The sequence below is a fragment of the Lepidochelys olivacea genome (assembly GCF_965140295.1).
Source record: "Lepidochelys olivacea isolate rLepOli2 genome assembly, chromosome: 3".
In the NCBI taxonomy this organism is placed as follows: Eukaryota; Metazoa; Chordata; order Testudines; family Cheloniidae; genus Lepidochelys; species Lepidochelys olivacea.
The window spans coordinates 105,833,787-105,905,875 of record NC_140413.1 but is presented as its reverse complement, the minus strand read 5'-3'; the positions used below and the strand labels follow the sequence as shown (position 1 = coordinate 105,905,875).

The 72,089-nt window shown below is 43.0% G+C and overlaps 1 protein-coding gene across 1 annotated transcript; it reads right to left on the bottom strand.

Annotated features, from left to right (window-relative positions):
- Positions 1 to 28,584: 28,584 nt before the first annotated feature.
- Positions 28,585 to 69,057, bottom strand: LOC311517881 (uncharacterized protein). The gene is made up of 5 exons (XM_084623124.1): positions 69,042 to 69,057; positions 68,670 to 68,739; positions 37,753 to 37,773; positions 30,605 to 30,715; positions 28,585 to 29,037 (listed from the first exon to the last, which is right to left on the bottom strand). The coding sequence occupies exons 2-5, from the start codon at positions 68,719 to 68,721 to the stop codon at positions 28,919 to 28,921; spliced, it is 303 nt and encodes a 100-aa protein (XP_084479250.1). The 5' UTR covers positions 68,722 to 68,739; positions 69,042 to 69,057; the 3' UTR covers positions 28,585 to 28,918.
- Between the last annotated feature and the right edge of the window lie 3,032 nt (positions 69,058 to 72,089).

Genomic DNA, 72,089 nt, shown 5'->3' with positions numbered 1-72,089 from the left:
CGCTCTGATATTTCAAACTCTTCTCTAAACGACTCCTCCACCGGCAACTACATCAGGTCTGTTATCATTTTATATACAGCTCTAGCTAGATGTTTAGATACTCCTTCTCTTCAGGGTCAAGTGAGGCCTAGCAATGCTGAGCTGCATCGCCTTTTCTCCCCATGTGGATTCCCTCAAGACTCACGTCAGCGTTTTCACACCACGCTGCCGTTTAGATTATGGATAGTGGCAATGGGGAGATTTCAGTGTGCAGTGAGCCTGGTTGCTTGTACTGTGTTTGGGGACTACTCCGAATCGACCTCCCCGTGGCTTCTCATCAGCTGGGCTTTGTCTGATGACTCCCTGTTCAGATATTGGAAAGGAAAAAAAAGAGCAGTTTACTGTTTTTGAAAGTTCCTCACGTTTTATAGAGTGAAAAAAGGACCCTTCGTCCTGTCTCTGCTACTGGGAACAAGAGGACCTAGCACGGGTGATTTTTATTCCTTGCGGTGTTTTGCACGCGTCTAGATTCCCACCGGTTTTTAATAAACCAGACACCATTCCCCACTCTGCTTTCTCACCTCCTGGTATTAATGGCGTCAGCACACGGGTCAGTTACTGAACTGAATTCCCCACCTCGTTTCTCCTTCCTAGTCTCGGGGAATCAGGAGCACATTTCGGAGGGTAACATCAGGAAAGGCGCCAGTCTAGTTTTCCTCTTGAGCTCTCCTGGACCAATTGGGAGAGTTTTGCTTGTGTAAAGACTGCAGGGTTGGGTTTGAGGTCACTTGGTGCAGTTTCTGAGCTCGCTCAGCCAAGCACGGCCTGCAAATCAAGGGAGTGATCCTTCCCCTGGCGAAGAGAAGCAGCAAACGGCAGCCGGAAAGTGGTTTCCCATAATGTCCTCGTTCTCTTCACTTTAAACCGCAGGAACCAACTGGGTTAGTGCGCTGCTCCCGACCCAGCACTCGTGTTGTACGAACTCTCTTTATGGCCTGGGAATCTGCCCGGGCCCCTTGCACAGCAGAACCCAGGCGACTGGGGAAGCGGGCTCGGGCGTACACCACCCGGTCGTGTCTTAATTCCTAGTCGAGCAGGGTCGGGCTGACAGCTACAAAAGCTCCAGTCAACTTTGGAGGCATCTATGAAGAAACACTAAATGCATCAGCTGAGTGCTCTGGACTCAGGGGAGCTGGGCGAGGGGGCGAATCGAACGGGGGATTTAACAGCAAGATGCAAGAGCAGAGAGCTTGGAAACAAATGTTCCCATTCCCAGCTCCGGCTCCTACGCCGGCGAGAGCTAATCTATACCCCCGGCTCCCTCCGGCCACGCTGTGGCTGCATTTCACCGAGAGAGAGAGAGAGAGGAGGAAACAGCAGCACGAAAGATCTCGATGGATCTCTCGCGCCTTTCTGGTGTTTGGGGTGGGGAAATCCCGAGGAGTTTGCCTGCCCCTGCGTGGAGCGGACAGGCACTCAGGGTGCTTGAGTGGGGGAGGGGAGGGGGGGAACTAAGGGGGGGGGGACTAAGCTCCAGAAGAGGGGGCGGGCAGCATCCAACTTCTCGGACGGAGAGACACAAACTCTGCACTGAGTTATATGCGATAGGAGCAAGAAACTTGGGCAAGGAGTAGCTGGTAGCTCGGCTTCCTCGTCCTTAGTCTCAGCCCAAAAACTAGAAACTTCAACCCCTCCCTGCACAGGTGCGAGTTTGCAAACAGAGGCGTCAGGAGGTGCCAAGACTTCACTGGAGCTGGTTATTCTTCCAGCCATTTCACCTCCTGACATGTGCTCGATACACCCCCCATCACAGGCTCCAGTTCACACTGTCCCAGCCAGGAGGAGAGAGAGTTTGCTTCTCACAGGGCGGCTTTTAGGTTTTCCTACCACGGGGGTTTAGGATCAAAGCAGATAAGAAGGGTTTCTGCTTTGTACTTGAGCGTGGGGGTTGACATAGTAAATTCGTATCTAGTGGTGGCGTGGGGAGGGAAAACCGCAACAGAGACAGCGAGCGAGAGAGCGGCTGTGTTGTGGTTTTACAGGCAGAGGCAGCGAAAGGGGAGTGACAATGAAACCAGTTTTGCACAATTCAAATACATTTTTCAGCATATCAAACCCCATACACAGCAGATTTCCCAAGGCAGGATTTAGCGAGCATATTTCTCCCTAGGTCTAAACCAATGAGGAAATGCATTTGTACAACAAATCTGTCTTGCTGTTAATGATCATATTCAGGATTTCATCAGAAGAACAGAGAACTATTCCAAACCATTCATTCATTGGTTTGGGAGGCTGGAGGACTCTGAAAGAGATTTTTTCTAGCCAGCTCCTTTGGTTTTCCTTCAAGGTCTCTCCAAGTTGTCAGGCTTGTTTTTAATTTAATCAGACTTTTCCTACGGTCCAGCAAAGAGCGCTGGGTTTGACACAACTGTTCCCACCTCCCTGATCCTACTCCTTATCCTCAGCCCTGCCTTTCTGCTGGCCCAGGGAAAAGGAACTCTCTATATAATCTCTCAAAAGAGGAGCATCTCTACTCTCTACCACTCGAAGTTTAAAGGGCTGGATTTAAAAAAAAAAAAAAGAAAAAAAAGAAAAGAAGAAGCACAGATGAAGTTTCAGAGTAGCAGCCGTGTTAGTCTGTATTTGCAAAAAGAAAAGGAGGACTTGTGGCACCCTAGAGACTAACAAATGTATTTGAGCATAAGCTTTCGTGAGCTACAGCTCACTTCATCGGATGCATTCAGTGGAAAACACAGTGGGGAGATTTTATATACACAGAGGACATGAAACAATGGGTGTTATACACACTGTAACGAGAGTGATCAGGTAAGGTGAGCTATTACAAGCAGGAGAGCGGGGGGTACCTTTTGTAGTGATAATCAAGGTGGGTCATTTCCAGCAGTTGACAAGAACGTGTGAGGAACAGTGTGTGTGTGTGTGTGGGGGGAGAGATGGGGAAATAGTTTTCTCTATTGAGAGTATGTCTCTCTCTGGGCTGATAGGGGAAGCTCTCTGACCCCGACAGTTGCTGTTACAAGGGAGCCGCTGACATTTGAGTTACACCTTTGTGAATGGCCTCGGTCCACCCATTTCACAGATAATCTTTTCCTCCTAGAGCGAACCCAGGAACCGGGCTGGAGACTGAGCTCCAAACCCTAGTCGCCGCCTCTGGAAAATCAATCCATTTACTGGGTGATCTTTGCTCATTTTATAAGTAGGCAGAAGTAAATATACCATCGAGCCACGCTGCAATAGAGCTCAGGTCCAACCCGCTTTCCCTTGGTAATCTCAGGCTTTTGTCTTAGCGGGGTAATCACAAAAATCGAAACACGGATTATTATTCATTTCCGGGGGTTGCTGGAAAAAGGGAAACCCATTTCCTAACCATTTTGCGAACCTCTCCCCCCCCCAACCCCCGGGCTGTAATTCGGAATCTTTATGGGATTCTGCCAGTTGGGGCCAGCGTCTGCGTTGTGATGTGCCCTCTGAACACCTTGGCAATAACACACCAGCAGCAACGCCCTCCTTCACAGGCTGTAACAACTGATGGGAAGGATGGGAAATAAACTGACCACGCCTAAGCGCCCGATCTCTCCTTCGAGGGCACCCCGCCCCGGCGACCAGCGCCCCGCACCTCTGCAGGCTGCAAACACTGTCTTTCAGTAACACCGCGAAAAGCAACACACAGGAGAGCCCCACGAAGCTGCTTCGCACTTGTCCACCGAGCGAAGGAATCGGTATGGCCGGGAAGAGCACGCACCGATTTTAGGGCCCGATCCTGCTCCCCAGACGAAGCCAGGGGGAGTTTCGCTCTTGATTTCAAGGGTTCAGAACCTCGGCCTCAATTTTCCTGGGGCAACGTGCTCCTGGGCAGTCTGCGAAGAAGCCCTACTTAGGCTCCTGCCTCCATAACCTTTGTCCTGTTGTGAAGCTGCCGGCCTCCTACCCCATGGGAAAGCTCGGGCTGCTTTGGGCATGGCGGCGCTCTAGTTCCTGGCGCTACTTAGAGAAAGCAGGGCCACGGGGCTGAGACCGGGAAGACAGGGATGTCAATGAACCCCTTGCTTCTGGTGACCGTCAGAACTTCATCGCGAGCGGCAGGACTCTGCGGGTCCTTTCTCGGCAATGCTCCCAAGTCCCGCAGGGAGAAAAGTTTGATCCTTTCGACGCAGAACTGGTCTGAGTCTGGAGAGGAGAGAGACGTGGACTGGGGCGGAGCATAATGGAAATTAGAGCAGCCGCATTTCCAATGCCTTCAAACGCCCCTGTGCTCTTCCAGGAGGTCAGAGCTGGGCTGGTGCTGCTCTCTGCCACCCTTGAAACCAGTTTCTCTCAAATGCGGCCACCAGGAACTTTTCTTGCACCCACAGCCTCCTGGGGAGGGGGGACAAAGCAGTGGCCCCTCCTCTAGGGCTTCCAGGAGGGGTTGGGCCTTGCCCCCCCTTGGTGCCACAAACACCCGAGGAGCAGACAGCCGGTGTGAGTTCCCCATCTTCCTGGGGGCAGTGGGGCTCAGGCTTCTGGCTTCAGCCCCGGTGTGGCGGGCGGCAGGCTCCGGGGGCTTAGCAGTGGGCTCCTGCCAGGGGCTCTCACCGCGGGGCTTTGGGCTCCTGGCTTTGGCTACTCAGCGGTGGGCTTCATCCCTTGGCTGCAGGATTCCATCCCCGGGCTCACCACCCACCCCATTGCCCCTGCTGCCTCCCTACCCACCTCCCCATCCAAGTCTTAATTTGTTCCCCGGTTTGCCAGGGCTCAGTACGTCTGCTGTGAAAAGTGGTATTTGTTAATATCACTTTTCACTGCCTCTCAGCTAGCTAACAAGTCTGCTGCTGTGGAAAGTGGTGTTACAAACATACACGTATCACCGTTCACAGAAGCAGACTTACTTGCTAGCAAGTCTAACCAATGCAGCCAAAAAAGCAAAAGAAACAACAACAATAATAATATTAATAATTAATAAAAGACAAGAACATGCAAAGCACCGTATATGTGTTTCTTTTCTGTTTAGGCCCAGTAAGGAACAGAGACAACTGTACATTATTGTTATTATTGAGTCTGAAAAAAACAACAGCACATAAATAAATTACTATGATTTGGACATCTACAGGTGCATATTTATTTGTTTTTCCTAACGTTACCTAAGTATTTTAGGAAAAATCGTCAAGTGGCCACCAGCAAGAGTTGGTGGCCACACTCTGAGCCCAGCAAAACTAATTGTTGTGAGGACCCTTGCTTTAAACACCTCCAGAACATCTGATGGTTCGTTTTTTCCTTCCCCAGTCTGCCACAATCCACAAAAACGTCCCTTTTCCCCTGGGGCTCCCCAGTGCTTGATTTAACGCCTTTGCTTTTCATTCATTTTCCTCTTCTCCTTCACCGGGGTGAGTATGACAAACCAGGGCAGCCCCGGCCCCGCTGCCTTCGAGGCCACCTTTTCCTCTGCCCAAAAAAGGGGCGGGGCCTTATGTGCAGATGGACAGAATAAGAAGAAATCGCAGCAGTACTTAACTTTCCTTGCTTCAGCTTAGAGCTGGCGTGGCCAGGAGGTAAACTCGTGTCTGGGGCAATTCACGTTCCCAGCAGTTACTACCCAAAGAGCAACTCGCTTTCAGTGTGAACTATCTTTCTGAACAGACTCAGGCGCGTGGTTCCTCCCAGGCTTGAGCCGCTGACGCTCTGCAGGGGGCGACGGGGCTAGCTCGCCAAACCCAGCGCCTTGGATATCAAATCAGTGCGTCCAGTTATTTCTTCCAGACTTGGGCCAGAAGGGGAATTGCAGTACTGATCTTCGGCAGCAGGGCGTGGCAGCTTGAACATTCAGAGGGCCAGATCCTGTCCTGATGTAAACGGTCTGGCTCCATTGACTTCAATTTACAAATGTTGAGGATCTGGCTCTAATTCAGTGTAGGAATGAAGGGGACACAATCCGAATCCCTGATGAGTAACACCCGCTTCCGAGCCCCCTGGGGACCCAATGATTCAACCCGCGACAGTCACCGAGGGACTGCCAGCTGCAGTTCTTTTGCTCGTGACGACCACAGAAGTGTTATCCACCGTCCTGTGCTCTCCACCGTCACGCCAGCGGCAGGAACTTTTAAGGGCCGGGTTGCTTTTAGCTCCCATTTCTAAATCTTTTATTCCCGTGTCAGCCTCAATTTCCGAGGAATTAAAACAAAGTTAGCACTTACCACAGATTCTTGTGTATTAAGCAGCTCGGCACACACACATCTACAACGTCCAGCTGACCGATTTCATTGTTTGAACCTGACACCAAATTTCCCATCCGCATATGGTACTAAGCAAGATCCTCTATAATATATTAACTTAAAGGGAAGGAGAGGGCTAATGTGACTTCACGAGTAACCCCTAGGCTCTACGTGTGAGGAAGAAAAGCATTTCTAAAATGCTTGCCAAGTAACTCCACCTTCTCCTGCCTTCATCGAGATTCAGCTGGAAGCTGCTTGCGATTGTCTAAGTGGACACTGGTGACTTCAAGCTAGGCAAGAGCTGGGCATTTCAGAAATAATAACCAATAGGGATGAATACTTAATAATATTTCATGTCATGTTATAGAGTCTTGTTTAACCAAGAGGTAGCTTGGAGAATACACGTGTTTAGTGGAAGACTTCCTCTAGCGCATATGCCAAGAAGAGCTTTTGAACTGAATTTGCCAGAAGAGTGAAGAAAAGACCCTGCAGGATGGTCATTCCAGACCAGTTTGTCTGCTTCCCTCCTTCACCTCAATCTTGGCTAGTTCCCCTCTGTCTTGCACCTTATCGAGTCAATTACACTGGTGAGAAGTAAGTGCTCCTTAATCAGAAGAGTAGGATTTTACATAAAGAAAGCAGGTCAACGTTTTTCATGAAAATCTAATTTCATGGGGGATTTTTATCCAAGATAAATGTCATTGATGTTTCAGATCTTGAATATTGTCAGCCAGCTGTGTTTTCCATCCACTGTGCCGGAGGGTAAATGACTCCACAAGGTGCAAAGCAGCGGAGGACCAGATCCTGCTACTCTGGAGGTAAGTGAAAGGCTTTTGGGGGACTCCAGGCAGGCACATTTATACTGAAAACATTTCCTCCTGAATTAAAAATCAGACGTTTCAAAAAGTGAATTTAAGGTTTGTCAAATGTATAGGATTGACGGGACTGATGGGAGGGGTGGGGTGAAATCTGATGTCACTTCAACTAGGGTAAATAGAAGTGACTCCATTTTTAAGTCAGAGGTGATTTGAGATCAGAATCAGGCCATTAAGGCTTCTAATTAAGAGCAGGCTCAAGCCGGAGCAATGAGATTTTCCTCTCAGTCCTGAGCTGGAGGAGCCACTTGTGTCCATGAGAAGATAGTTTATTGGTATTTACATATTAGTGCATATGGTTTAAATGATCATTGCACAGACATTTGGTTATGCATCAGGAAGAAGAAGAGAGTTCCACAAAGGGGCCAGAACTTCCCCATAGTCCTACCAGTACTATAGTGGCAGAATCCCTGCAATGCTCTCAAAGGTAAATTTAACATCTGACAACTGAACTAAAGATTAGAACAGAGAATCAGCTGTCTGTTGGGGACAGAACTCACCATGCCTGAGCCTCGTATAGTGTCAGTGGTAGACACTAGGCCTGTTGTGTGCATGAGGCATTCCAGTGTAATCATATGTTTTTAGATCCAATTCATTTCAAGAGACACAATTTTAAAATTACATGTTACGATAATAAATGTCCTCACCTATGTTACAATGACAATTGATGTTATTTAAATGGAAATATTTGTAATATTATAATGTACTTTTAGTTCTTTTACACTTTGTTTACTTGTTACGTTTCTCTTATCTTGGTCAATCACAATAAAATAGTCACTTTCCCTTTTATTTTTATCAGTTTGTACTCAAGATCACTTTCTGATTCTCATGCACAAGCACTGCCTCACAATGTTTGGGATGCAAACTGCAGGTGAACATTTATTTGCTACAAAGTACTTACAATGTAAGGAATCATGGGAACATTTTTATTCCTCTTAGATTTTATAAAAGCTTATTTTTATAAAACCAAAATGAGATACAAAGCGTCTTAAAATAACACACTATAAAAGAGAAGTCTATTATTAATATCTACATAACCATGCTGCTCCCCAGCCAAGAGAGCAATGAAATCATAGTTCAAAATAATTAATAACACATTTTTCATTTACATGATAAATATATCCGGAGGACTCCTGCATCTACACTTCAGTTCAATGTTTGATCTCTTGTAGATCACTCTGCTAAGAATGTCAGCTACAGTGCAAATTAGTCACAACTATGGTGGTGATTTTTCTGATGACCACTAGGAAGACACCAATTCAGTCAACACAGGTCAGGGACGTGCAACTAGATAGCAAGTCTTCTTCAGTCGACCTATCAGAAACACAGCTCACAAGTACTAGAAGCTGTGCAGCACCAGAGCCATCACGTGGTTCATCAAGCTGAACTTTTCCTGAGCTTTGACTGAGCACTGACTGTGGCTCAGATCTCCCTGGTGCACTTCCCCTGGATTTCAATGGGAATTAGGCAACTCAGTAGCTTTGAGGATCTTGGCCTATCACTAATGAAGTGCGAAACAGCATCATTTCATGAAGGGTCTCTTTTCACATGAGTAGCTGTTTCAGGCCCTATCGCTTTTGAAATCAGACCTGTTGTGAAGAGAAGGATAAGATTTTCTGTAAGCACATGAGTTGTACACTGTGGTACAATTCACAGAGATGCCAAATTAGACGCCCAAAGGGCGTTTCTATTGACACAGACAATTTGAGTAGTCTTGCTGATTTTTCAAGGCTTCAAATTTTCTTGGAACAAAACCCCCTCAGGTTTATCCTTCATAGACTATGAAGCCAGAAGGGACCACTGTGATCATCTAGTCAGCCCTACATAACACAAGCCATAGGCCTTCCCAGAATTAATTCCTGTTTGAACTAGAACATTTCGTTTAGAAAACATCCACTCTTGATTTAAAAATCGCCAATGATAGGTGTTCTAAATTTTTCAGCAACTCGAAAGGCCATATACTTGTGGCAGGCAGCAGTTCAGAACAAACTCCACACTGTGATTTTGAGTCAGTCCATGTAGAATCCATATGCCACGTATTTGTCATCGTATTTCTGCATGTGGTTTTTAATTTATGATGTGTCACTGAAACAACTTACCACTGTCCTTTAATGGATAATCCAGCTTTCTGAATCCCCTTGGCCAGGAACGAGCTTCAATAGAGACCAAATGATAGGTAACAGGATTGTGGGAGGCTCAGCAGTGCCTTTGGCCCACAGCAATTATAGTAATCATGTCTGGGATTTGAAGTTAGTGACATGTTTTTTTCATGGTCTGTGGGTCTGGGTACTTACTTGAACTTCATGTCATACACAACAATGTTGTTAATGGGCCATGGATTGTTTTGAACAAGATACATCTCAGAACCCAGGGGTACAGGTTAAATAATGTTTCATTATTAATAAAAATTCTTACGCTCTACTCCGTGCTGATTAGGCCTCAACTAGAATATTGTGTCCAGTTCTGGGAACCACATTTCAGGAAAGATGTGGACAAATTGGAGAAAGGCCAGAGAAGAGCAACAAAAATTATTAAAGGTCTAGAAAACACGACCTCTGAGGGAAGATTGAAAAAACTGGGTTTGTTTAGTCTGGAAAAGAGAAGACTGAAAGGGGACATTGTAACAGTTTTCAAGTACATAAAAGGTTGTTACAAGGAGGAGGGAGAAAATTGTTCTCGCTAACCTCTGAGGATAGGAATGGGCTTAAATTGCAGCAAGGGTGGTTTAGGTTGGACATTAAGAAAAACTTCCTAACTGTCAGAGTGGTTAAGCACTGGCAGAAATTGCCTAGGGAGGTTGTGGAATCTCCATCATTGGAGATTTTTAAGAGCAGGTTAGACAAACACCTGTCAGGGATGGTCTAGCTAATACTTAGTCCTGCCACAAGTGCAGGGGACTGGACTAGATGAGCTCTTGAGGTCCCTTCCAGTCCTATGATTCTATGATTAGCACTGGTTCTAGTAGCCTGCTGCATACATTCACATCCTGCTCTCGTCTACACTAGCTAGACATGTTAGATTACAACAATAAGGTTCCTTAACTGGAAACATCATTACATCTCTCCATCATATCTTGAACTTTTTACTGAACCATTAGCTGGGCTTCTCAGATTACAATAATATGGTGGCCTTGAAGAAACACATCTTCATTGGGCTTATGCAGTGTTTCAGGGTTTTTTTTAAATAATTTGAAATTTACTTTTATTGTATATTGTTATGTCTCCTCCCATGTCTCCCCCTTCTGGAGCCCCTCTATGATATTTCTAGAGGGTCACAACCTACCATTTGGGAATCCGCGAAGTAGTTTATTTTAAAGAATAATTCCCTGATTCTACTTTTTACCATGGTTGTAAGGATGTCACATCAGTTGCAAAGGTGGTAACAGACTTTGAAGGATAATCATCTTTTAAAACCAGACTCCTGTAGTAATTGTTTACATTAGGAAAATGACTCATTGTTGACAATGGGGGTGAGCAGTGTTCTCTTCCAGGTCTTGTCTTACCTAGGGTTCAAAATAACATGGCCTCCTCTGCCCTACTAGCTAAACTGTTTTCAATTCCAGTTAAAGGAGACATGGGGAACCCACAATTGATATATGTTGTCAACAACGGGTCATTCTCCTAAGCTAGATACTCTCTCAGATGCAGATTCTGCCATTGATCTACACAAGGCGTGAAATCCTGAATCCACTGGTTTGTCATTGACTTCAGTGGGGCCAGGATTTCATCCAAGCTCTCCCAGTAAGGGTATGTCCACATAGCAGCTAGGAGGGTGCCTCCCAGCTCAGGTAGAAAGACAGGTGCTAACTCTGCTTGAGCTGGCACCTAAAAATAGCCGTGTATCTGTGCTGGTCCAGGCAGTGGCTTGGGCTAGCTGCCCACATACAAACACCCATCGGACCTGCTGGGTCCGTACTGGGGCAGCTCGCCAGCGCCACCATCTATGTAGTGGCAGCCACACTGCTATTTTTAGCATGCAGCTCCAATGCAGCAAGTGCATGTCTCTACCAACACGCGGAGGCTGGGAGGGGTGGAGGGGGGGGGCGGGGAAGCATGCTTCCAGCTGCTTTGTAGACATCCCCATAGTCATTGAGAGTTTTGCTCAGAGGCTAACAGCAGAATGGAGTCCTTAGAAAAGGAATTTGTCCTCTCTCTCTCACCTTTCTAGTGACATTTGAATGACAAAAACAAATTGCTCAAAAAGCATAGCTCTGCGGCTAATCGATGACAATCGAGCACACCAAAGTCCTTCTTGAACAGTCCAAATGGCCCTAATGGTGAGCACTGCCGAGTGGTAGGAGAAGGCTTGTTTTTTCCCTTTCGTCTCTGAGTCTGGTACAGGGATGCTCACAAACTTCTACATTTTGAGAAAGTGCTTGTTTTATTTCCCAGCTGCCATGAAATAACAAGCTAGTGACAGATTTTCTGTGCAGATGGGGTGGTTTGGGGAAAACATGCCTAGCAAGCAGGCTCACTCTTTCAAGCAAAGTTTATATTAGTTTATTGTGCTCACAAGCAGAGTCAGCTTTTGGTGTCGGGAAGTCCATAGCCTCGGTGCTCCCTGATTTGGGGGTGGGGCTAAATACATAAAGGAGAATCCCAGATTTGGTTTTGTAAAGGAAGTGTCTAGCTCTTTCTCTTGTGAAGATAGGGTTAACAATATAAACTGATGTAGACTAGTCACTAAGGTTGAAATTGTACTTATGTTTCCTAAAGATCATACTGTATTCATATTCCCCTTTACAGTCTCCTAGGGTTGGCCTCTCAGGTCCATAAAAATTATGGTCAAAGAACCCTCGGTTAGTTGAGATGATCTCAAATCAGTTTATGCTGTGAGGGCGGTGCCAGCCAGCCTGCCGCTGATGACCACTGCAAGCACCTCTGGCCATAAGGAATAGACTGTGAGGCAACACAATCTAGTGGACTAAACACGGGACACAGAAAAAGGAATTCTAATCCCAGCACTGACACCAGCTCCTTCTATGACCTCAGTCAACCTTTCTGTCCCGGTTTCAGCAACTGCAAACTCAGGCTGATAATTAGAGCTGTACAGTGGATGACAATTCTACTTAGTGACGACTTTCAAGGTTGTGAAATTTGTTTTGGTTCTGTGCGTGGATGAAAACAAAACCTTCCAAATGGTTCTGAGAATCAGAATTGTGTAGAAATATGTTTTCGGACTGAAGACCACCTGACCTTTTCAATTCATATAGTCTCTCTCTGGTCACTTCTGATCCAAGAGTCCTAGACCAAAAACCCCCTTCCTGATGAAAACGTCATCAAAACTGACATGTTGCCACAAAATGTTTCAGCTTTCACAACAATAACTTCATTTAGTCAAAAATGTTCCAGCCAGAGATACTGACAACACTTACCTCCCTGACGGTGTATTCGGCTTGTAAAAACTCAGTAATTAATGTTTGTAAATGGTATGTGCGTCCTAAAATTCAGCAGGATGTACATAAAATGCTACACTGGCTGGAGGCCTAGTAGGCTGCATAGTTCCTAGCTTATCTGGACAATTGTGACTTTCAAAACTTGTAAAAGTGTTGGTTTTCTGCAAGACCCCAACACAAGATCCTGAGCTCCACGAGCAGCTAGGCACAGACCTGATAAGGAGAAAGGAGAAATCTAAATAGTCTGACCTCCCCAACCCTGCACGTGCGCACACACACCCCCATGTGCAGAGGTGACACGGGCTCAGGAGAGCAAGCAGGGTCATGTGCCTCTCCCAAGATTTGCTGCTTCGCTTCACTGAGCATGCTCACATGGACTGAGCGTGCTCAGTAACATAGCTGCAACTGGTAGCTATCACTCTGCTCCCTCTCCCACTGTCTGCAGGCATAGGTTCTCTCTGCTCACATGCATACAGAATTTATTTAAAATTAATTGAATTTGGGGTGTAGCCTAAAGAATCATCCCACCCACCAGTCCCCTGTCTAAATCCTTTGGCTGGCCCTCTGCACTGTAAAGTACACATAGACAGGAGTTGGTTTTATTGGTGGTGGGGGGTTGCGGGTTTGCAGCCATACACAAAAATGCAAAGGCTGGCTCTGCTCACAGATTTTGGGCAAATCCAGTAAGTCAATGGGGAAGGTGGGGAATAGTACAGCAAGTAAAAAACAAAACCAAAGATCCATTCTTCACTCATCCTAAAAGGAATAGTCTTATATGTGCCACATTCTGTAGATTGTTTAGCATTCAGGCTAAAAATCAAGACCTATTTTTTTATCATTCAGAATACAGAGCAAGATTGGGATTTACTATGATGAGTTGGGTTTTCCCAGGTCGCAGGAGTCAGCCTTCTGATGTTTATAAAGGGCTTTCTCTCTCCTTGGCCCAGACACCATTTCTGTTTCAGGCTTGCATTATATATGCCAAAGGTGGTGAATGAAAGACAGGGAATTGAACTGCTGAAATAACAGCACAGCAACTGCCTTTGGATGCAGTGTTAGTAAAACATTCACTTGACTGTGGGTATGAGTCACACCTTTTCCTCTAGGACTTCCCCTTGTCCCCCACCAAGAATGGCAGCTCTCTCTGAAATGACAAAGAGCTTGCTTGCTAGAGTTTGCAGCTCTGGTGAATATTCCACTGCTGCTCTAAATTTCTGCAAATCTGCAGATAAATGATTTTATATCTAATTCGATTCAGGAGAGGCGCACACAGAAATTCAGGGAAATAAAACACTAAATCTCGTTTCTTGCTTTAAAGTGCTGTCCATATATCACCACCAACCAGCATGTAAATTTTAGTCAGCCACTGGACTAGTCTTTTAAAGAAGTTGAAAAATTTCTCAGTGTCCTCAAAGGACACACCTGTTATCTGAAACAGTTTTTAACCAGCTTGTTAAGCAGCTTTGACAGATCAAAGACCCAGGACAATGGGCACAAACTTTAACAATAGTTTAGCCTTGAGCAAAAGCTTCTGTCAAAGCCAGGCTTGTGCCAGTTGTATTATGGCCTACAATTGAAAATAAATTTTACTTGGATAAGTACCTCAGCCCGATCAGAGGCACTGCTGCCACTGAAACAAAAGCAGTCGGGGATAAGTTATTGACTTCACTGACAGCCTGAATGAACTTCATTGTGCCAGCCCACTCTTGGAAAATGTGTCAGGTTTCAAACTGAATTAGGTGGCAGGTGCATAGACCATTTTCCTGCCCCCCTTGAGACAGTAGAGGGCCAACCATCACCTGATTCTACAGATAAATGTTTAGATTTGGTTTTCATATCGCAGAGCCGTAAGTGAGAGCATATTTAAATCATAAGGCTTTCCCTGACCCCCCTTTTTCTCCCCCGTCATTAACTTGCTATGTTCCCATGCACAGGTCACTCTGGCTTTCTGGTGTAATGTAATGTGCTTCTCCCCTAGCACAGATTACTATCAAGTTTTTGATTCATCTCTATTGCAGCTCACTTGAGCTTGCAGGATTTCTGCAGTCAACTTCTGTAAAAGAAGACTGAACTACAAGGAAATGGATCCATTTCCATTCTCCTCTAAATAGGCACAAACCAAATATGCATGCTTTTGGAAATACATTTCTCTTTGGCAGTTATGTACCTGATTCAACTCCCAGTGAAGTTAATGCAAGGACACCCCTTGACTTCAATGGAATTTGGATTGAGCACTGTCTCCATAGATTTTATATGATATGCATTGACCTATACAGTTAGAATTGGGAACTCAAATGTTAGTCTTCATACAGACTTTTTTCACCATTTAAAAAACCACCACACCAACAATAATTTAGTCAGACTTCTTGCCAAAATATAACCCTGACACTTCTCCGCTGTGGCAGCAAACTGAGATTCTACGGTCTGTATTTATTTTATTTTATTTTTTGCCTGCATATTTTGCTTGAAAACATTGTGCTTTATAGTCCACCAGGAGCTACAAAGCTAGTGCAAGATCAGTGGAATTTCAGTCACTTTGGATGCCAGCTCTCATTACTTAATCATGAGACACAGAACTATTAAGACTCCTAAGAATGAAAGTCTACTTTTCTGACCAGAGAGTGAAGAGTTGGCATATGCCTTTGGCTGCGTGCAATGCGTGTTAATGAGCAAGTAAGATTCCTTTTCCCTCTTAGCAGGTTGGGGGCCCTTTAGCCATCCTGAAACTTTTGAACTGAAATGGTGTGTGCATGCCATTTGGTTAAACTGGCGTAGCTTTTGATTCTGGACAACATTTACACCAGCTGTAACATTTTACACTCAGTTAAGTTAATGTACATATACTTCCCCTTTTATTTTATTCTTTATATGCAAAGTGAGAGCTGCTTCAAAAGTCAGATTCTTCCACAGCGGAAGGAAAATTATCTTCCAGCTTTGGTAGTGTATTTAACAACTTGCAGCAGCAGCAGCTTGTTAGCATCAATGAAAATATTCAGCACCTTCCACCCAAGGATCTCAAAGTGTTTTATGAACATTAAATGATCATCACAAAACCCTGGTGAGATAAGCAAGAATTATGATTACCATTTCACAAATGGAGTCATACCGAAGTTATGTGATTTGCCCAAGATCACAAGCAAATCGGTGGCAGAGCAAGAATTGACCCCCAGACTCCAGCTTTCTACTACTTGCTTTAATTACTGGTTAAGGTTATTTCTCCTTAGCATGCTCTTCCATACACATTGGGTTCACTTCATGGATGCATTTGGTTCATATGTATAATACTGATGCATCAAATGCTTCCCTTCTCTAGCTCTGTTCTAAACAGCGCCTGACTGCTTCACCTATGAGCTACATCAACATACCTTTCTCTCCCTCACATGCACAAATCTAGGAAAACAAAGTAGGCTTATTCTTTAGGGCCAGCTAAAGACTGCTGTGTGTCAACACAGAGACTCATTTCTCACAGTGGTATCACTTGCTGGATATGTTCCTTCCCCCAAACAAGAGCAGATGGTGTTTCATAGTTGGTCACAAATGGCTGTCAGTGAGTGTTTGTCTGCCTGCCAGTAACCTGTAGTTTGGGGACTCCCTCAGAGAGTGTACCAGCCCTGACTCTGCTGATAGCAGCATCTGAGAAAATGATCAGTCCTTTCTTGTCAGGCACAAAATTAGCCATCTCACTTTCAAACTGTTGACAAGGGGGATATGAAAGAAATAAGGACTGTGCCAGCCCAGCTGATAATTCTTGAGCTCTCGTTCTATGGCTATAGAACAGCTCAAATAGGAAATGCAGCCTTTGCAGTAGTGATTATACCAGCTTAAAAGTGTTTTACCAATTAGGCTTACCGCATTTTTCCAGGCTAGGTTAGTTTTTTTCTGTCTTAAAGTAGTTCAAGATGAGATAACTTTTAGTGACATTGTCTGTAGAAGCCAAAATCCATAGAGTAGGTAAAGGTTCCATTGCGCCAGTCATATTTGCTGTTGGTGACATGCGCACAGCTAGAAGGCAGCCAGCCAACAGTGCTGTCCCCTGTGGCTATAGCCCTGCACTAATAGCAGTGAACAGAAAGGGAAGACGGTGATAATGTATACAGCACTTCAGTCCCCTTTCACCCAAGATGAAACCAATTGGGAAACCTTTATATCAGTTTGTAATAATAATCATTTCCCTTTGGCACATATCCAGCATTTCAAATACACTCAATAGCAAACCCAAATTATTTGTTTCTACAGCACTCTCAAAGATGTGTCCATAAACTAGTGCAAAATACCTTTCACAGCAATCGTTTGAAAGTGTCCCACTCTTGTACGGCTGAAAACCAGTGTCTGTTTAAAGCCAGAAATCGTATCTGCTCTGAGTATTTAACTGCTCGCATTTTCTGCCGGGGCTAACCGGACACATACAGTCCCTTTCCTCGTATATTAGCCTTCTGGCTAAGTGGTTGGGACTCCATTTTGGAGCCTGCCAACTCCACTTTACTCATATTCAGCTGGTTGGGGCTGCTGCTGAGTAATTCTTTCCTTTGGGTATCAAGTTTGTCACATGTTTTCAAAGTTCCCAAGTTTAGGAAGGCTAACGAAAGTAAATACAAATTAGTGCAAAAATCCTAAGGTGGCTCAGGAAGAAAATAGAGGGGACTGATGCCAGTTGTTAGTGATAATAATTTTGCATCTATGCAGCACTTTTTATCCTGATTGCACAGAGTTTTGGCAGACCAATTTACAGACAGAAGTCTAGAGCTGGTTGAAACTCAGAATTTCCATTCCACGTGAAATTCAGACATTTCAGAATCTCCTTTTGTTCAGAATTGGAACAAAAACTCAAAATTTCCTGCACTACAAAAATTCAGAAAAAATCCATTTAGGAAAATATTGAAATTACCTAATCAAAATTAAACATTTCAATAAAGGTCAAACCACTGCATTTTGACTTTATATTATATCATAGCATACAGGACTAAAGTTGCTGTATAAATGCAAAATTATTGTAATAAAATCTAATATAAAAGTCAAAGTCAAAACAAAGCTCTTTGTCCATATCAAAACAATAGGTTTTGACTTTATTGAAAGGAAGCATTTCAATAATTGATTTTCCAAATTGCCACAAAATGTTTTGATTTAATTAAATCAGGCTTTTCTGATGGAAAACTCTTCTACTGGAAACTTTTCAACCCCCCTTTACAGAATTACTTGACCAGCCCCCCCCAACCTCCACCTCTCCAACAGCAACAAAAACTCAACAACTTTGTTTAGTTGGAGTCAAGGCTGTGAAAACATACCAATCACTTAAGTGAAAAAGAAGCTTTAAAGAATATTGAAGTTAAACAGAATCCAAACATTGGAAAGCCAAGAAATAATGCTAAGTTAAAATCAAGGCTTATGTTGGGGTCTGGTACATGGTTACATAAATAAATTAATCTCTATCCTTTATGGCTGTGAAGATAACCATGTGCATATTGAAAACGTGGATCATCCGTAGCTGATACAGTGATGTCTGCCTGACTTTGTTCTGTTCATTTACATAAATAGGTAACTCGGACACCCAATGATCATAATTCAAATGTCAACATTGTTAATTATTTTACTGCTGATCAAATCATGTAAGACAAGAGAAGGAAACCATATTGGGCCTGGTCCTGCGAGGTGCTGAGCACTCTAGCCTAGATTTAACAAAGCTTTTAAGAATGTGATTTGAGTAGGACAATTCCTATGTTTAAAGTTAAGCACATAACATGCTTAAGGAGCCTGCTGGATATTGGGGCGAGAACACTCAGTGGAGTGGACTGAACACAGTCTACTGTAAGTGACATCTCCTGGGTGAAGATCTGCACAGTCTACTGTAAGTGACATCATTTTGGTGCTGCAGTGGGTTGGCATGTTGGAGAGTACCACCACTTTTTATTCTCTCAAGTGAGAAGGAGCTAAAGTCAAGAAACAGAGGGCGGGGGGGGGGGGGGAGAGATGGGGGGGAAGTTTAGGATCTGAGTCCCAGTGAAAATGTGCCAAATCTGTGGTGCCCAGCAGAGCATGCATGGTCATATTTTCAACACCAGAACAATGAAGGAGCATCTCATTTTAGCAACTGGGTTGGGCCAAACTTGATTTGTGGGTGGAGCTTGGAAGAATACCACGCTGATTTTTTTCCAGCATAACCCATGGATAAAATTGCAACTCAAGGCAAATAAAACAAACATTAGAAAGAATGAAAATGGAGAATTAAGGAACGGAAGTAAGTGTAGCTCTTCCATCATATCTCTGTCACCCCATGCAGCAATCATGGCAAGTATTTGTGTATAGGACAAGTGTCTCAGTTACTTGACATCTTAAGTTTTGTACTACTTTAATGATCTGGCCTTGAACTTCATTGGCTGGGAACATCACATTCTTGTATACTTGGCCAGCCTAAGGACTCATTTGTGTCAGGGAATCTCAGTATATTGGGAAGATGACATGGGGGTTCAATCATCCTTTGGTGTGTGAGTGAAATGTGAGATGCAGGATGTTGGTGTTGTTGTGCTGTCAGTGGAGGGTGAACTGTAGGACAGTTTGTGATTGTGAAGGTGGAGAGGGTTTGTGGGTTTTTCATACATTTAGGAAGCTGGATATGTCAAGGGGTGTTTCGCTCATATTGTCAATGATGAAGTTGTATGATGAGCAGGTGTAAGGATGTCTCATGAATTAGGCTGGTGAGTGGCTAGAAATATGGGGAAATTGTCAGTTGGGGAGCCTTATCACTGTATTTCCATATTTTCCCACAGCCTTTCTTTTAGGCAGCTTTTTAATGTACAATTTCTTGGCTTTCCAATGTTTATAAACAGCATTGTTAAGTTACTGTAGTTACAACCTTAAATCAAGCTGAGCAAACTTTTGCCTGGGAATTTCATTAGCCTTTTGATAAAGTTGTCAAGGAAAAATACTGGTGCTCTGCCATATAGAAGCATGTATTCGTCACCAAGTATGTAAATTAGATTACATCCTAGATGACAGCTGTGTCAATTAGCATATCTTGGTCTCCTGCTTGCTTGAACTGCACCCAATTATTTTTCAAGCTATACTTGCGGATTTCTTAAATCCCTTTAGCCCAACCAGTTCTGTCTCAGAGCCCTCCCGGAGACTCTCTGGGGTTAGAAATTCTTTGGAGCTTATGAACTCTGCAGGAGTCCCTACATGGCTAAGGAGCCTTGTGAGGGTAAGGAGATCAATAGAAGGAATCCCTCTGGGATTTAGGAGATCTGCAGCACATCATGGCTCCAAATGTCTGCTGGACACCTCATGGGGCTGAGAAGCTCTGAAGGGGTCTTGAAGTTAATTAGATGAATTTGCCAAGCCTGTCAGACACTTGGTAACCTCACTGGATCCTCCAGATTTTTGGCAAAGCTTAGAAGATTGCAACATGCCGATGGAGGATTCTGCTATGGCTAGGTCACCCAGGAAAAAATTCCCCCAGAACTACCACAATTTCTGGGGAAAAGGCAATAGTGCCATTCAAGAGCTTCACAGCAAACAAGACCTGAAGTTTCAAGGCCTCTCTTCTTTTGAAATAGAACAGAAAATTATGATAAGAATTTGTCAAATGGTCAAAACACCTAATTTTTCAAACTCCCATACTTCAGGATCAGATGAAACAATTCATGTCAAATTTTGAGGAAAAAAATCTTGTTGACTTTGAGCTAATTTGCCAGAAAGGACGTTTTCTAAGGATGTTAGAGAGTGGTGTATATGTTGGAAATCCAGTTTATAATGGAAAGATAGTTTCAGTTTAACTACAGTGAAGCTACTGCCTCTCTATAATGTGGACATCACTGTAATGTGGAAATACAGCTACTGCTCAGGTGGGAGGTGGCAACTTTTGCCTTCATAATATCTTCTTTTAAAAAATATTAATATTATATTAATATGATGATAGTTGCAAGATAGAAGACATTTAGAGGGACCTGATGAACAAGAATCAGATGTTCAACCCCATGTCCTGGACGTGGGTGATAAGGGCAACTGTGCTGTTAGTGGGTGCTAACTTTTGGATGAGACATAAAACTTAGGTCTTGACCGTGTGTCATAATTAACGATGTTATAATACCATTCACAAGTGTGGGGATGTTAGCATCCCAGACATTATATTCAGCCAAATTTTGTCCTCACAGGCACACATACAGCAACTGTCAATTTCAATGAGAGTACTGAGTATATATCTAGATGCACATTTTAGCCTATTCTGCTTATTGAAATTCCCCATGCATTCTCGGTGGGATACAGCGTTCCTTAGCTCTCTTCTAAAATGCTGGGTAATGGTGCTGTGGGTTTTTAGTCTCATGCCTCTTCCTTTTCCCTGTGGCCTTGCTAGACTCTTTGCGGGACTGGGAGGGAATCACAAATCCACATTCTCCCACAAATCTTAGGCCTTGTCTACACTACAAAATTAAGTCGACTTTATCTAATTTGACCTCGAATTGCCGAATTAATTAAGCCGATTGTGCATGGCCACACTGTGCTCGTTGTCTCGATGGAGTGGTTCCTCACTAGCAGCTCCTGCATCGATGCACAAAGCAGTGCATCGTGGGTAGCTATCCCAAAGTGCAAACTTGGGAAGTTTGTGCACAGCCTCATGGGACCAAAACATTGCCGCAGGGGAGAATGGGAACATTGTGTCAACATCCCATGATGCACTGTGCTCCTGTCCTCATATCAACGGCAAATAACCCAGTGGTTTTCGCGCCTTAAAACCGCTGCGCATACGCCATAACCCCAGAAGCATGGAGCCTGCTCAGTTGTGCACTCTTGCTGTGAACATCTCAAACACCTCATGCCTTCTCCTGCAGTATTTCCAGAGCTGAAGTAGGGTCTGCCGTGTGGAACATAGCAATGTCCTGCAAGCAGCCCTGCTGCAAGCCATTGAAAAAACCAATTCACAGTTGCTGCTGGCAGTCACAGAGCAGCTGCACTCTGTTGAGCCCCATGAAGAGCTAGTCCCATGAAACAAGCAGTGAACAAGCAGTGACTGGTGGGACTGCATCGTTTTGCAGGTATGGGATGACGAGCAGTGGCTGCAGGACTTTCAAATGAGGAAGGCCACCTTCCAGGAACTTTGTGCAGAGCTTTCCCCTGCCCTGCAGTTCAGCAACACAAAAATGAGAGCTGCTCTGACAGTGGAGAAGCGAGTGGCGATCACTATTTGGAAGCTTGCAATGCCAGACAGTTACCGGTCAGTGGGGAATCAATTTGGAGTAGGTAAATCAAGCGTGGGAGCTGCTGTGCTCCAAGTGTGCAGGGCCATTAATCGACTCCTGATACAAAGGGTAGAGAGTCTGGGAAATGTGCAGGACATAGTGGATAGTTTTGGCACGATGGGGTTCCCTAATTGCGGTGGAGAGATAGATGGCACACATATCCCTATCTTGGCACCAGACCACCTTGCCAAAGAGTACATAAACTGAAAGGGATACTTTTCAATGGTGTTGCAAGCATTGGTGGATCACAGGGGGCGTTTCACCGACATCAGCGTAGGATGGTCAGGAAAGGTTCATGACATGTGCATCTTTAGGAACTCGAGTCTGTTAAAAAAGCTGCAATCCAGGACTTTCTTTCCAGACCACAAAATGAACATTGACAAAGTTGAGATGCCTATAGTTATCCTGGGGGACCCAGCCTACCCCTTGCTCCCATGGCTCATGAAGCTGGCTGTCTGGACAGCGGTAAGGAACAGTTCAACTATAATCTCAGCAAGTGCAGAATGGTGGCTGAATGTGCTTTTGGTCATTTAAAAGGGCGCTGGAGAAGTTTACTAACAAGGTTGGACCTTAGTGAAGAGAACATGCCCATGGTTATAGCTGCCTGCTGTGAGCGCCATAATATCTGTGAAAAAAAGGGAGAAAATCTTCTGCAAGAGTGGGCAGTTGAGACAGATCACATGGCAGCCATTTTTGAGCAGCCAGACACCAGGGCAATAAGAAGAGCACAGCAAGGGGTGCTGCATATCCACGAGGCTTTGAAAAGTTATTTCAATAATGAATCACAGTAATATGAGCTGCTTCTCTGCATTGTGCTTTCCCGAACCTTCACCTGAGCTTGTATCACTGTCCCTATAAAGCCAAACACTGCCCAAGTCCACTGCTTCTACTCAATAAAGAACATTTATTTCTCAAATCCATTTACTTTATTTAACAAATATAAGTACAGAGGGAGAACAGAAAAAAAAAGTTAGCCTTGGGGAAAAGGGGTTGTAAAGTTGGAACGGGAGAAACATTTTCAGCTGTGTAACATAACACCACATTTCAGACAATCAAAGGTCTGTGAATGGGTGCCTTATGTTCCTTGTACCCTCCCCCTGAGTTAAGTGAAAGGGATAATGGACTTTTCTTCCATGCCTCATGGAACGCTTTGGGGAGGGTGATTCTGCACCAGGCGATGCTGGCTGGCTGTCCACCAGGGTCTGCAGAGGGACTCTACTCGCCTGCTTCTGTTCCTGCAGTTCAATCAGACACCTCAACATGTTTGATTGGTCCCTCATAATCCGAAGCATCTCATCCTGCGCCACACGCTCTCGCTCATTGGAAGCTTTCCTGCTCTCCATGTCCATGTGTAACTTCTCAAACAGTGAAATCCTCCATGCTCTCAGCTCTGTGTCAGCTGTCCCGGAGGTGTTCATTATCTTAGTGAACATGTCCTTTCCCTTTCTCCTCCTTCTAATCAGTGAAAGTCTGCTTTCAGGTGTTGGTGACACGCTGAAGGACACATTTCCAGCTGTCGGTCATGGGAAAAAAGAAAGAGGCCATTGTACATGCATAAAATGTTTCCACAGCAAGGCCATTTTCATAAAAAACCAACAACCCTTATTACACTAGGTGCAAGCCATAACATAATCAGAATCCATAACCGTTCATTGCACCGGTTTGCTGTTTCAGCCATGGTGAGTATGCCCTCCATAGTCATGGGTGACCGCACTTTTAATGAAGTTTATGGCAGGCTCATGTCGGGAGCAGAGGTTGCTAACTGAACAATCACCCCTCTCCATAGCACCATGGGAAGCTGTTTACGAAAGGGGCATATTGCCGACCCATGCCGAGCACAGTAAAGGCACATTAGCAGCCGTGTGGTTTGGTGATTCGGACTGGGGGGAGGGGTGCATCTACATGCTCTTTTTTTGTTGTAAGAGTACTTTTAATGAGAACTTCCCCCATTTCCCCTAGGCAATACCTACATGATGTCAGTCTCCTGAGGGTAACAGAGGCAGAAAGGAAGGAGATGCTGCAAGTGTCTGGGTATAGACCCAGTCCTTATGCTGCTATGCTGTGTACTGCAATGATGCCAGCAGAATTAATTCAGGAGTTGCGTGGGAAAGTGTCCTACCATGGTGGAAGAAATAAGACTACCCTGCCCAGAAACCTTCTGCATAGGATTGCAGAGCATCTCCATGAAAGTTTCCTAGAGATATCTATGGTGGATTCCCAGGCTATCCCAGTCCACATAAACAGCCTTTTCCAGGGGCCACCCTCTGCGAAGCTGGAGCAGCCTCTTGTAAGCAGAGAACCACAGCACCTCTCTTTTTCTTCACAGTAAACATGCAATACCATTGAATATGTGTGTGCCTGCTAAAGTTTAACTGGACTTTGACTGTAACTGTATACTCACCAGAGGTGCCTTCCCCAGCATCACGGTTGGCTACCGTGATGTCCTGCAATCCACAGGGCTCCAGGTTAAAAAAAATTCTCCTCCTCTTCCTCATCCACCATATCATCCTCCCTGTTGTCCCGAGACTCACATACCTGTGAGGTGTCCAGGTTGCTTGTGAGGGTTCTGGTAGTGTCACCCCCGAGAATCTCATGCAGCTCGTTGTGGAACCAGCATGTGTGGGGTTCAGCACCAGAATGACTGTTCGCCTCCCTTGCCTTCTGGTATGCTTGGCAAAGTTCTTTTATTTTCACAGGGCACTGCTGTGTGTCCCTTGTGTAGCCCTTCTCCCCCATTCCATGAGCAATCTTTGAATAGATGTCAGCATTTCTTCTGCTGGATCAGAGCTCTGCCTGCACAGACTCTTCTCACCACACAGCGATGAGATCCACCACCTCCTGTGCAGACCAGGCTGGAGAGCGTTTGGGGAGTGTAGTCTCCATGATCAGCTGTGCTCAAGCTGGCATGCTCCCAGTGCTGATCAAACAGGAAATGGGAAATCAAAAATTTCTGGGGCTTTAGCCGGGGAGGAGCTGTTTCCTGTGTACCTGGCTGCAGTGCAGCAGAGTTGAGAATGATCTCCAGAGCGGTCACAGATGAGCATTGTGGGACACCACCTGGAGGCCAATTAATTCGAATTACACAACGCTGCATCTGCAGTAGCTCACAGTTGACCCATGAAAATCAAACTAAGTGCTATGCCTCTCGCAGAGGTGGATTATAGAAGTTGACATTAGAGGTGACTTAGGTGGGTATAAAGGACCCGGTGGTATAGACACATACATTAACAGGTTGAGTTAAGGCAGCTTACTTTGACCTAACTCTGTAGTGGAGACCAGGCCTCAGACATCTCCTTGAAGACCTACAAACAGCCTTGTTGAGTCCACTCCCTCAAACAAGCCAAAACAGGTTTGTCAGCTTCTGACAAGTCAATGTAGTGTTGCAAGCCTTTGAAGAGCTCTTGGGGACTAACAGGCCTCCTAAAGCTCACTGGGGTGGTCCCCATGAGCCTCAGTCTTATGAGGTCAGGAAGAGGGACTCAAGAAACCTCCTAAGGTTCCTTGGGGGTTCTCCCATCCTTGATCTGTTCCCTCCAGATACCAAGCTCCCATCCCCACATCGAAGGTCTGCAGAACCGTGGCTCCCTTCCTATGGACCTCAGGAGGTCCACAGAGAGTGGGGACTGAATGATAGCAGGTGGCTTGAAAGAATCAAATCTTCCATTGATCTCCGGAGGTCTTCAGTAGAGAACAACCTCCAGAAAGCTCAGCGGCCTTCCTTTACGAACTTTTTGTTGGGTAAAAAATATTTTATCACAATTGACAATGCCTTGAAAAATCTCTTGATTTTAAAGTCTACTTCTGAAGTGAAAAGGGCTAGTGGTGTCTTTTTATTAAGAAACAAAGCTAAACTAAACTAAAGAGAAAGCAAGAAATAGGTTTCCAGCAGTCATATGATGTGCTATACTGTTCTTGCTGGAGCTGACTATCCATAGCAAATATAACAGTCACCAATGGAGTTAATGGACACTGTGAGGAGACAGGCATACTAACCATTGTAGCTTTCACCCAGGGTAACCTGCACTGCTGTTTTTGTCAAGTGGACACTTATCCATTAGGAGATGAACTGAGGTCACCAACTCTTTTTCATATAGAACATTGAACAGCCCTCAGACATGTACACATTCCAGTTTCTACCAGCTTGGGCTAGTTTAACATCTTGTCCTTTGAATTCATCATAACAGTCAATGTACATTTTACAGACAAATACATAAGCATAGGCCAGGACTCAAAATAACACATTGGAAGGGCCAGATTCCGATACCCATGCTCATGCTGACTCACTCCACATAAAGTCCCATGGAAGTCAGTGAAACTACTCCTGGTGTAAAATGCAACCCCACATGAGTAAGGGTACCAGAATCTGGCCCATTGTGAAGAAGGATGTGTTACAAACATTGCAAGCTCTTTGGGGCAAAGACTGTCTTTTTGTTCTGTGTTTGTACAGTGCCGAACACGATGGGGTCCTGGTCTGTGACTAGAGCTCCTAGGCAATAATAATAAAAACAACAACAGCAACAACAATAATAATAATAATAATAATTAATAAATAATTAATAATAAAATGTCTAGGCAATTCCTATGCAATCAAGTGTTAGTTATTTGGAAAATTGAAGTGAAGTGTTATATTAATAGGAAATATTGCAAACATAACAACAAAATGGATATTTTCTTGACTAGAACTAAAACGTCATTATTTTTGGAACCTGACTGGCCCAAACGCATAGAAAATGTATCTTACCTCCCAGTCCAGCAGCAATGAATTACCTCTGTGCAGATACATTTGATCACCCCTCAATTCCCTTTGCTTGACATAGTACTCTTTCCTAATGAATTGTAATACTTGAGCTGAGTGGTACAACTGGGAATCAAACCGCTATCTCTCAGATTCAGTATCACTTTTAATTAACACGCCATATAATAAGATTGATATAAAATTGATGTCAATGCCAAAGAGCATAAGTATTGATACTTAATGACTTGGCATAACAGAAGCTAATGAACCAGAGGAAATTCTAAAATATAACAGAAATAGTTATTTCCTCAATTTATTGATGTAAATATGGAGACTGATTAGATTATATATTAATTACAAGGTTAAGTGTGATCCATTTAACCATGTCGTCTCTCCAGTCCTGCCTTTGGTCCTATTCATGACAGCACTTAGACACATGCTTAATACCATCCATGTTCAGGGCAAATTAAGCATGTGCTGAACTTTAAGTATATACTGAAGTGCTATTCTAAATGAGGGCATTTTCTTGAACTGTTTACATTTTACATCATTTTTTTGCTTTTCACTCTCAAAGTGTTTCTTTTTTTAAAGCTCTGTAGAAATTGGAACAATATATACACAAAGTTTTGTCAGTCTCCATTCCTTTCAAATAAAAAACTTAATGCTCATTTTATTAGCACCAAAAGCCAACTTTCTTTCTGTTTTTAAGTACTCCAAAATGTGTCAGTTCACTGAAGTTTAGAACTGGGAAGAACAATCAAGTAACTTACGCAGTCTGATTTTGATGTTAATCTTTGTGCTCACCATAAAACAGTTTGTTCTCAGAGAAATAATTTCTGCGGTGTTTAGAATAAATAAAGCAAAAGTGATTTTGCTAAGTGTTTTTAGGTGAAAAACTCTGAAAACCATTTTTTACAGGCAGTTGGAGTTACTAAAATAAACTCCTTTCAGCTATTTTGTTATATAAACTGCCGTTTAATTTTCTAAGCCATGCTTTTTTGCAACTCCTTACACTGTAATATTATGGAAAGTTAAATATAAGATTTGCATATTAAATCATTTAAAATGCCCACCAATAATTAAAAATGCAGTAATATCCTTACTAGGTATGATGACGATGACTATGATGATGCTATAACATTATCAGATTTGAAAAATATCATGCAGTAAAATGCCAAATTTTTTGTAAAATGTATAGTAAATACAAGATCCTTCAGGAACATTGATTTGAAACGCCACCCTCTTGGGGCAAATTTGAGGTTTTGTCCTTAATCATTTTGGACACTGAGAGTGAAAATATCACTTTTTGCTTTTCGTACATAGAATCATAGAAGATTAGGGTTGGAAGAGAGCTCAGGAGGTCATCTAGTCCAACCCCCTTCTCAAAGCAGGACCAACCCCAACTAAATCATCCCAGCCAGGGCTTAAGATGGAGTTTCCACCACCTCCCTAGACAACCCATTCCAGTGCTTCACCACCCTCCTAGTTAAATAGTGTTTCCAAATATCCAACCTAGACCTCCCCCACTGCAACTTGAGACCATTGCTTCTTGTACAATGTTTGATCAAAGCAAGTATCATGGATGATCTTCAAGGATACAGAAAATAATATGGCAATGCATATAGCACTCTGTGGAAAAATATTGTCACTGTTGGTCAAAGTGGTGCAGAATTGCTTTTTCTCCAGATAGTGTAAAGTGAACTATTTTGGAGTTTTCCATAAAGTCTGTTTTTGAGCAGATTATCTAGACGGTACCGGGAAAGAAATTGGCATGAAGATAAATGAGTCAGAAGAAGAATTGTCTGCAGCCCTATCTGTGCTAAGACGATTGCAGGACAGGAGCATTGAGTAGAAATAGAATGGCATGGGAAGAATCTTCGAACAATAGAGAAGTGTAGTCTAAGGAAAACACAGAAAAAAGATGGAAGAAAAGATACACTGAGAAGGTAAGGAAAATGTGAAAAGAAGGAAAGGAAAAAATACATGAGACATAAGGTTAGATAAACCCCTCTGCTTCCATGAGTGAAGAGGCCCACACCAAGTGGATTTGTCCGGAGGTCTCTCTGTGAGATTGTCCCCCTCTCCTGGAAAGATCATCAAGGGCACCCTAAGCACTGATGGGAGCTCTTTTATTGTAGTTCGTAAAAATTCAAATACATACATCGATACATTGAATTATTAGCCTTCATCTCACTGCTAGATATTTTATGGCACTTTGGATGCACCTAAGTTTGCATCCATACACAACCTACTGTGTCTTAATATTTCAGTGTAATAGACTGGGAAGGATGGTCATTAAGATGGTCATTTTTTGAATCATGAAAAAGTACCACTGTTATAAAAGCCTTAACACAACAATTGATCAGAGGTTTGTAGTGAGCAGGCTTCTTCTTGTAGTGTTCTGCTTCTTCTTGTGGTTTCTAAGTTGTAGGCTTTTTGAAAACCTCGTATCTGTTCCTATTTTGGTTATGAATAGTGTGAAAGAAACACTTGCTATGATCTTATTGTAATTTGTCACCATCCAGCACTGTTGCTCTGTTTTCCATCCAAGTGCCCAGTTGCAATCCTTCTGTGCATGGACCTCGTTCTAACTTTAATGGGCGCTCCATGTTCAAAAAGCCTGCAAAGAAAGTTGGATTGGATTAGGATGAAAGTTTGTGTTGGGCTAGATGGCAACATTAACATGAGTGAGGTTTGGTAAACTGCCCCATCCCTGGACTAGCAGGAGAGAGTGAGCCTCAGAGACATCCCTCTGAATCACAATGCCTCCCCACTTCCCCTTTGCTCCTGGGAAGTGATAATGTACTACTGGCCTAAGACAGCAGCAAATTACTGCCCACCCTGCATAGTCTCAGCTACATTGGCCCAGGAGAAAGAGGAGGTGGAGTCAAGACTTGCCCAATCTCTGCCCATTCACTGCTCCTCACAGTCCACTTGCTCCCGGGAGGGCGTAAGCAGGCAAATAGCCCTGCTTGCTCCTTTGCATCTGGACCCATGGTCTGGGTACCCCGAGTGAGGCATATGAGAGTTTCTTACAAACTTACACAGGCATGTAGTTCAAGTCACAATCTAGCCCTTAATTTGCACTGGCCCTGGAAATTACTCATCTCCTGCATAGAGAGAATGATTGTGATATTTTGTTTCTTCATGTGCATAGGATAGCTGTGGGGAATGTGGTATTAGCAGTGTGGGGAAATGATATAAATATATTTTGCAGATTTTTGCAAAATCAATTCACAATTGCATTCTGTACCTTTTTAAAAGTCACTTCTTGCAAAATTATCATAAAATGGACTGTCCTGCATTGAAATAACCAAAATTTCAATTCTTTTCTTGTGGTGATTCAATGCAAAAACTGATCTCCATCCAGCTGAAACTCTGAATTTTGAAATTCTCCAAGTTTTATTTCCATCAAAAGTGTAACCACGTTAGCATAGCAAAGGGTCCATCTCCTTTCAAAAACACTCCTATTTTTGAGCAAAAATGTGCAGTTTTTTCATTAATGCAGACCAGTTTCAGGAATTTAGAGCAAAACACTAAAACCTCACGTTCTGAGATTTTTGGAAGTTGGGTGTGAATGTTTTATATTATGCATATATATGTGTGTGTATACAAACATCCACACCTACAAAGACATAAGCACTTGTGGTGTACTGATGCATATGACTCCGATAAAAATAATCTCTGGTTTTGAATGTTTCTAATTGTTTGCCTTCAGTTCCGTCCTTCCTGTCTTTCCTCAATGAATTAGCACCAGGTCCTCAAGTAAACCCACTGCAGCTTTGGGCTGGGGCTTCCCTCTTGACTTCTTATCAGGGGTACCCAGCCCATTTCAAAATATGAAGTGTTGTCTGGAAGCCACCATCACTCAAAGCCTCTTTGACTTCACATACAAGTTCTTTGAAGAACACCTTCTCTCTTCCCTCACCAGAGAGTCTCGTACACTGGACATTGACCATTGCTTTCAACAGAAATCTGTGGTCTGTTCAATCCTGTAAGGGATCAAGTGATAGGCAGCCATTTAGAGTAGTGGCCATAAGACGACAGAGCTACCATGATACTACTGAACTCACACACTTTCTGTTTTGGTGCAGCTGCTTGGGGAAAAAGATTAAAAAGATGACAGGGAATAGCACGGGGGCTGCATGTGCTTCTTTATGGCTTGGGTTAAACATGTAAATGCTCACTTCCAATCAGGCCGTTTAATTTTTGTTCATCATGAAACATCCTCCGCTCTGAAGATTCTGGCGATGGCTGTAGATGTGGGTAGAATGTGTTCCATGGGAGATCATTGCAGCCTGATATAAGAGATGATATCAGAGATTAGTTAACCGTATGGGCTGAGTCCCAAGGGAGGTGTGTGAAATGAATCAGATTAAACAAAATTGATAATGTGAATACTTAATCAAACAGACAAAGGTAGTCTGCACAGCTAATTAGGGGCAAATAGAGCGTCCCTCTTGTACCTCATTTAACTGACAAATTGTGCAGACAGTTTTAATGGGAGTCTGTTTAGCAAAGAGAAGGCTGTACAGTTGACAGCTTGGCAAAATGTGGTTTCTGTAACACCACATGATGCTTATGGAAATTAGCCTGGTGCAGCTGAGCTCTGAGTAGGTGAGGGCTGCCCAAACTGCAGTGAAATGGTAAAATGGACCTTTTACAGGCACTTGGTCACTGACTCCTTAAAAGGACAAAGCTGATTTCCTGTGCGTTTAAAAGAAGCGTTATTGAGGAAGTCTGAAGAATTATCATTGGAGCCCAAGATAATTGGCCTTCCCAGGGAAGGACAGACACAGCACACAAAATCAAGATTAATTAAATCCATTTATTATACTAGCAATAATGCTGTACTATGTGGAGCACTATCTGGATACCAAGTCATCCTCCCAGCCTGGTGGTCTGAGGTAGGCAAATAAGAATTATTTCCCCTGTTTTATACATGATGAGAACTGCACAGCCAAGTAATTTACTAAACCCCATGAGAGGAGTCAGTGGCAGAGCCATGCTGAGAATGTAGACGCTCTTGGGTCCCTGTTCCAGGCTCAGTCTTCTAGTCCACGATGTTCTCCAGTGAATGACTAAGCAACTCTAGTATGGAACATACATAGGGCTAGTGATGATTTGCCCTCAGAAAATGTGGAGATCCAGTTTAGTTTGGATAGGCCTGAAAAGTGTGGATCTCTAAACTTTCTGAGATCTCCCTTCTGCTGTCTCTGCCTGCCATCATCTGAAACCTCAACCATAGCCTTCTTTCCACATTTAGTTTCATCCATAAACCCTCAGACCTCCTAGCCCTCCTGCAGGGAAGGAGGAGGATTCTCTGGTCGGATATTGTCTCTGCTGAGATTTGGGCATTTCTCATTTTCTCTGAGCTCACTTGTCCTTCCCTACGAAGAACATCAATAAGAAATAAAGAGTGGCCCCTTTAAAAATGTGTAATAAGTAGCCAACCTGATTCAGTTCATAATGGCCGGGGTTGAATAACCACAATGTAGATTTTACTGTTGTATTGAGACAGGAAGGGGAAAACCATACTGGTGAGAATAGGATCAGCACTTCTGGATGTCTGAAATGTAATTTGACTTCTTCAATGTTGTGAATTTGTCTGAAATGGACAACAAAAACAACACCCCAGAGAAAAAAAACAGTCAACAGCATGTAACAGGGGCTCTACACCAGAAGCAAGAATCCTATTAGTATGTGGAGCTATAAAGCTTTCATTAGTGCATGTTGTTATCATCTAAACAATTACATTGTCTTAACTGCAGCAACCAGAACTTGGGCTTCGTTTTCTGTTGTTGTATGTCAGTCTGGGCTGAGTCACACTGTGTTAAAAGGGACAGGCCTGCTAGAAGGGCAGGGTTTGGGAAGTGATTTTGTGAATCACACCACAAGTCAGACACGTTGGTTCCATTCAGAAGAATGATCTGCTATGCACATAATGGCCCAGTAGTATCAATGGAGAGGATCTGACCTTCTGAAGATCTAAGACCAACCAAGTGGAGCTACTGGAGTTCTGCTGAAAGTTGGGGCTGGGATAGTGTGTCCCTCCCCCCATTAAAAATAAAAAATCCATTTTAACCCTATTCATAAAGCGAAGTAACGGAGTAAATTCATGAGCAGCTGAGGTTAACTGCCACTGGAAATGGTGTTTTAAGATTGCAGTCCACTGAACCCATTCAGGACTCCCTTTTAATTAGTAACTGAGTTTATTATAAGAACTGTTTTGTGTGTGTGTGTGCATGTGTGTGCCTACATGAATGTAGCACCCATCCACACAGTCTGCCTAGTGCTTCTGTCGTCGGCGTAGTCTAAGGGCTGGTGCACAGGGCAGGGAGTCAAAATACTGAGGTTCTAATCCTGACATTGACTCTCTAAGTGACCTTGGGCACTTCACTTAAATCCTCCACAATTCCCCCATCTGTAAAATGGGATGGTAATGGTAATAATACCTACTCTTCCTACCTCAAAGGGGTCTTGTCAAGCTTAATTAATGTAAAACCCTTTGATATCCTTGAACGAAAAGCACTGTATAGAATGGACCAGCTCTTTGACTGGTATAAATTAACATAGCTCCCCTGATGTGAATATGCAGGGTTGATATTGTTTCGGATAGTGAGAAGCTTGGCGAATATATATCTCCCAATCAGCTCCGCTTCACTTTGCAGCCCCAGATGAGTTCCTTTTCCTTTAATTTTAGCACATACATACCTGCTCACTCCTATTGGACTGCAGCAGAGAATAAATCAGCAATGCCGTCTCAGTGACAGCACTGTGTGTTGTGGTGGTTTAGTGTTAGACCGATGTCGCTTAAATATCATCCACTGTTGAGAGCTAAAAGTTTACAGTTTAACATAAAAATTGAAAAGACACAGAAAACCTGAACATTTGAAAAGTGAAATATATTGTACCCCTCCTAAAGTTGTGGAAGAAATGCACAGTTCTGTAGTTGACCTCTCAGCTGAATTTACTTGCGGAGTTCAGCAAGTTTGTTGTGGATGACATTTGTATAATGTCATGTATAGACTTCACTGATATGTATGTGTTATGCAGAACTGTGGGGAAATTTTCCAATACAGCATTTACAGAAAAATGAACTATGGGGTAGAAATTAATGGGAATTATTTGATTCTATCTCATGTATCTATAAAACTGTGATCCTAATATATTTGTGAATCATATCGACTTTCATTTCAGACAACTTACTCTGGGTAGACTCTTTTATATCTTCTCAATGAGCTTCTGTATTGTCAAAAATCTGCTGAAACCTTTTAGGTATAGTACTAGACTAGCCATCTGTGCTCAGGCCTGGGAGCCAGAAATGCATGTTTTTACATTCTAACTCTGACACTTACTCCCTTTGTGATCTTGGAAGAATCACTTAACTCTGCTTAAGTTCCTCTAATTGTAAGTAATACAGGGATATTAGTACTTACCTAGTGTACCTCACATGGAGGACTGCAAGGATTAATTAGTTAATGTTTGTAAAGCAATTTCAAGGTGCAAAGTCCCACATGACTGCTAAATATGCTGAAAGTTGCAATGATCATATTACCATTAATTCAATGTTTGTATTAGTTTTACACTTTGATTTTTTTTTCCTGATTTTGCACTAAGGAAAAAGGGAAAAATATAACTGGGGCTGGGGAAAGAGAATGATGTGGAACTGCCCATTTTAAGGACATAACTCCCCTTTGTGCATCTCAGATGACTGGCCATTCTGCCAGTTGGACGCACTCCAGCTATCACACTGACTAGCATGAAACCGAACAAGCCTTTGGGAAATGAGGATTTTTTTAGAAAAGATTTTTGACCCTCTTTTCCAACTTGTTAAAGCCTCAGTGAATCCCAGCCCCCGCCCCTCACTGAACGCTTGCCTGAGCAAAAGTTTTACCAGAGCATTTCATGAGTCACACATAATTAAAATGGGAGGGGTCCTACTACTGCTTCCATAGAACTGTTTGAGTTAATTGATAAACCTTCCCTTTTATTACCACAGCTAGCCTTCTGTCTGAAGCCATACAGTCTATTGCCCCTGAAAGGCAGGGAGATTTCCTTGTGGGATTCTAGCAAATATTGGAAATTGCAGTGGCAAATTAGCAGGGGCCACAAACCAGAAGTGACAGCTCAAGTAGGCTGGTGGGGGGAGTGTAGAAATCCCATCCCAATAGCAATTGGCCAGACTTATCATATGGACTAATCACAACAGAGCTGGTGAAATAATGGGCACCAGATGTTATCGCTTTGTAGACGTTCACCCTCTGGAGATTAGCTACTAAAGGCAAGCTCCCAGAAAACAGGAGCACAGTTCTTTCACATTTCAATAAAGCATGGTGGCTGGTGGAGAATATCCGCCCCACATTAATGTATCTGATTGTTGCTGCCACAGTCCAGCTTAAGGAGAGAATGAGAAAAAAAACATTTTCCTGGCTCTTGTGAAACTAGAAGTAAGTCGTTTGTATTTCTATATCCAAGAGAGTGACCCTAGCTCATGGTTGGTTGAAAACATATCATGTGACAGATCAGCAAGTCATTAATATGTCCTCATATGCAGCTTCATTGGCTGGTGCAGTGAGTGGAAAGGAGTAGGGCAGACCATGTTCCCTAAGGTTACTTCTCAAAAGCAGGCCTATGCTACCTAAGTGCAAGGTCTGAAAAGCTGCTTGGGGATTGAGGGAGGCTCCTTATTTCTGCCCCAACCCTGAGCATCCATGTAAGGGCCAACCATGATCTAGCTCTCCTTTGGCTTTCTCTGTAATTGTTTTTTATTAAGCTTGCTAGAGTATCTCAAGCTCCGTCTACACTAAAAGCCCTATTCATTGGTGATAAAGGGGGTCAGCAATGTGTGCAGCTGAACCAGTGCCTGGCCATGGTTTCACTGAGAATGTATACAGGAACAACGACAGTCAGCCTGATTTCTCTGCCTGGACTTAAGTCTGGTCAGGTGATCAATTTTTGGAGTGGGGAAAAGTGAGTGGTGGAAGCATGTTGCCTCCTTCAGGCAGAGGCAGGCATAGAAACTGTGGAATTCTCTGCTGCAGGAGGGCCAAGGTAAATACTGATGCTTGTGTTTAAAAGGGGATGAATAAGTTTGTGATCAGTGATAACATTTGCAGTTAGTCAAGGAGTCCAAGTCATAAAGTTTAGGGCTACTAGGGATCACTAGATCATTTAGTCACATCTCCTGTATAGCACATGCCCCTGCACTCACACACTGAACCCAGCAACCAAAATGAGACCAAAATATCACAGGAGACTAGACTATGATGTACCACAGGCACAGAAAAAGAGGGACCAAGGTGAACCAATGCTCTAGGCCCCAGCAAGGAAGGGAAATGATTAAATGAGATAAATCCAGATAATCCTGGCAAATGACCCATACGCACATGCTGAAGAGGAAGACAAAACCCCCCCCAAGGTTCCTGACAATCTGACCTGGGGGAAAACTCTTTCTTCACCCCATATATGGCAATCAGTTGGACCCTGAGCATATCACCAAGAAACAGCCAGACAAGTACCCGTGAGAGAGAAGATGCTCAGTGCCACCTCAGAGCCCTGGCCCATCCCACCGAATGTCCAGTCTCCAACTGTGGCCATCCCTGATGCTCCAGAGGAAGGAGATTAAAAACCCTTCCAGAATACACTGGGTGCAGAAGGGAAATCCCTTCCTGACCCCTGCTGGTGGTGGACAGAAACCATGAAGCATGAGCTTTAGGAACCCAAGAAATAAACCGGAAATGAGCCCCAGGGCTGTTGAATTGTTTCCCCCATACGCACACACCATCATAAGCAATGCTGTCATACAATTGCACTCATAAATTTGTCCAGTTATATGTTCTCACAGAAGGTATCCAAGTCTCATGCTTTGGGGCATCAGCTGGTCACTGCAGGGATCAAGAAAGAATAATTCCTCTCCATTTACAGCTTGTAAAATTGGTCAAATACCTTCTGGTTTATGTTTTTAAATGTTCATCTTCCCGTGAAGTGGGACTAGGCCAGTACTGGGGGCAAAATATTGTACTGTAGATACCACTGATCTAGTCTGTAGGGCAGGGGCCAGGAATTTTAGTTGTTCTGTAAATCACAGAGTACAGGAGTTCTCAAACTTTTTCATGGATTGAGCCACAGAGCCTGTGTTGCATGGACCACTTTTAATTGGTGATAATCATGACAAAAGTAGTTATTTCCTACATTCTCACAACCTTATTTTCAGTAGGAGCCCCCTATAGGCCTCAATATTATCTTTGTTGGCCGTTCCACACAAACAGGGCTTTACAAGGTTAAGCACTTAGCCTATAAAACAGCTTTTATGGGAACACTCTAAATATCAACTCTCATCCAACCTTCTGAGCTTCATTTCAATGTTTAATTCCTTTGGGCATACAATGCCCAGGCCTAAACAGGCTTAGCCAAGAGTCTCATAACTGATTAATGACTGGATGCTTCTGTTTTGGAATGCCCAACTTGAGACACTGGGAAGGGGCTTGATTTCCAGAAAGAGCTGAGCATCTGCCCTCTGAAAATGACTGCCAAATAAAGAGGTAAAGAGCCTGATTATTAAAGAACTAATGTCCTGTTGAGCGCTCCAGATCACTAGTCACTTTTGGAAATATTGCTTCTTGATTTTAAAAGGAATGAAAGACAGAACAGATTTTCCCCTGTCATCCTCGTTGCTTAAAGGAACACCATTATGTTACATATAACGGAGCAAAAGTCACTCTGCTTTATGCCAGCTGAGGAGCTAACATTTAGGGAAAATTGAATGGCTTTATGTTTGTTGTTAACTACACTTAAGAGCATTAAAACCGAGTGAATTAATGTATTCTATTTACATATAGTTTGTTAAATTTTTCCTTTCTCTCATCTTCAATAATGAAAGCAAGAGAGTCATTTCACCCCCTGGTTCCTGTGCATTTAGACAGAAGAGGGAATGCTTATCTATTAAAAACCTGGAATTGTTCTTTTTTGTGTGTGGAAAATTTTTATTAGTCTTCGTTTTTGCAAAAGTTTAGCTTTATAAAACCTAAATGTGGAGACTTGTTGGATCTAACACTTCCCCTTTACACACTTGCATTCCTGCTTAACTGTATTCTGCATTTGAAGAAAAAAAAAGATTCCTTGCTAGCATTAACATTGTTTCTATGGTAAACCACACTTTTTCTCTCTCTCTTTTGACATCTAGATCAAATGATCAATCACTGGGTACATCCTCATGTATCTGGGTTAGAAATCAATTGGCATGCCAAGCAATAAGTCAGTCATCCTTTCTCCTCCCATTCCAAGCAGACATTTCAACTTGAAACATGCTACTCACTTTTGCAATCCCAATTACCTGGAAATGAGAAGCCCTGCTCTGGAAGGCGAGCCGATGAGAGAGGTGAGAAAGAAAAAGAAGAGAGAAAATGTCAGTGGGCTTCTGTCAACTTCTGACAGGGACAGGTCTCCCTTTTTTACATTTCCTGAAAAGCTGCCTTTAACTCCTTGGCAAAGCCATTATCAGTTCTATGGCTTCTCTCCATCTGTCTTTATTCCTGCAACTCTAAAGTCAGAAAAGAAAATTATTTTCACATTAGCAACTCATTAAATGGCCCCAGATTTGTAGCACAATCACTGCTGGATCCAAATGCATTGTTTTTACACATCTAAATGCCTACCAGGGGCATTGTTAGAATAGCCAGCCCTGGCCTGCAGGACCTTCTGTCATGCACATGGTTAAGTGGGTGGGGTGGGGCTGTGGCACAGTCATCCATCACTCTCCATCAATGTCATCACCACCTGCAGGGATACTACCAGCAATCACTCACTCATTCCTGTCCATCTTCATGAGAGGTAGGAGAGGGGATGAGTGTGTGCTTATACAGAAGCACTCCAGTGTTGGAGCAATGAAAAGTTGTAAACCTCTGAGAGATTTAAGAGAGCAGAGATTTTGAAGGGAACCCAGACACTGTTAAGTCTCACTATTGTATTTTTTTGTTCTGATACATGTATATTGCAGCTCAGACTTCATAACATCAGGTGCTCTACCGTAGGTGCTTAACCGATGCATAGACTACACTGCAGTAAATACTGGGCAAACCTGAAAACTGTTGTTTAACCAGTCACCAGTCACTTTTAAAAAACATTTAACTTTGGGCATGGAAATACAGAGGCTACTGTTAAAAATCTCCAAACTCTTGTAAAAATTGAGATACACTTCCCCCTCTCCTGGAGGTAAGTTCCTGTGTATCCAACTTCAGCTCAAAGAGAAATGATTTTTGCCAAGAGTCTTACCAGACTGGACTTTGTGGATAGACAGTGGGTGTCACTGGAGGGAATTCATAACTGGTGGCAGTGAAGAAGTGGGCAGGAAGAAGTCGAGACAAAAGAAAGGGAGAGAGACAACACAAGGAAGGGTAATTTTCTACCAGCAGAAAGGTTCCCGTTTACACACAACCATCTCCTTTTCCATTGTCTCTCATCCTGATAAGAAAAAGATCAACTAATGCCCATCTGGTATCACAGTGAAGAGACTGCTCGGCAGCCCTCCAACACCACTTTCTACAAACCATTACCCTCTGATCCCACTGAGGGTTACCAAAAGAAACTACATCATTTGCTCAAGAAACTCCCTGAAAAAGCACAAGGACAAATCCGCACAGACACACCCCTGAAACCCCAACCTGGGGTAGTCTATCTGCTACCCAAGATCCATAAACCTGGAAATCCTGGACGCACCATCCTCTCAGGCATTGGCACCCTGACAGCAGGATTGTCTGGCTATGTAGACTCCCTCCTCAGGCCCTACGCTACCAGCACTCCCAGCTATCTTCAAGACACCACTGACTTCCTGAGGAAACTACAATCCATCTGTGCTCTTCCTGAAAACACCATCCTGGCCACTATGGATGTAGAAGCCCTCTACACCAACATTCCACACAAAGGTGGACTACAAGCCATCAGGAACAGTATCCCCGATAATGTCACGGCAAACCTGGTGGCTGAACTTTGTGACTTTGTCCTCACCCACAACTATTTCACATTTGGGAACAATGTATACCTTCAAATCAGCGGCACTGCTATGGGTACCCGCATGGCCCCACCGTATGCCAACACTTTTATGGCTGACTTTGAACAACGCTTCCTCAGCTCTCGTCCCGTAATGCCCCATCTCTACTTGCGCTACACTGATGGCATCTTCATCATCTGGACCCACGGAAAAGAAGCCCTTGAGGAATTCCACCATGATTTCAACAATTTCCATCCCACCATCAACCTCAGTCTGGACCAATCCACACAAGAGATCCACTTCCTGGACACTATGGTGCTAATAAGCGATGGTCACATAAACACCACCCTGTACCGGAAACCTACTGACCGCTATGCCTACCTACATGCCTCCAGCTTTCATCCAAACCACACCACATGATCCATTGTCTACAGCCAAGCTCTACGATACGACCACATTTGCTCCAACCCCTCAGACAGAGACAAACACCTACAAGATCTCTATCAAGCATTCTTTCAACTACAATATCCACCTGTTGAAGTGAAGAAACAGATTGACAGAGCCAGAAGAGTACCCAGAAGTCACCTACTACAGGACAGGCCCAACAAAGAAAATAACAGAACGCCACTAGCCATCACCTTCAGCCCCCAACTAAAACCTCTCCAACGCATCATCAAGGATCTACAACCTATCCTGAAGGACGACCTATCACGCTCACAGATCTTGGGAGACAGGCCAGTCCTTGCTTACAGTCAGCCCCCAACCTGAAGCAAATACTCACCAGCAACCACATATCACACAACAGAACCACTAACCCAGGAACCTATCCTTGCCACAAATCCTGTTGCCAAATGTGTCCACATATCTATTCAGGTGACACCATCATAGGGCCTAATCACATCAGCCACACCATCAGAGGCTCGTTCACCTGCACATCTACCAACGTGATATATGCCATCATGTGCCAGCAATGCCCCTCTGCCATGTACATTGGTCAAACTGGACAGTCTCTACATGAAAGAATAAATGGACACAAATCAGACGTCAAGAATTATAACATTCAAAAACCAGTTGGGGTTTTTGGTCAATCTCTTTGGTCACTCGACTGGAGACCTAAAAGTTGCAATTCTTCAACAAAAAAAACTTCAAAACCAGACTCCGACGAGAGACTGCTGAATTGGAATTAATTTGCAAACTGGATACAATTAACTTAGGCTTGAATAGAGACTGGGAGTGGATGGGTCATTACACAAAGTAAAACTATTTCCCCATGTTTATTCCCCCCCCTTCCCTCCCCAACTGTTCCTCAGACGTTCTTGTCAACTGCTGGAAATGGCCCACCTTGATTATCACTACAAAAGGCTCCCCCTCACCCCCCGCTCTCCTGCTGGTAATAGCTCATCTTAAGTGATCACTCTCCTTACAGTGTGTATGGTAACACCCATTGTTTCATGTTCTCTATGTATATAAATCTCCCCACTGTATTTTCCACTGCATGCATCTGATGAAGTGAGCTGTAGCTCACGAAAGCTTATGCTCAAATAAATTTGTTAGTCTCTAAGGTGCCACAAGTACTCCTTTTTTTTTTTTTTTTGCGAATACAGACTAACACGGCTGAAACCTTTAAAAGTAGTGTTGGCTTCAGGCATGGTCTATGCCCAGTTTTGGTACCAGTCTAACTTCAGAACCAATATAACTAACATGATACTATTGTGGGTCCAGTTATACCAGTATAAAGATGCTTATATGGAATATAGCTTATACCCCTAAATTTAAGAGTATAATTGTGTCCACACTAGGAGGATGGACCATTCTAACTATAGCAGCTTCTAAACTGGTAGTCATAGCAGCACGAATACTGTATGCAGACCAATGTCTTGACCTGTTTCTTTTGGGTAGTCACTCTGCCCTCCTACGTGAGGTCCCTCTGTAGCTGCAACTGGATACAGTATTCTCATTGGCTTCCTGTCCAAAACTGATGTGTTGCTATGCTCTGTTTGATTGCTGCCATGTTCCGCAGGTGAAGGAACTGCATTTTGGTGGAGTGATTCCTGCATATCAAAATCCTTTTGGAATCACAGGGATAACAGGGGTTTATCAATGTACATAATTTATTATTTTTAAAAGTGAATTATTTTTTACAGTATTCTAATATTTCATGGCGTGTCAGAACCTGCTGCAAAAGCTTCAAGGGTTTCCTGAGCCCCATGTGACTCTGGGGTTCTTCCCTCTGAACAAAGTACATTTCCCAAATAGGAAAGTGGGGTGTTTTAATCTGTTTGGTTCTGAACAAAAAAGAGCTTATCCCAGGGAACGAGCTTTGACAATTGGTCTTCCTCCCCGAGGCTGGTTAGCACTTAGAAGCTTGCGGCTGACAGCGCTTGTGGACCATGGAGATCCACCAGGTGCTTGCAGCTGGTACAGATAGCTCATTAGAAATTCATTTTTTCCTGTCATAATAACAAAGTGGAGAGCAGCGGCGGTAACATAGTTTCGTATGGGAAAGCACACAAAAGGGGACAGCTGAAAGAAGCTGTGCTTTTCTCCTGTATTTCTGGCCTGATAGACTTTTCTTCAAAAGAAGCAGCCTTCTCCATCCTCCGTACCCTCTTAGGCTGAATTTACTGAATTGCATTATATGCACCTAATGCACATTGCAAGGAGCCCAGCCTCTTTTCAACCAATTCATGTGACCGCGGTATTTCTCTCAGGTTTTTTTTATACTTTTCCTTTTTTTTCTTCTTCTCTTTGGAACTTTAACAGTGAGACGAATAGAACTGGTGCTCTTTGCTTCCTAGTTTCAGATTCTCCAAAAAACATTTTAGAAAGTCTCATTTCCAGCCTAATTTGCTTGAATAGGAGCCAACTGAATTTGTGGGCAAAGTGGAAATTCAGCATCATAGGCAATAAGCTGTCGGCCAAATGGTGCTCTCAGTTTCACCGGGATAGTAAAAGTGGCGACTGGTGGATTTGAGAGCAGAATAATGCCTCTCTTGTCACAGCAACTGCTCAGATATAAGAATATAGCTAATTAGCCACATGATTCAGCGGGTAGTGACTCCTGACATGTGAGGAGGGGGGGTACCCCTTTTGTAACTGTGATCTATGTTATTAGGAGCTAGAGGAAATGTTTTGCGGAAAAAAATCAGTTGTTTTTCATTTTCTGAAAAATTTTCACACACAACCCCCCCCCAGTTTTCACTTTTTGTTTTCTTCTCTTTCTCTCCATCCCCTCCCTCCCCATTTTTCATTCCCACATCTTTTCCTCCTTTTTTCCCGTTTTGCTACTGAAAATGGGAGGAAAAAGAAAGGATGGCAGGGGGAGGAATAGAAAGAGTTAGGGAACCAATAAACTGTAAATTCCCAAACTAAAAAAATGAGGTTTCCCTTTCTGAACCAAAGTCATGTTGGTTTTTGGTTTCAAAAACAATTTTTGTTTTCAGTTTTCTCATCAAAAAGTCAGAAAATTTCAAACCCTTGAAAACCTTTTCTGGAAAAATTGTCATTTTTGAAGATAAGCCGTTTTTTGTGGGGGAAAAGTTCTGAATGAAAAATTTCAATCAATTGTACATGTTACGTGACCAAGGCCAGGAAATAAAGATTAGTCGCTCCATTCCTGTGTGTCGCACCTTTATTATGTGGTGACTGAAGAAAACTAAATCTTTGACATAAATGCAGCAAATGAAAGGACTTGAATCCCTCAGTATGGAGGGGAACCTTGCAATGAAGAAGACGGTGGTAGCTGTTTCATATTGTCCTGAAAGAGAAATCAGAGAGAGTGACTTCTTCCAGATTGCTGTATTGTAGGTCCAGAAACACTGGATGTCTACAAGCTCTGTTAGTGGGAACATGAAGGGGATTACAGACTACTAGACAAAAGTATCCAAACCATTTTAAGAATCCTATTAACTATACAAGAGCGCCACTTGAATAAGTCAAATTTTCTTTCCAAGAAACGAGCTGCTAGGTGAAACCATAGACCATCTTGTGGCAGACCTAGGTAATAAAGCCAAATTCTGTGAATCTGAACATTTAACAGTGGGATTAATTAGAGAGAGGGGTAAAATTTTTAAAGTGCATAAGGGTCAGATTTTTAAAAGCACCTAAAGATGTAGATAGACATTTAGTGGGATTTTCAAAGAACTCCTGCTAGGTGCCTCTCTGCATCTTTAGGTGCCTGAATCCCTTTAAAAATCTGGACCTACGTGACTTTAGAGCCTAACTCACATTTTAAAAAGAGACTTAGATACTCAGGAATCTAAGTCTCATTGAAAGTTAAAGGGATTTAGGATCCTAAATCACATAAGTACTTTTTAAATTTTTTACCTTGGATTACTTGTGCCCAACTATAATCAGGTTAAAGCAAGGTTATCACTAGAAATTGACTTGACTCTGCAAAAAAATTAGATATTTTGAGAGCTAGTAAAAACTGTGCTTCCAAAATCAAATCAAATGCATCTAATTAAGAATTAAAGGCAGAATACGAGAGCAAAGGAATAACATAGGGCCTGGTCCAACTCCTACTGAAGTCAATGGAAGAGTTTCCACTGACTTTAATGGGAATGTGACCAGGCTTAGCAAGTAGATTTGCTTGTAATTAAATGTGGAGGCAATCATAACACAACACAGAGATGTTCAGCACGAGGGGTGCGCTGTTATTAATGCAATGACAGCACTCTTCTTGGGTTGCTCTTAGGACACACTGAAATGAAACACAAAAGCAAAATGCCCTCATGAACATACAGCTCAAGGAAAAGCTCAGTGGATGCTGATGTTGAAACAAAGAGCAAGGTACAAAGCAAAGTTCTCCACCATCTTTCTTTGCGGCACTGGAAATAAATGAGCAAAACATGAATTAAATTAACAAGGAGCTGGCTGCAGTGTAATCACACCAAATGTAAACCAAATAATTAATGAGCACCCAAAGCTAGCACTGAAAACTAAGGGCATTTCATACAGCTGGCACAAAATGAGCCCATGCAACAAAGCTACACTATATGTCTTATTAGGGATAGACACCCCTTAGGGCAAATGAGAAGAACAAACTGGCACAACCATACAGAAATTCCAGGGAGTAATTCTAGATGGATGGCCACCTCCAAGAGTAAAACTTATTGGGACTACAACAATGGAACTGCTGCATTTGACAGGAATTGGTATACAGACATTATATCATAAATACTAGCTAGAATGAGATCAGAAGTGCTATGCCAAATCTACATTACTTCTCTGGGAATTAAAAAGTGTAAAGATGGGAGCCTGACATATCTTATTCTGACCAGGCATGAATGCTGCCATGAAAGACAAGTACGAAATCTGCAACAAATACAGGAAACAGAATGCAAAAGAAGCACTGAAACCAGGAGATCCCAGATTGCTCTTGGTCAAGATTGATTACCTGTTGTTAGTGGATTACTGCTTTCTTAATGTTTTAAAATGAGCTCTTGTACAACACATCAAGTAATGTATAATAGCACATTATAGATTGAAGTTTGTCTGTCATGTGATTCCAGATGAGTTCACAATTCACATGTGGCTCATATTAACTATTCTTTTTTATTATATCAGTCCAAACACACCACATCAAGATGTTCCTATGCAACATCATACTAGTTAGCAAAAAAGTCAATATAAATAGCAAAGAATTTAATTGAAAGTAAAAATAACCTGGCAAATTCAAGGGATTCATTCTTTGCATTGTTGGCTGAACAAAGCAAGGTCCTAGACACAACCTGATGGAATTTCTCTCCTTGTCTGGATATAATGTGTAACATATCCCTACTCTGCCACTGACAATGCAAAAAACAAGAGGAGCAGCAAACAGCTTCCAGAGAGCTGAACAACCTCAAAACCTGAACAAGCTGCTGCAAAAGGAATTGTCTTAAGAACAAGAGGTGGCTGTGTATTCAGAAAGCCATCAAGGCTCAGCAATTGTAGTTATTGACAGTCAGTAAATCCAGTAAGAGGCCAAATAATCTCATTTGTTCTACTTATTTACCCTGCCCATCATCCTAGATGTCTCTATTTATGTGTTTTATTAATGGACTAAATTAGTTTCTGGCTATTGTTTTCCACTGACATTGTTTTATTTGCATTTGATTTTCAGGAGGAAAAATAAGACGTAAAGGTAGTCGCTGGATAGAATGGATGCTGACTGCGGTCACATGACAGAAGTAACCCCACTGTAACCTTGAGCCATGTAAGGTGACATGAGTGGGGACATCTCAAGAGGGCTGGAAAAAGCTCCCCTGAACCTGTCAAAGACACACTGATCATTAGCCAGAAAGTGACACACAAAATCAAGATGAGGCGCTTCCTCTCCCTACCAAGAGGGGATGAACGCACATACTGTCTCCATAGCTCTTCCAGTGATCTTTAAAGAGGGTCTCCTCCCAAGCTTGGAAACCTACTGTCTTCCCTGAAAAGAAGGAGCCTGTTGGCATGAATGCAGCATCTAAGCAAGAGCGAGGCCATCTTTTAAAGCAACCTCAAGGTAAATTGTACCTATAGGATCAAGGCGAGCATTAAGCATGAGCGCTATAAGCAACTGTAGGGGACCGTGCCCTTCTGGGGATCCTGCAAACACAGCTTACCGACCCGCCTGGCCTCTCTTTCTGTCTGGCAGTGAGACCAGAGGAGGCAGCAATGCACTGCCCGGTCCCCAATCTGGGAGCAGGAATGGTTGGACCAGGCAACTCCAGGCCCATTTTGCCTTCTGTTCCTGGAAGCTCCTGCTGGGGTCCCATGTGGAAAGGCCAACTCAGTTAGCATGAATAAAATAACATTCAAAAGCAAGTTGGATTCTTGCCTAGTGCTGGATTTGAAAGGATTCCACGGCTGGGTCTGTTCAAAAAAAGACCATCAGTAAAGTGTAAAAGTTTTTAGGAACATAGGAATTGTCAGACTAGATTGTATCCACAGTCCATCTAGTCCAGTATCCTGTCTCTGACAGTAGCCAGCACTAGATGCTTCAGAGGAAGGTGCAAAAGACCCCACAGTAGGCAGATGTGGGATAATCTGCCCCCTGCCACATTAGGTCTCCTAGTCCTTTATGGGTAGAGCCCTAAAGCCCTAAAGCATGAAGTTTAAGATTTTTGTCAGTACCTAACTAGTGATCTGCTCTGGTTCCAGCTGAAATCAAAGTTCCCCTTGACTTAAATGGGAGCAGGATCAGGCCCTAAAAGAGCCAACAATCTGCTGCTTGTAATAGCCCGCATTCACATTCACATTCAGCCATTCTCCCTTATTGGGCTAGTTTCAGGAACGCTTTGGAAGTAGTGCTTGCCGCCTTGCTGTTGTCTATTGTTTTGAGGTTTTAGTTTTCCTTTCTTTTTTTTTGGCCCGATTGTAAATGTTTTGAGTTTAACAGACACCCAAATTCATTAAATGTGTGAAATGATGGGAAAAAAAGTGTGAAATTGTAACAGTCTGTTTGTGGTTGATTAATAGAAATTTCTTCTAACAATTCCCACAACCTTCTGGGGGTCATTGGAACAGAGCAGCTGTAAAGACAGCAGGAGTAATTTAGAAACTGCCCAGTGCAGACCATGCAGATTTTTGCACAAGTGGGGAGAGTCCCATGCACTTGTTCAGGCCAGTAGGAGATGATTGGCCACTGCAATGTCAAGTTAACATGCAGATTAGTCTACAAGGTGCTTTTAGCTGGCCTTCCGAGGGCTTATTTTGTTGTTAAGGAAAAATAAGATTTTTTTTAAAAGATCATTGAATCACTGAACAATTACCATCAATAAAGCTGTTCTGCTTTATTGTCCAATATTGTTGGCCATGGTTATATGAAATAACAAAATAAAAAACTCTGCAGTGGAAAGAAATCTCATTGTCACGTCATTAGGGATGTGGATGTTTTTTCTTCCAGAAGATTGAAAACTTGTCAGCTACTGCCTTATTTCAGATTGGAAGTAATCCTTAGGACTCTGCTGGGTTAAGCATCTTTCAGATCAAGGCAGCCAGCACCAAGGACAAGGAAAGTCTGACTCTTTCTTTTGGGGGGCGGGGGAGGGGCCATCTTTCTTTGGCTTTTTTATAGACAACCCAACCTGAAGTGCTGATTTTCTTTGTAGCAAACTTTATATAGCTAGATGCTTTTGCTTTACGAAACGTACAAAAGGAAACATCAAAGTAACTGTCCCCACTTTGACATAAGGATAGAATAATGGTGACCTAGAAGCTAAGGACTGGGACAAATGCTGAAAGTAATTCACTCCAAGCGTTAACAATGGGGAATGTGTGACAATGATATATACCAAAAGACAAGGAGAACCACTTTTGTTGGGCGGCGATACCCCATAAACCCAATTGTAGGCCGATCAATACTGTCATAGGACAATTATCAAAGACCATCAGCACATCATATTTTCATACCATAAACAGCTCAAGGCGCCAGGGATGGCTTTCCTACAGAAAGCACATAGCATAAATTTGAAGGGTGTGAAATTGACATGATTAATAATTATAGTTATTAGCACATGTGCCAGCTGCTCATGTATGGCTTATCCCTTGATTTATGGTGCCATAAATGCCCATTTCTGCTTGTGATGCAGAATCAAGAGGGCACACAATCATGGGCAGAGTGCATCTTTCCCAGTGCCAGGAGCTTTGCTCCCTCCACACTCAATCCATTCCCTCCCCCCCTAAAAAAAGTGGGCCAAAAAGTCACCCCTGCTTTGCTGAGATGGAAGCAGCCCCTTTTGTTTTCATGTCTGCCTTAACGGCTGCTGAAACCTGTCTGCTCAATGTCCCCAAAGCCTTTGAAGTTTGGATTGCCGCTAACAAGGGGCTATAGTTTTCCCTCCCCCACACTCCTTCATGCTGTTGCCAGGCTGCAAACAATCACTATACATATTATAGATGAAACCACTAGCACCAACAATAGGAGAAGCAAAAACTGATCGTCTAGGTGCCAGAAGTTAAAGCTTTTGTTTTCAAGTGCAGTTTGATTCCCCCTCCCTCACCCTTCTGTCTTGTGTACTTTTACAACATGGTTCATTGTAGAAAATTATTTTTCTTTGACATAATGTGAAAAAATGTCCAAAAATAAAGCAAAACAAGAATCTCATTATGTTAGCACCCCTTAGACTTTCTTTTGAAGAATTATAATATCTGCAGGAATGACAAAACCTCGTTAGCTCTACAGAGAAGATTCACAGCCTATCACTGTCCCTTGGCGATTACCTCTGCACACTCAGAAACATATACTTACAAAGTATTCTGTGCGGTTTAGAAAAAGTATCATTGCTCATGACTGTTAATTTTACTTTCAAGGGAGATATTTATCATTTAAAAGCAAGGACCATTGTTATTTTATAGCATTGCTTTACCTATTTCCTCACCCCCACCTCCCTCAGGTAGTAAAGCAATGCAAGTAGAAACCAGGTAGAGCAGAGCAGTGAAAATATTTTGTTATTTTATGAAACTATGTGAAACGTTGCTGGCTGTTTGTTGTCATGTGGGAACACAACTGAGGGCCCAAACCTACCAGGTGGTGAAAGATTTCAGTTTGCACCAAAGTCAGTCATAGTTGTGGAGCACTTCTCAGAATCAGGCCCCAAATTTGTAATAGCTGAGTACGTGATAAATCTTTGCCACTGAATGAAATCACACAAAATTTTGGGAAATCTTACGAGCTTATATGCATTATAAGTCATCCACAGGAGTCGAAGAGGAAGGAATTCACCCCTCCTAAAGCACAGTTGTGATCTGGGCGGTGGTTGGGTTTATTTACTTGTTTTTGTTTTGTTTTGTGTGGAGGTGGGAGTTTTGTTTGTTTATTTTGTGCATTAGGTTTTTTGGGTTTTGTTTGTTTTTTTGGTTGGTTGGTTGGTTTTGGTTTTTAATTTCTCCTGAAACATCAGAGATCTGCTATGTCTCGAGATAGGATACCATTTGGGGTGGATCAGTGCTCGGAGGTGGTACCAGTATTGTCAACCCCAAATGTTCAAAAATCATGAATCAGGCTCACCAAAAATCATGAGATTGGCTTGAAAATCATGAGATTACATAAAATAATAGATTTGATGTTTTTCTTATTTGCCTTCTGCTTTTTGAGTCTTTAGGGTGCATGTGATGTTCCTCTCTGGTGTTATCTGGACCAGTGATCTGCTAGGCCACTCCAATCCTTGACTCTGGGAGCCAGCCTTGCCCTGCTCTGCTGTGAGAACCCCCACTCCTGGGCTGTTCACACACAGCCTCTGGCATGTAAACTGCTCCTTGGATTGTGCAACTAGCCAATATCTCCGGTCCCAGACACAACCCTAGGAACCTCCGACTTGCACTGTCCAGTTATGCCCGCTGGACGCTGCAAGCTTATATGAGTCTGTCAATTTAACAAAGAAATTGTTACCAGGCTTGTTATCCCAAGGGGAGTCTCTGACATGCTTCAAACCAAACGCACTGCTTCAGGTAGAATAAACAAACGACTTTATTAACTACAAAGAGAGATTTTAAGTGATTATAAGTCAAAGCATAACGAGTCAGATTTGGTCAAATGAAACAAAAGCAAAAGGCATTCTAAGCTGATCTTAACACTTTCAGTGCCCTTACAAACTTAGATGCTTCTCACCACAGGCTGGCTGGTTACCCTTCAGCCAGGCTTTCCCTTTTGATCAGCGCTTCAGTCACTTGATGGTGATGTCTGTAGATGGAGGTGGAAGAGAGAGGAAGAGCATGGCAAACGTCTCTCCCTTTTATCATGTTCTTTCTTCCCTCTTGGCTTTGCCCCCCTCCACCCCCCGAGTCAGGTGAACATTACCTCATTGCAGTCCCAAACTGACCAAAGGAAGGGGGGTGACTCACTCGAGAGTCCAACACATTCTTTGTTGTTGCCTAGGCTAGTGTCCTTTGTTCCTGTGAGGCTGGGCTGGGTTTGTCACATACATGCTCTGATGAGGCGTGAACTGCCCCTCTGCTCTTAGAGAGTTTTTGCCTGGGCTTGCTTTAAGCCATGAGGACACATTTCTAGCCTCATAACTATATACATGAAATTACAACCTACAACATTACTATAACATTACTATAACAATAATGTTCACTGCATCAGGAGCCTTCCGAAGACACCTGACATGAAAAACTTTACATTGGATACCACACAACCATATTATAAGGATGAACATGGGGGTGCAGGCTATTCCCCTGAGGTACAGAACGTCACAGTGCACTTGGGTCACATTTTGAAGCTTTCTCCACAGCCACAAGGTCTAGAAACTTACTTTGTGTTTAAGAATGATAGCTGAAATAATCACCTATCCATTTCACTCCAGGAGCTGGGGCTTTAAGGAAAGCAATAATTATCATGAGACTCATGACAAAATCATGAGAGTTGGCAACATCTTGGTATGTCTTGCTCACACATTCAGGGTCATACTGATCACCAGATTTGGGGTAGGGAAGAAATTTCCCCTCTGTTCGGATTGGCAGGACCCTGGGTTGGGGTGGGGGGTAGTTTCCTTCCTTCGCAGCATGAGGTCTGTATCACCTGTTGGGATCTGGACTGGACATTTCTCACCTTATCAATTCCCTGCCATCTCAGGGGCCTCAGTCACTGCCCATACTGCTGCTTTTTTCTTCCTGCGGTAGCTGAAGCACTAAGAGGTTCTGCTTCCCACAACCCTTGCACTGCTGGGCATTTTCCCCCCTACCTTTTATGTTACTTTCCACAGTCTATACGCTGTACCATGATACCTGCATTCTCAGTTGGTCTGTCTCCGACCTGTCTGCTGGGTTCCTTTAGCTTGAGCTTGTTCTGCACTGGTAGTTATTATTTTGATCCTTTCCCAGCTACCCTTGGTCTTTGGAGGCATTACTCTAGGATTCAACCTGTTTCTCAATGACCTCTTCTGTAAGCTGGAAATACATGTCCCATAAGTGATCCTGTTTTCAGTTAGGGAACCTTTAATATCTCTAAAGCTACATGTGGCTACCAGAGTTCTCAGCTCTGTAAGGTAAGAATCTATTCCCTTTTCTGTTTCTTGGTTTTGGGTATAGACACAGTATCTCTCTATGGTTTCATTCGGTCTGTGGTTACAGTCCTCAAACACCTTCATCAGCTGTTCCACTGTTTCGGCCATTATACCTGGCAACAGTGTCTCACTCACTTGTGGTCTTTTTTTCTCCAGTAAGATAGTGAACAAGCTTTACCTTCTTTTTCTCATCTTTGTCCACATTGGTCAGCTCTGTATAAAGACTCAGTTATTGCTTTCACTGCTTCCAATTCTGTACAAGTTTTTTTTTCTGGAAATCCAGCATTGCCAGTGGTCTGAGTCCCTCCACACTGCCTGTTTGCTCTCTTTCCAGCTGCTCCTTTGTTTGCCTCACTCTTCTTTGCTGTGGAAAGCGGCACCTTGTCTCACTAGACTACTTCTGCCACCATGATTCATATAGCGTGTGCTGGGTAACAACATGCAAGGACTCCATGATTGTAAAAATAAACTGGCTCTTCATTAAGAGAACTATTTGCAGAGATGCTGCGACTGCAGCTAGCATTCCAGCCATATGCACACAGACTGGCTTCCAGTGGTGCCTCCTCCAAATTCTTCTCCCCTGCAACCTGTGTTCCTCCCTCCCAGTTCCATACAGGTTGCTGCAATGCCCAAATGAACTGTGAAGTTTAGCACAGCCCTAGTGAACAACATGAGACAATGATTGTTTGCAGTGTTGTTGTAGCCATGCTGGTCCCAGGATTTTAGAGAGACAAGGTGGGTGAGGTAATACAGATGGTTTAACATAAGTAGTTATATGTATTAATTACATATGCTAAACAATCTGTTTCACCTTGTATTTAGCAGTGACTTTCTGAGTATCTTTCCCAGACCTGAAGAAGAGCTCTGAGTGGCTCGAAATCTTGTCTCTCTCACCAACAGAAGTTGGTCCAATAAAATATTTTACCTCACCCACCTTGTCTCTGTAATGAGACAATGATGTTAGTCAGAGGCTGAAACAATTTGTGGCTCATTGAATAATCTCCTTTTGTGAACATCAGAGTTGTGAAATATCTTGGGGGGAGGCTATATGTTACTGTCATATCCCTCCTCCCAAAAGTGATAAGATTATGTAGCAGGATAATAGGAAACACATGTAGATGGCAAAAAGATTAATGAAAACTTTAAGAATTATTCTACTTTCAGGTGAACTCCAGATAGTTCCCATAAATTCAAATGTCTGGCAAAACTTCATTCCCTCTGAAGCATCTGGCAATGGCCACCATCAGAAGATAAGATGTAGGCTAGAGGAACCATTCGTTTGATATAGTATGGCCGTTCTTATGTTCTTACATAATAAACAGACTCATCCATTCAGGGAACAAAAACAATACCATGTGACCAATAATAGCTTGAATTCCAAATTTCAAGTCTTGAACACTCACGGCAAGCTATTTGCAGTTAATATATAGATTAAAAAAGAACATAAACAATGTCACAGTAAAATTTTTAAGAATAATATATTTGAGGAAATGCATGGGAATTCTGCGACCAGATTAAGAGTCTAAATTCTAGGGCTAGTCAAAAATTTTCTGTCTAAAATGTTTTTCATCAGTAAATTGGGTTTTTGATTACATAATTTTTTGGTGAAAAGTGTCTGCTTTGTGTGGAAAATTTCAGGTTCTAATAGAACTTGTTGACTAAAAATCTAAATTTTTGTGGCCACTATTTTGGTTTTCATTTTTTAAAAAAAAAATGAATTTTTTGTACAGGAATTCTGTCCCCCACCCCCCACCCCTTTTGTAAATTCACTGAATAAATTATTTGTAAAGTAGTGCCAGATGCTTCAGAGGGAATGAACAGAATAGGGAAATTTATCTAGTGATCCATCTCCTGTTATCTAGTCCCAGCTTCTAGTAGATAGAGGTTCGGGAATGTCCTGAGGATGGGGTTGAATCCCTGACCATCTTGGCTAACAGCCATAGTTGGACCGATCCTCCATGAACGGATAAATATCATTTCCATATTGACTTTCTCTAGCCCATTAATGATTGTCTAGACCTCTAGATCCCCCCACTAGTCATCTCTTTTCTAAGCTGAACAGTCCCAGTCTTTTTAATTGCTCCTCACACTGAAGCTGTTTTTTTTTAACCTAATCACTTTTGTGGCCCTTTTCTGAACCTTCTCCAATTCTAAATTATCTTTTCTGAGGTGGGGTGACCGGAACTGTAAACAGTATTCAAGGTGTGGGAGTACTATGGATTTATATAGTGGTCTTCTGAAATTTTCTGTTTTGTTCTCTATCCCTTTCCTAATGGTTCCTAACATTATGTTAGTTTTTTTGACTGCTGCTGCATGTTGAATGGATATTTTCAGAGAACTATCCATGATGACGCCTGTAGTGTACCCTCTAGTTCCCAGCCCCACAAGAGGGCTGGGTACCAAACAGTCACAGTCAGGCTTTACCCTGGGCTTGGGGAGGCTCAAGCTGCCAGCAATTAAACACAGCCTGCCTGGGCTGGCTTTGACCTGGGCGGGGCTCAGGCCGTCAACAAAGCAATTACAGTCTACGGAGCTGGGGCAGGCCTGGGTTTATGGAGGCTCAGGCTACCTGCAATTAAACCCAGTCTCAGGGGCTGACTTTAGCCTGGACAGGGCTCAGGCAGCTAGCAAACAATCTCTACCACTGGCCAGGGACTGGGCTTGAGGAGGCTCAGGAGGCCAGCAAACAGTCTCAAGGCTGGCTTTAGCCTAGGCAGGGCTCAGGCAGCCAGCAGAGCATCAGTCTATAAGGGAGCTGGTATGGGAGGCTCCTTCTCCAGAGCAGGAGCTTCCATGTGAAGTGTAGGGAGTCGGCGACCCCGGGGTGTGGTGGCAGGGGAGGACACAGGTCCACCCTAGTCCACCGCGTCCCAGCCCAGGGCCCTGGCAGAGGCAGGATTGGCTGCATCTGCATCAGTGGGGATCCAGCCGCAACACGCTGACTGAGCCACAACCTGACTCCGCAGCCTGCTGTTCCGTGGTTGCCCCTGGGCTGCTTCCTGCCTCCCTGGGGTTTGGAACCTCTTGCTTCCAGGGCTCCTCAGACTCCTCAGGGTACACCATGGGCGGAAGTACGGGCCGTTCCTCGTTGGGTCTCCCACTTCAGCAGCTAGGGGACCACAGGGTGTAGGTTCTCCTCCCGGGCACAGCAGTATGACAGGAGCATCCTTCTCCTCCATGGATTCTGCCCCAAGTGAGCTGCAGGGTCTTCCCCTTATACTTCTGGCCCCGCCCCGGTGCTTTTGGCAAGGGGAGAGTGGCAGGTGAGGCTCTGCCCACCAGGGGACATGTAGTGAACTCTCTCAATCCCCTGCGGAGGGAGGCCCCTCGGCCTCACTACAACACCGATTTCTTTCTTGAGTGGTAACAGCTAATTTAGAATCCATCATTTTGTATGCATGGGATTTTTTTCCCAATGTGCATTACTTTGCACTTATCAACATTAAATTTCATCTACTGTTTTGTCACCCAGTCACCCAAGTTAGTGAGATCCCTTTCTAACTCTTCACAGTCAGATTTGGACTTAACTATCTGAAGTGATTTTGAATCATCTGCAAATTTTGCCACCTCACTGTTCATTACCTTTCAGATCATTTATGAAAACGTTAAACAGCACAGGTCCCAGTACAGATCCTCGGGGATTTACCTCTCTCCATTATGAAAATCGACCATTTATTCCTAGCCTTGGTTTCTTATCATTTAACCAGCTACTTATACATGAGATGACTTTCCCTCTTATCCCATGATTGCTTAATTTGATTAAGAGACTTCGGTGAGAGACCTTGTCAAAAGCTTTCTGAAAGTCCAAGTACACTATATCCATTGGATTACCCTTGTTTACATGCTTGATTGGTGAGGAATGATTTTCCTTTACAAAAGACATGTTGATTCTGGGAATAAAGAGAATTTGGGAGAAGCTACTGGGGCTTTGAATTGCTCAAGTTAAGGTAGCAGTCTATGGAGTGGCAGCAGATCACCCAAATAACTTTAGTCATACACAAGTTATTGGACTCAGTACAAGAGTAACTGGTGAAATGTAATGGACTTTGATGTATAGGAGGTCAGACTAAATGATCTAATAGAACCATTACAAAGTATTCAGGGGAACAGAAGTAATGTTCACATGGTACTTAGAATTCTGAATTTGCTGACTTCTTTAGAGAGGAATCTAGCTGTAAGTATGTATTGTTATAGTGGGGGTTGGGTGAAACCTCATTGAAACTGGGGGGCATAACAGCTGCCCTTCAGTCAGGAAAAATATAGAAAGCAATCAAGCTCCTTTATGGAATAGATAGCTGAACTAACAGGAGCCACTGCCCAAAGACACAGGTTACATATAAGGCCAGTCAGGAATTAGTGCTATGTGGGCAGAGGGGTTCCACTGTAGGCTAAATGAAAATTCAGGGGGCTGGGTAATGTTGTGAGGAGAGGTGTGGGTGTCTGTATAGAAGCAGCAAGTAGTCCCAGCCAAAGGACTTGTGCCAGGACTCTGCAAAAAAAAAAAAAAATTCAGAGACAGAGCTTTTGGGTACAGTGCTGGCTAAAACCTGACTGGTAACTGTGAGCAAAGAAATTGCCTCCTGTTTGATTTCCAGGGTGTTAAAGGAAACAGGACTTTGTGTCAACTCTTTGTAAATAAACAGGATTGCATCAAAAAAATTCCTGTCACCAATTTCTCCTCCTAATGGAAACAACCCCCAAGACCCCAAGTACTGGCTAACTGCTTAGGTCAAAACGGGGTGTGTATAATGTGTGTGAGCATGTGCATGTGTGTGCATGCACTAACTGCTCTGGTCAAAAGGGATAAAATGTATTTATACACACATACACCCACTATACACACACACAAAACACTATCGAAGAGTATACAATAGTATATAACTATATAACCACCTTTTAAAAAACATTTCAGACATATCTTTAAAGACAGAAAAATCATATGTGTACTGTTTTGCATACATCTTCAGGTGATTTAGGACTTTTTCTACTTCACTGTATTTCTTTGGCCCCTCAATCACTTTCCATCCTCGGTATTATATTGTTCAGATGTTCTCTCCCTTCCTGCCTTCTCTACCTCTTCAGGGTCATCTCACTAACATTCTCAAATATTTTATTTTTCCCTTTGGTCTGAAGTAGAATAAAACAGAATTTGAAACACCATTCGTTTTGCATTGATGGGATTCAGACTATTTATACAGTGCTTTGATAACTGGTTCTAGTAATACGCTTTTCTATTATAATGAGATAAAACTGTCAGTAAAGTTGCCCTCATTAGATAAAAGTAATTTACTAGACAGATGGGATCATGCTTACTTATGTAAAGGGGGATTACAATAAATTAATAGGTTCAAAGAAAATGGGTAGATCCACTGCAATTGTCCATTGTTTTCAGGCAATGGTTTGGAGATCTGAAGGTTTTGTTGGGAGATTATAGTTCAAAATGTAACTGTATATTGTGGCCAAAGATTTTAAATATCAGCATTGGAAAACAGAACCCTCCAGGAACATTTCTAGCAATTCAACACCCATCATAACTATTTAACTAGTAAGATAATATGTTACCCAGCTATTCTGCAATTTTGCTGAAGAACAGTTATGCAGAAATGGGCATCTGCTCTGATCAGCCAATTCAAAACAAACCATTTGCATAATAAATATTTGCAGAGCAGCAAGTGGGTGGAGCTTAGGTAAATGCACAGATGGACATAAAAATCAAATATGGGCAGAAAAATTATTGAAATAAAACATGTTTATTTAACTAATAAAAAAACCCTGTGCAAACACCCCTAATATGTTTGTTGGCTCTTTTCATGGCCACCATTTTCTTCCAGTTCCTGGAAACAGTAAAATGGAATCTAGGTTCCATTGCCCTGTACTATTCCAACTGTAAATGGATGAATGATTTGAGAGAGAGAAAATAAGAGATGACAAGTAGTGAAGGGCAGAGTGTGAGGATCTAAGGCAGAGTTCCCAAATAAAGCCAGCCCACACTAATGCTTAAGGCAAAACAATGGGCACAGCTTCATCTGAGAAGTTTACACAAAAAAAGTTCCAGCACGGAGCTCCAGTCTGTGGTATGGGACATATATAGACTAACAGGTTTCTCACCCACAACTTTCTCTTCTTAGTTACTATACTTAGTTTATAAAACAAGAGACAACAGACTGATAGGGGAGCACAAGGAAATGATGAGACAATATTGGTCAGTATGATATTAATTATTACTATTGTTAGACTGTGAGCTCCTTGGGTCAGGGACCATCCCTTTTTGAATATTTGGAAAGTGCCTAACATGGCTGGTGCTGCCAGTAGTAGATATGGGGGAGGGGAATAATAGATCAGAATGATCAGATATCAGTTAACAAGATTCACTGTAGGCACCTCAGCAGAAGTGGATTTTAAAAAGGGACTTCAATATGGACAGGATAGGGGCCTTGTGAATGAGCTCACGGAAGTCATACTATGCATAGGGGGCTGCATGCAAGGCCCAGACGTGATTGTGTGAGACACTGGTGAACGTGCCCCATTGCCCTGTATGAAAGGAATTAAAGTCACTGGAAGACTAAAGGGGAGAGGTTTAAGTAAAAGCCAGAAAAGTAAAAGTTTCGGGTGTGAAGAGTCTCCTACCAGGGATGGGAGTGAAGGGGAGAAAATTAAACAGAAAGAAGAGAAAACTGAGTGAGAGAGATAAAACCTTATTGGAGTTTTGGGCTAAAGGGAATAACTAGGAAAGATCTGGGAGAGAAGAGGAAGGAAAGTGATGTGGCAGGACAGCAGAGAACAATCTGTGTAGCCAATTTTTTGGGCATGTTAACAACTAGAGGAACCTTGAAGAAGACTGTGTCCAATTATGCTGTTCAAGAAACTTCTATATCTCTTAACAGCGCTGCAGTGCCTCCCTTGTGAAGCAGATATAAAACAATTCGGAAGGTCTATGCATTCGACCCCTACCTACTAATACGTAATACTGACACATTAAATACAACCAATATTCTTTTCAGAACTGAATTTTAAAGAAATACATGATCATCTGTGGTCAGCAAAGGAGGCCATAATGTTGTGTCTATCATAACACAAACAGTGTATTAATGGAGCCATTAATCACCATCAAAACTGTATTAGGAGTGAAGATAGCCAAAGAGAGCTTAACTGACAGCAAGTGGCCATAAACCTGTCCAAAAACTAATTTGATTACCATCATACCAGCATCTGTGCCACTTACGAGGGTTCATTTTTTTGATGAAATTAAGTAGACAAGTCATTCATGCGTATAATAGACATCTAAATCATGGTAAACACATTGCTGGCAAGAGAAGTAGTTAAAGAAAGTGTGAGATTGTTTTGCAGGCTAAATTTCAGGCAAATCAAACTGAAGATATCACAACAGTTGGTTAAAAACAACAGTGTCAAACACATTTTGGGTCAAGCCAAACACTGAGTGGGAAACGTTTTGATCCCATGACAGTGGAATAAATATTGCTGAAGGTCAGGAAATGTTGGGAGCTTTTCTCTATTTACAAGAAGGACGGCTTTGCTAATATAAACTCTTGCTCTTTATTGGTAATAAATATTCCCTGCAAACAATCTGTTTCATTTGTAGACATTTGGATCCATTACGTTTTTGTCTTGACAGACAGGACTGTGGGATGCTGCATTTAAATGACACAGACTGTACAGGAATGTATTTCCAGATGATAAGTGAGCCTAGAGACTTCACATAAATCAGAGAAGGGAAATTATTCATTAAGAAATATGTCCAGATTTCTGCCTTACAAATCCAGAGAGAAACCAAATTTTCAGGGCTTCTTAGCCTTCTGTGGGCCTTTAAAAAAATGATTATGGGCATCTGTTAGGGAATTCAAATGTAATATAGTAATACTGGAACACTGTAAATATGGGTATTCTATCTCAGCAAAGGATTAGAAACCAACATGTTTTCCCACCAAGTGCCATCCCCATATATACTTGAGATTGTGTTTCTCAAAACCTTGGACTAACAGATTTTGCTGGAAAAACAATGCTATCTAATAAAATTGTGGGGAAAGAAAAACCTCAACATTTCCTATACACTATACCATATAACTGGAGAACCTACTGCTGACATTTTTAAACCTCATGCATGAGACACATTCATTCAAAATAATGAGTGCATAGCTCAAAATATAAAGCTGACTATGTTTCAGACAGACAGATCTGTGTGCTGTTTTATTTTCAGCATTTAAAATAGAATGAATATCGCACATGAACTCAAGTCACTTTCAGTTTATCCCACAGAAGGATTTTACATATGCTGACTGCATAACACGAGTGAACAAATTTTTATGAAACAGAAAGGGGCTCCATCGGGAGAGAGAGACTGCAATCTAAAGCCAAACCTAAGAGGGTTTGTTTTTTCAGACGAGACGTTAATGATAGAGTAAGTGACATTTATCTCCAGACCTTTTACGAATCACTGTGATGCTAACAGCGAACACCTTGCCTTGGCTGTGAGCAATGCCTCAAGCTACAGGAAGCTGCCTGCCATTCACCCGCCGATGCCTTACAGGCAGCTCCATCTTACCTGAGTTTGCAGATGGGCCATTCCCCAGGTGGGTCTGGCAAAACACTTCTCATTAATCATTGCTTAAACCCCTCTCAGTGGGAAGACCTCAGGTTAGACATCATTTGGAAACAAATTGGGTGAAAAATAGCTCTGACAATAAGAAGCCTACATGGAATTCCCCGGTGAGAGCTTCAGCAGTGTGAAAACAGACTCTTCCAGGACACTAAATGATCTGTCAGTTAGCAAATGACATTATAATCCAGTTTTATGCCATACACAGCTCTAAGCCTTTGCTGTACTTCCTCCTCCCCCTCCCTCTACTTTCTGGATTTTCTTTCTTGGATGTTTAATACAAATCTAACCAAGAGAAAAGTATCTGGCCAAGATATTACAGAACTTACAAAATACTCATTTTCTTCAGATATTGGTAGAGTGACAGTACCAGAACTTTGAAAGACTTTGCAGCCTAGGAAGGAGAAAGAGTACCTCAAAGAGGAGGCATGATGTGGAGGGCTGAGCAATGGGCCAGGAGTGAGAGACTGCAAGCTCTAATGCTCCTTTGGAGAAGTCACTTCACCCCTCCTTGTTTCCCCACCTGTATTGGCATCGGTCCTGATTCTGATACTGAAGCATATCCCTAGCTTTGCACACGAGTAGTTCCATTGATGTTAGTGGGTTTCATTACATGCTTACATTTAGCCATGTGCTTAAGTAACTTGCTGAACCAGAGCCATACTGGAGGGGAAAAAAACCACTTGCCTACCTCATAGGGATGTGAAGATTGAGCGTAGCTTATACAGCAGTTTAGAGATGTGAAACACTAGATAAGTAAAAAAAAAAAGGAGGACTTGTGGCACCTTAGAGACTAACCAATTTATTTGAGCATGAGCTTTCGTAGCTCACGAAAGCTCATGCTCAAATAAATTGGTTAGTCTCTAAGGTGCCACAAGTCCTCCTTTTCTTTTTGCGAATACAGACTAACACGGCTGTTACTCTGAAACTAGATAAGTAATCAAATTAATCTAAAACAAATTAGAGCTGAGACAGAACGGTTGAATAAAACCATCTTACTTTACCCAGAAACTTTAAGCCTTAATTCACTTTTACAGCCCTCAAACAACATGGTAGCAAGGGACTGGTCTAAAAAAATATTGGTCTCCCTTTTTCTCTCTGCCCCCCACTCTCCCGCAATACCCACCACCTCAGTGATGGAATCCCACCAAAACTACTAACCAGCCATGTCATGGGCAGCTGAGGAACTTCACCATTGTCACTGCTCACCAAATCCATTCACTCTGAGCACAAAGAGTGATCTTCTTTGGCTCTTCCTGGCTGCAGAATTTCACCCTAGGGCCTTAAAGACTAAAAGATTTATCCGAATAAATAAATGTAAATAAATCTGTTAGTCTTTAAGGTGCCACCGGACTCCTTGTTGCTTTTGTGGATACATACTAACACGGCTACCCCCTGATACTTGACACCCTAGGGCCTGATTCAGGAAAGCACAGTACCAATGTGGACACAAGAACAAATGGATATAAACTGGCCACCAGGAAGTTTAGACTTGAAATTAGACAAAGGTTTCTAACCATCAGAGGAGTGAAGTTTTGGAATAGCCTTCCAAGGGAAGCAGTGGGGGCAAAAGATCTATCTGGCTTTAAGATTAAACTCGATAAGTTTATGGAGGAGATGGTATGATGGGATAACATGATTTTGGTAATTAATTGATCTTTAAATATTCATGGTAAATAGGCTTAATGGCCTGTGATGGGATGTTAGATGGGGTGGGATCTGAGTTACCCAGGAAAGAATTTTCTGTAGTATCTGGCTGGTGAATCTTGCCCATATGCTCAGGGTTTAGCTAATCGCCATATTTGGGGTCAGGAAGGAATTTGCCTCCAGGGCAGATTGGAAGAGGCCCTGGAGGTTTTTCGCCTTCTTCTGTAGCATGGGGCATGGGTCACTTACTGGTGGATTCTCTGCTCCTTGAAGTCTTTAAACCATGATTTGAGGACTTCAATAGCTCAGACATAGGTGAGAGGTTTTTCACAGGAGTGGGAGGGTGAGATTCTGTGGCTTCCGTTGTGCAGGAGGTCAGACTAGATGATCATAACGGTCCCTTCTGACCTTAGTATCTAAGAATCTATGCTAAAGTCCAATGGAAGCACACACTTAAAGTTAAACACATGCTTAAGTGCTTCCTGGAATCAGGGCCCTAATGATCATTTCAAAGAAATGTCCCATATCAACTGAAACAGTGGTCACGGGCAACTGGTAATTCAAAAAGCACTTCACATAACAATGGGGATGCTCCTGTCAATCTTAAAGTACTGACACTTCCTGCTAGATGCAGCTCAGTCCACCATTCTTTTTGGGTTCCCAGAGATTTTCAAGATTTTGATCACCTACGTAAACCTAAAACCCAAGCACCTTCTCTGCATCCTGCATTGTTGCTTCACATCTCTTTTTGTCAGGCATTTCTTTGGTGTAAACTCAAATATGTGAGATTTGCATCTGGCACCAAAGTACTGGAGACAGTGCACCCACACAGGAGGGCGGAACCAAATTGAAACATTCCCTAGAAAGATTAGAGCAGAGCGGTATGTACTGAGAACAAGGAATCATTCAGAAGTTCTTCACCCCATCAGAGGAAATACAGAGCACAGGTACAAAATAGAGGGATGTAAATAAGGAAGCATACCCATCATATTCAGGGTGAAGTGCACAAAACAAAAATAAATATTGATGCCATTTTTTGCTTCTTGAGCAAATAAAAAAGCCAGGAGAGAGGCTTTTCTCATGCTTATTTATATACACATGTGCTTGCTTTTTACATTGGAGATAGTTCATATGAATATTTTAATCATTCTTCGCTATTATTCCTAATCATCTCTTTCAATGGAACAGGATGGAAAGTGTGCTGAAGTTCCTCCATCAAGAATCAGAACATAATGGGAAGCTGAGGGCCCTATGGAAAAGAGTATTTCATCTTCAGGTCACCAGTATGGACATCATCTGACCCAGGTCACTAATGACCAAAAGTTGTTATCAGGTGGCAGCTATTCAGGAGCCTATGCCAACTACTTCGCAACAAATTGATTGTTCAGCAGTGTACTTCATATCTGTTCAATCACTTGCTTTTCATTTACACTTTGAAATGTTGCTGAAACATTTAAAATTTCTGGCTGTTGCCTTTCTTCCTAATGACCTTCTTGTCAGCTTTTCTCTTGATACCTAGGTGAAGTGAGTTGGTGGTTTCAGTCCAGTCCATGTCATAAAACCCACATCCCTATTAGCATTAATCAACACCCTACTGACAGTGACAATATAGAAGCCAAAGACTGAATGACCTGGGGTCTGAACTATTCGTTCATCTTTTGAGATGGTCCTTGCAGAACAAGATTGAAGCACGTGGACAGGACTTGAGAGATCTTGTACTGGTGTCCTCCATGTTATACATACTCTATATACATAATAGAGGATTCAGAGCTCCAATCAAACCAGCACATTTTCCCAGCACAAACATTTACTAAAGAAAATAGCTAAATAACTGATTTATATCTAACAGAGGGCCCAGCTGTGCCACCCTTTCCCACTTTGGGTAGTACAATATCCGACGAGCACTCCCATTGAAATCAGGCCCAGAATTAACAGGATTTACATGGCATTTAGCTCTCAGATTTCCAGTCATGGCCTCAAGGTGTTGGGAAAGCAGTGCTGAACCAGCGCTCATCCCAATTCAATATGTTTGCACCTCTTAGGTGGCCTCTGGAGATGGCATGGATGCAGCCAGCCTCACTCATCACACAGAATTAGTGAGCATGTGAGTGTTTTAGCATGGCAGCTCTGCCCAGCAGTCAGCAAGCAATAAGATTTATTGCTTTATTTGACAATCTGTTATTCACTAACTGAGCATGACACATCTGGGAATAGAAACCATCAATTTGACATCAAATATTAGAACCAAAAACTTTTTGTATTGGTTTAGTTTATCCAATTCACTTCTAACCTTAGGAGTTAGTCCAGGACTCAAATCCAACCCGAGTGAGGAAAGACAAGGCACACAATACACATGAGGTAGAAGAGGGAATTTTTTTCACAGATGATAGCCTGGATTATAGGAAAATGACCTCATTGGCTTGCACAGCAAGAAGAGGTGTTGTCGGTCACTTCGGTTCCATCCTCCTTGTCATTAGGCATATTAATGATGAGAAACAGTTTATTTAATCTTGATAGACTGGTTGCGAGGCACAGATCAAAGTCACATCAATAAAAGCGGCAAGTGTGAGCCAAGTGTAGGGCGAAGTTAAATTAACTCCCTCAACAGCCGTTGTCAGACAGTTTGGAACATACATTTTTCATTTCTGTTATATGGCAATGTAGGAGCTTTGCCCTCAACTCTAGAGCACCTCCCTCCCGCCAAGCGCCGTGCTGCAAGGGTCCTTTCGGTCTAACACCCCCTGCATCCCTTCTGCAGCATCAAGCCAGTTTTCATCTCCCGTGGCCCAGCTCTCTGGCGAAGTCACTGTGCAGCCTATCATGGTTAACAGAAAAGTCCAGAATTAAGGAACTCAAAGTCCAACAGTCTCAGAGTGTCTCCTCCAGCCTCTAACACTCATAATCCTTGACCATTTTCCCTCTCCTATCTTAGTCTGGGGAAGAAGTAGGGGAACCTAGGCCCACCTGTTCCACTGGGTTCCAGCTCAGGGCCCTTGTTCAGAGCAGCCCGAGTTAACCCTTCTCAAGTCCCTTGCTGTTCCCTCAGCTGCTTCCTACCTCTGTGGGCTTTCCAGCCTGTTGCTCTGTTTCTCTCTCTCTCTTTCTCTCTCTCTGGAGTGTTGGCTTTGCTGGCCTGGCTGCTTCTCACCAGTTTGTTGGCAGGAGCATCTCTCAGTCTCTCCACAGCCTCCCTGGCAGCCACCCCACACTCCTGCCTTACAGGCTTTGATCCTCACAGCTGCTGTGGGGCTGCCAGTCAGCTCTGGCCCAGCAGGCAGGCAGTTTCTGCATTAACCCTTTAGTTGCCAAACTAGCACGGGGCATAAAGATCCCCTGACAAGCATGTTGGCGGACGAAGGCAATGAGAGCCAGCAACCCCTATCCTCCACTCTGCCCCACTCAGACACACAAGACAGAGTTTCCCGAGTCCTGAATCGGTTACTGTGGGTGGGTGAGTGGTTTTTATTTATTTATTTATTTTTCCAAATTCTCAGGACCAAATTGAGCTCTAGAGTAGCCGGCCGCAGTTCTTATCGGAGTCAATGGAAGTAGGACTCTCTTATATTAGGGCTGAATTTGGCCTTCAGTTTCCAGTAATCCTGTCTTTCCAGTTGGCAGCGAGCTGTTCAACAGAGATTTGGCCTTGGTCTAGCTAAAAAAACCATGTGGGTGCATTCCTGGCCATATTGGTTCTTAATTAGAACCAGACTGAGAATTTTGGAAGGTTAATGAAAATCAGGGAAAAACAGAAATTTTAAAACTATGGCCCCAAATTTCAATGAGCAACACTCACAGCAAAACACTCCTGTTGTTCCTGCTTGCCCACGGCAATACGTGGCGCCCGTATTTCACCTCGTCTCATTTTTGAGAACAGGAACAGAAATGATTTCACATAGGTCAGTTATGTCACATGAGCCATCCACGTCCATGTGACACTCATGTGGTTCACAGGATTTCCAAGAGCACTGGAATAACGGAGGACCTGGTGGTTTATGAAACACTGAAAACTACCACAAATCCTTCATGGTTTGGACCCTAAATCAGAGTTTTCTGTTACTACTTTGAAGACTTCTATGAACCCTAAAGGGACAGTTAATGTTTTCTAGATATTTTATTTTAATTTTTACTTTCCAGTTTAATTGCCCCCAAATCTTTAATTAAGCTGCCCCCTAGGCCTATGAGCTTGAAGCTCTTTTTTATTATTAATATTTGCATTTTTTAAAGAGGAATTTGCTCAGCAGGAATATTTGTCTAACCTGTCACAACTCCACTAGTAGTCACCAAGTTCTGAGGAAGAATATTTCTCCCGCTTTTTTATATTTAGATGTTGATATGGCTTTAAAATGCAATGCAAAAACAACAGGGTAGAGTGATATAGAAACAAGAAAGGGGAAGATGAGAATTCAACAATAAAAAAAATAAAAGTCATTCTGCCGGGTTAACTCTAATACCGGATCTTTTTTTCTTTCGTGCTGGTGAAAGTTGCTAGATTGAGAGCACGGGCAAGTGAAGTTTATCTACAAGGCAGGTACAGTGCAGGCAATGGAAGTGCATGCTTCACCACGCGATCGCCCCAGTGTGCTTTAGCCCTGGCAGGAAGGGATTGCTCCCTCAAAAATCTGAGGCTGAGCATTACTCCTGCCCAGCCACAGAACTCTTTGTGTAACTGCGCCCCACTTTGTGGAGTGGCACTCACACCTTTAAGGGAGATTCCGGAGGCAGGAGGGCAGGAAAGTGCTTGGCAGCAGAGTTCCAGTTAAGTCACTCTCCCAGAGGTCTGGAAGGGACGAGGAGCCCTAAAAATGGGGTGGATTTCACATAAATGGACTGACTCCCCCTGTGCAAAATGCCACAAGGTGCATAGGCACCGACTCCATGGGTGCTCCGGGGCCACCAGCAGCCCCCCTGTCAGCACCTCTCCCTTCCCGCAGTGCTTCCTGCCCTCCCGTGGGCCCTGCTGATCAGCGCCTCCCCCTCCCTCCCAGAGCCTACTGCCTGCCACGGATCAGCTGTTTCACGGCATCAGGAGGGCGCAGCACGCTCGGGGGAGGGGGCGGAACTGAGCAGAGAAGAGGCGGGGTGGGGGTGGGAAGAGGTGGGGCAGAGCAGGGTGGGAAGAAGCTGCGTGAGGTGGGGCCTTGGGGGAAAGGGTGGAGTGGGGTCGGGGCCTGGCTGGAGCCCGGGGGAGCACCCCCCAGCAGATTAGAAACTTGGCGCCTATGATAAGGAGACAGTCTCCTCCTTAGTATCTGACTGCATCCATTTGGGGGGATTTGTTGGATATTCAGACTCAGGCTTCATTGCATACTAATTATGAACCCAAGTAACAGGATAAGCATCTGTCTTGGATGGTTTCAGACACAACAAATCCTGCATCTTGGCAGGAGGTTAGACTAGATGACCCTGCAGTTCCTTCTAACCCTATGGTATGGTTCTATGATTCGAATATGTATTCCAGTGGGGTGATCTATTCTGTCATTCCAGCTAACAGCAACTAGCCTTCCACCCCTCTTCCCCAAGCAAAAACACAAAAGCCAAAACTTTCATATGAGATATTAAAAGCTAACATTATGAACACCTCTCTGAGTAGGAGAATAGCCCAGCAAGAAAGAGGTTAACTCTCTCCTCTGGCTAACGGAAGGACCACGGTTGCCTCCCAGGAGTGCAGGGATTTACAGGGAGGAGGGCTGGGCCATCTGTGAGGAATCAATTAATCATGCCTACCTCCCCACCCCCACTCACACACTATAAAAGGGAACAGGAAAGCAACTAAGTCTGTAAATATGAATCAGGGTAGAAGAATCTCTCCAAGAATAATTAGATAAGAACTGGGCAGGGACTTCATTTTACTTTCTGGAATTTAGCAGAAAGGAGACATAGTTCATGCTTTTGCTGTGGATTCTGGCTGAAGAAAACATTCTCACATGTGTGTTAGGCTTTTAAAGAGGCATAACATTCTTTACACAAAGTTTTCTGCTTTGCAATCAAGTGCACCACAAATATTTACAAACCCAGGTTACATCTGAAGAACTGTTTCCTGCTACAGCCTCCTGCAGGCCCACCCTCAGCTGCTGCTCTGCAAGCAGGCATTTTACTAATGAAAATAATTATTTATTGTTTATTTGTAATACAATACTGCCTGAAGGCCTCAACTGAGATTGGGGCCTGGGTGTGCGAGGCACTGCACAAACATAGAAAAAGTCAGTTCCCGTGAATTTACAATCTAAGGAGAAAAGACAGAGAGTAGTAGAAAGGAAAAAGTATTGGTCTCCCCATTTTACAGATGGACACCTGAGGTGCAGAGAGATCTCACGACTTGCCCAAGTGCTGGCAGCTGAATAAAGATCTTCTTAGTTCCAGAGTTGATCACAGTCTCAATAACATCATCAGTAATCTGCCCCTCAGGCAAGCAAATATAGAAAAGCCATACCAGTGGCAATGGAGAAGAAAATGCAAAGGGACCCAGACAGATTAGAAATGTAGGCAAGTAATAGCAAAACATGAATCTATTTTGGACAATGCAAGTTAATATAATGAGGGCTGGGGAGAATAATCCAAACCAGCAATTTTCAATGGGAGGTAGACTCCTGGAAAGCAGGAATGCTGCAAGAGATTTAAGAATGCTTCTTAGACTATAATCAGATATGAGTTTGAAGTGTAATGGGCAGAAGAAATAGTTAATACAATGCCAGATTCAGGTTCATACTCAACATATATTGAATAGCACAGTATGCCACAAGCAGTCTCACTCACTCAGCTGTGCAACAAGGGTATCAGAATCTGGACCACAGAGTAGGGCTGCATGTGCAGAGGCATCATATCACAGAGCAAGGAGACAACAGTACTTAGATTGTAAACTCCTTGGGGCAGGAAATGTCTGATTGTTCTGTATTTGTACAGCACCTAGCACAATGGGGTCCTGCTCCATGATTGGGGCTCCTAGACACTATTGTAACACAACAAATAACAACCACAATAATAATAATAATAATAATAATAAATCATTAATAATAAATAAAATAACTCACCATAAGCTCTGGGACAACCATCCCTGGGAATGTGGCATTTAGTTCTGGGCATGTTGTTATCAGAAATGTACTGAGAAATTGGAGAGAGTTCAAAGAAAAGCAATAAAAAGAGTTAGAGGGCTGGAGGCATTCATTTGTGAAGACAGAGTAAAAAGAGAATGACTGTATGGTTAAGTAACAGCTAAGAACTGCCCCGCACAGACACAGGAATCTATCCATACAGAGCTGCTTGCAGAACCAGGACCTAAGAATTGAACAAGAAAAACATTCCAGCCACATTATCCCCCCAAGTTACTCCATTTTACTGTGAATTCACAACTGCTTGCTTAACCTTTGTCACACAGGAACATAGGAACTGTCACAGTGGCTCACCAGCAGAGCTCTGTCTAGTTCAGTATTCAGGCTCCGTCAGTAGCCAGTATCAGGTGCCTCAGAGGAAAGTGTCAGAACCTGCAATAGACAAATGTGGGATAATCTATCCCCCACATTAAGTCTCATTCTGGTCTCCAATAGCTAGAGGTTGGCTTAAACACTGAAGCAAAAGGTTTAGTATCCCTTCCAAATTTTTGTTATTAATTATAACTCTGGATATTCTTGTTATTCATAGAAATCTCCAGGCTCTTTTACAATCTTGCTAAATTCTTGGCTTCAGTGACTTCCTGTGGCAATGTGTCCCACAGTTTAATTATAAATTTTCAGTTTTCTACGTTTTAATGTCATTAAGACAGTGAGAACAAAAGTTCCATCTTTATTTTCTCTGTACCAGTGGTTCCCAAACTCCCCCCACCCCACCTCCAAGGTTCCTTTCGGCATCCTACCAAGTGTTGTGGACGCCTTTCATTTCTGGTCCTACTGGAACACCCCCACAGTGTGGGAATGCTCCTCGTAGTGTAGAAATGTTCCCACCAATGTGGCCTCACGTGCACTGTGTGCGAAGGTTACGCTGTGCAGAGGACACCATTTTGAGAACAAATTGGCGTCCTCTATGTGGGTAAAGTGCCAAAATGCCATTCTAGCACATTCTGACCCTAGTTCAAGGGATGGACCCCACCATGTAACCTATGGCAGATCCCCAGGAGTTCGGGGACCCCCACTTTGGGAACCACTGCTTTATACCCATTGAGTTTATTGCCATTTTATTCCCAAACTGGTTGAATACTGCGTGCAGTATTGGTCCCTCCATCTCAGAAAATATACTGCAGACTAAAGGGGGTGACAGAATGACCAGTGACATGGAGAAACTCTCTTGTGAAGAGTGATTGAAAAGATTAGGATTGTTTCTCTTAGAAAGGAGGCCCATAAGAAGGGACATGACAAAAGTGTATAAAATAATCATAGAATCATAGAATCATAGAATATCAGGGTTGGAAGGGACCCCTGAAGGTCATCTAGTCCAACCCCCTGCTCGAAGCAGGACCAATTCCCAGTTAAATCATCCCAGCCAGGGCTTTGTCAAGCCTGACCTTAAAAACCTCTAAGGAAGGAGATTCTACCACCTCCCTAGGTAACGCATTCCAGTGTTTCACCACCCTCTTAGTGAAAAAGTTTTTCCTAATATCCAATCTAAACCTCCCCCACTGCAACTTGAGACCATTACTCCTCGTTCTGTCATCTGCTACCATTGAGAACCAGTTTGGGAATAAAAATCATTCAAGAAATATATGTTTGCTGATGATGTTTTAAAGAAAGTCACACCAGTGAATTGGTTGAAGTCACTTAAGCACTTGGATTCAGAGACTGTTGAAGTGATAATCTCACTTTTAACAGCAGTAGCTTCTTCTGGCAGTGCAGAAAGAATAGTTTCTTCCTTTGGACTAACTCATTCCAAATTGAAAAATCGTTTGGGACCTGAAAAGGCAGGAAAGCTTGTTTTTCTTTTCCAGATTATGAACAAACAGGAAAATGAAGGTGAAGACCACTGAGTTAGCTGCAGAAGCCAATATTTTAAGTTTCTCATGTTGACCTGGCTGACCTGGCAGACATAGTTGATTTAATTTTGGGTTTGTTTTTTTAAAAAAATATTTCATTTAACTATTTTAGTTAAAAATAATTTTAACAAAAACAAACCTGATTTTAAAAAACTTGAATGTTTAACTAAATCCCCAGCCCATTTGAACCAGTCACTTAGGAAATCAATGGGGATAATGTATGAGATTTGTTTAGGCACTTAGCAGATTCCTGTGCTTTCTGCTGGATAAATATCAGCAAAAAAGAAGACGCTATCAAACTGGTAGAAAACCTAGCTTCTAACATGTCCTTGGATTCTAGAATCAATGGGAGGCTTTGTAAGGGAGATGTTCACAGATTTCTGGAAGAACAATCGCAGGCATGAGTTCATATCATTATTGTCCTTCTACTCTACCCTGGATGTCAAGTGCAAGCTAGATACAATATATTTCATGGAAGAGACTATCTCCAGGAATCTTTGGAAGTGCAGAAAAGTCTAGTGAAACCATAACAAAAGCCACATTAGCACCAAGTCCCAACAAGACCAGACACAGAAGGAATTATTTGTGGGAATTGCACTATTTGTGAGTGTCATAAAAAGCATCCAGACAGACTGGACCTTTCCCCATCATCTCAGAGCAGGACTATCTAGAAAAAATTAAGTTTGCTGTTATATCAGGAGAAGAATATCTCCATGACTGGAGATGCCAGGGAAGATCCTTGACTGTCCTGGGCAAGAAACCAAGAAGCTATCTGAGGCAAGCTCTGACAGAAATTGCAACTGTCTACTTGAGTTGTCCATTACCCAGTGTGTACGCAAAGCACTTCTTCAGCTTTGTTAATGATTGTTACTGAAAGAAGAACCCTGCTTAGTACTGCAAATTAGAATTGTCTCTGTTCTGAAGCAGATTAAGCTGGCTGTATCTGCAACCCTTATTTTCATCGGCTAGAAGGAAGCTAGTTCAGAAAAAAGGAAGGATTACTACTGCTGCAATTTTCAAAGCAGTCCAGGAGATTTTGATTCACAGTTTCTATTAAAATTCATTGGAATTGGGCTTTAATCCCTTACTCCACTTTGAAAATCTCATTTTACATGTAGCCACAATGTGGATTACGCTCTCATTTTATGAAACTACTGTGGATGTGCCCACACTCCTATAATATCTGACTGCAGCATGACTAGCTAGCAGATACAAACTGAGGGAATAATGGTGGGGAAGCGGTGCCTTTTCTTTCACTAGGAATAGGATCAAGCCCTGGAATAACTACTGTGTATGTAAAAACAACGAGGAGTCCTTGTGGCACCTTAGAGACTAACAAATTTATTTGGGCATAAGCTTGCATGGGCTAAAACCAACTTCATTAGATGCATGGAGTGAAAAATACAGTAAGCAGAATATAAATTATAGCACATGAAAAGATGGGAGTTGCCTTACTGAGAAGGGGGTCAGTGCTAACGAGCCAATTCAATTA

What these genes read in the sequence shown, in the direction of transcription:
- LOC311517881 (XM_084623124.1), bottom strand. Translation starts at nt 68,721, where the DNA reads ATGCCCAGAACTAAATGCCACATTCCCAGGGATGGTTGTCCCAGAGCT. An exon ending in GCAGGGCTTCTCATTTCCAG is followed by an intron (nt 30,716 to 37,752) that starts GTAATTGGGATT and finishes CTCTTATATCAG; the next exon opens with GCTGCAATGATCTCCCATGG. An exon ending in ATTAAACGGCCTGATTGGAA is followed by an intron (nt 29,038 to 30,604) that starts GTGAGCATTTAC and finishes CTTTCTTTGCAG; the next exon opens with GCTTTTTGAACATGGAGCGC.